This window comes from Brachypodium distachyon, chromosome 2 (assembly GCF_000005505.3).
Source record: "Brachypodium distachyon strain Bd21 chromosome 2, Brachypodium_distachyon_v3.0, whole genome shotgun sequence".
Taxonomy (NCBI): Eukaryota; Viridiplantae; Streptophyta; class Magnoliopsida; order Poales; family Poaceae; genus Brachypodium; species Brachypodium distachyon.
The window spans coordinates 23,055,920-23,125,491 of NC_016132.3; the positions used below are offsets into that span (position 1 = coordinate 23,055,920).

Sequence of the window (69,572 nt, forward strand, 5' to 3'; positions counted from 1 at the left end):
TGCCCCTGCTCTTTTTTTTGCATAGTCTTTTGCTCATTGCTGTGAGCCACGGCTGGAAAAGGTCAGAATCGATGGACATATGCCATGCATGGTTAAGAGTTTTGTCTGTGCTGAAGTGTATTGTGTGTGCCGGCCGGGTAAGAATGACTGGGCGAGATGCCTGTCAGTTTGTATATATCTGCTGCTATTTGATTGATGGAGAAGATAATCTATTGGAAAATAATGTAAAGACTAGTGATAGTATGGTTTGTTTGTATATAGGACACGGGCCATGCATCATACTCCGTATATACACTATGTTTGTTTGCTCTGGATGCCTGCCAGTTAGTATTTTGTTTGGTCTGGAAGTCTGGATGCTCTAGGTTTTGGTCTCGTTCTCTCTGCAGTCTACCTAGGGTCGCGTGTTTTTATGTTACGGCACTAGGTTGTACTGATGATGTGAGGTGCCTATATGGCACTAATGGCAGAGTCTGCTATACAGTAGTATACATTTAACTAGAAATGCCACAAAATCGGCTGGAGATCTATATAGCAACTGCATTTCTTTTTCCAACTTCCAGCTTGCTAGTTCGCCCGAGGTAATCGCATAATTAATACGGGAGAAGCCAAATTTGCCAACTGCAACCGAAATAAGCCGAGTGTGCAAAGAAAACGCATGGTTTGTCTGCGTGCTACACAGCTTCTTCAGGCAGGCTAGAAAAAAAATCATCTCTTAGTTGAAATAAGGCAAATTCTCTCTCGTCGACATCAGGTATTATCCTACATTGCTACATTGCTTTGTTAAGAAAAGACTGACATCAACCTATTATACGTCTCTTAAGCAATCAATGTTTAAGAATTATAGCGAAGAATATTAATCCCGAAGAAAAGAGCAGTGTGTACAAATATATATAGTTGGTAAGGTAGTTGGGCCTAACAGGTATGAATTCTGGTAGCCGGAAAAACAAAGGTTCTGAATTCTGGTTATAAATATAATCATCAATGGTTCAGTACACCTTCTACAGTATGCAAATGTGTATTCTGGAAAAAGAAAATGGAAAGGCGCATAAGCCAAGCTCTGAATACAAAATAATCTAGTATCATTCCCGATAGTTAGTACGTTGCCTGTGTTAGGCTCACTTGGCTGGTGGAGCTAGTGGATGTATAATTCAAACACTTGAGTTCAAGTCCTCACAGATGCAAAGTAAGCTTCCTATTTATACTGTGGGGCTCTCTTTTATGGTTTTCTTTTTAAAAAATGTAACATGTATTTGTGCAAATTGTTTGATTTAATTAATGATTTTACCCATGCTATTTGTGTTTAAGTAAGCACCCTGAAACACAATTGGGATATGAACGCTTGTATTATTAATTACACATTTACACCCCACTATCGAAGTCATTCAGTACGTATACTCCAGTATGGAAACACGATCGGCAGTTTATAGTACTCCGTAACTATAAATAACACAAAAAATCCATGTTACTGAAAACCATTACTGACTAGCAAGCACGAATTGTAATCCAAGACTAGTAGCTTGATCATAGTCCATCTGTGCTAAAACCAACAATTCAATTAATGCATCAATGTAAATCAATTTGGTAAACATATTCAGTATGAAAAAATCCACAAGAAAATGTCAATGAATGGGTGACATACTTGAAGGTGATAAAATGACAAAATTACTGCATGTGATACATTTAGAGGGACAGTAAAATTTATAGGCATACAATTCACTCCAAACTTTTTCTTAATCCGAAGGCATTGTATATCTATTTAAAGTTTAAGTCCAAAACATTTCACAAAAAACTCCATAAACTAAATACACATAGTTTTCTGAAAATTAATATTTTGTACTGTTGCACCTAATTGCTTGTTTTCTGAAAACATGTATAGATATGCTTCACCAGATAGATGCCAATCCATGCACTTGCTGGTGGTTTCGTATCTAGTTAAAAAAATGGCAATATAAATTTTATGTGTGCTGCTAACGCATGGTAGTACTACAAAATAATCCAATAAAATTTGACATCATTGATATTAGATGCATCTACCACACACGCCAGGAAATTTTCAAATCAAATTTCAGTTCACACATCGAAAAGTAGAGAGGATAAAGTCCTGAATGCCTAGCACCCACAATATAAACTGAGCTATAGCCAGTAGTAGTACTATTCACATCAGGAATAACTATCCTTTTGTTTCTTAACACGTATAGAATTAAGACTTCAAATTTTGTACTCCCCCCGATTCATAATAAGGTCTGATTTAGTACAAAATTACACTACTACAAAACACAACATAAATGACGGGTCATCAGTGACGGGCCTTTCCTGCCCGCCACTGATGAACCTCATCAGTAACGGGCATATCACGCCCGCCAATGATGACTCCTCATCAGTGGCGGGCGTACCACGCGTCACTAATGAACGCCACTAAGGGCAAATATGAAAAAATCACAAAAAGATACATCAGTGGAGGGCTTTACATCTTGGCCCGCCACAGATGCCCCCTGCCCCCTGGACACCTTTGAAGATTGAAAAAATCATAACTAATTCATAAAAAAATAAAAAGTGTGATTCTTTTTGCTAAAGTCTTATTTTTTCTTGCTTAACGTTGTGAAACAATAATATCATATGATAACCTTTGAAAAATGACCTATGTAGTACACTTTTGTTATTTCTCATAATTGAACTTTAGGTTTTTAAGCCAAATGACCGAAGTTTTGTCCATTTCCATGCCATAGTTGATGATAATGTATCCATTTTTTGCAAAAGTGTGCATCTTGTCACGACAAACTATATTGCCAAAGAGCTTTACAAAGTTTCGGTTATAGAATTGATTTTCCATTTTGTTATAACCAAACTTCACCCCATCTTCAAAAAAGTCAAAAAAAATGAAGCAAATGTAAAAAAAAAAACAATTCTTTGGCATGGAGTCCTCTTATGTGTACTAGTTGCCAGGAAAATTTATAAACTTGAATTTTGATCACTGTTCAAAAAAATCTTCACAAAATGGACTATCTGGTATGAATGTTTATGTGTTTAAAGCCAAATGACCAAGTCATGCCCATTTATATGTCATGGTTCAAGATAATGTATCCATTTCTTGCACATAGATGTATCTTGCGATGAAAAACAACATTGCCAAAGAGATTTACAAATGTTTTGTTATGTCAAATGATTTCTCATTATCCAAATGCAAAAAATGAGATATTTTGTGAAACAACTATTATTAATACGGACCAAAATGAAACCTATAATTTTTTCACAGAATGTAGACCCCATATTGACAATTTTATTGACCAATTTATTTATGGAAAATAGTTTGTATTATACGGAATATAAAAAATACAAAAAAATTCATGTCTGGTCTCATCAGTGACGGGTCTAACAGTTAAGCCCGCCAGTGATGCGGTTTCCAGGCCCGGCCAACCCGATTGAGACCCAACCCAATCTCTAGCCTATAAAAAGTCCCCTAACCCTAATCCCCCCCCCCACACACCTCCTCTCTCTCTACCCGGCCGCCACCTCATCTCTCTCCCGAACTCATTTCTCCCTCCCGAACACATCTCTCTGCCTCCCTCCCTCCTCCATCTCCCACGAGCTCGCCCCTCTCTCCATCCCGCCGGCGACGAGGACCGCGACGAGGAGCCAACCGCCGCCCCACCTCCGCCGCTGGATCCAGCCGCCACTGCTCCGGTTAGTTCTCTCTCCTCTCTCCTTCTCTCTAACTTTATCTTCCTCTCTAATCTTCTCTCCCTCTCAAGTGGTGGCGGTCTTGTCCAACCATAGTCGCTGCCGGCGGCGGCGGCGTGGAGTTCTCTCCCTCTTGGTGGTGGCGGTCTCCTACAAACCCGGTCCCTGCCGTCACCGGCCCCGTGGAGGCCGTGGAACCACGGATCCGGGCGGCAGTGCGGCTGGAACCACGATCCGGGCGGCAGTGCGCCGTGGAGGCCGTGGAACCGACAGGCGCCGACGAGTCTGGGTTTGGGCTGCAACGCGGGCCAGGTGGCCATTTTTATTTTTTTTTCACAAAAATACTATTAGTGTCGGTCGTTGTGTTATGCCCGCCGCTGATGTTGTAGACATTAGTAACGGGCAGGTTGCTCGCCAGTGATGATAGACACATCACCGGCAATGAGGTTGTGGCGGGTGGCTTGCCCGCCACTGATGTATTTTTTCGTCCGTTACTGATGTACGTTTTTGTAGTAGTGTTAGTACAAAGTTGTACTAAACCTGAGACACTTACTATGGATCGGAGGAGTACCATAGCCAGTTAGATGTATCTTTATCAATGTAAAAACAAATCATTTGTGGCTACTGTGGACGGGGGCAAGCACTGTAAAACAACAACGGACGCGAGAACCTCCACAATTTAATATGCACCTGTTTCTACGAGAAGCAAGTCTGGATGGGGCCGGGGAGATCCCTAGCTTGCATCAAGCGCGCCTTGGTTAAAGTTTAGAAAAGCTATACGTTTCAAAAATAGAAGTTTCAGAAAAGCATAGTGCTTCGATAAATCATGATGAGCTAGTAAGCACTGGTCCAGCTTCAATCCAAGTCTATGGCTTACATTTCGCCAGAATTTACGACGATGATGAGCACCTTACTTTAGGCCCACTGACCATTCATGTCAACGCTGACATGAAGAGGCAACGCGTAAGATCAGCAAATTAACTTGTGCTATATTCATTCCTAAATATTAAATGTTCTAGCTTTGTTTTGTTTTAAGTCAAAAAACTCTAAATTAATTTAATTAAGTTTATAGAAAAATCTACTAACAAAGCTAGAACATCATATTATATTTAGAACAGAGGGAGAAAATGATGAAGAGACCATGTAATGGAGTTTAAGGCATGCGTGTGCCGGAAACAGTTGAAGAGAAAAACAGGGAAGATTCATCGAAAAAAAAACAGGGAAGATTATACGGGAGGGAAATGGGGTGACTTAATTTAATTGCTTGTCAGACTAATGCATGCTACTACATACTTCGATGTTGTAACCACTTCATACCTTTTGCCCCGCTTGAAATGATTTCCCTGTGCCGTGTGTAGCTCATGATGGATGACGATCGACAGGGAAATACCACCGGCCGTGCCAGTCACGACTTGCGACCAGCCGCTATAGCTGCTTTGCTCTGAGAAGTACCTCACGTTTGTCAAGATTAATGGTGTTTTCATGCCATGGTTGATGGCTGTAAAGTGCAAGTGGAAAGTGCACCTTATTATGAAAGCAGACTAAGCGGATGACAACGTTTTTCTTTCCGCGTGTCTCTTCCTTGGTTAATTGTGCTAGGGATGTTTGCTTTTGGGAGAATAAGTGGGGATTGGTTCTGTCCCCTCTTAAACTTCACTCCCTGCGGGTAACGTTCAATCGTATGGCTTCGGTAGTGGAAGTTCTGAGGTCTGATCCTAAGAACATCTTCAATGAGAGTCCTGAATTTTGTCCGCAAACCACCATGAGGATACCAGGAGGAACTCGAACTCAGGCTCCTCCTCGCGGCATGCGGCTAGGGCGCGGGGAGGTGAAGGGAGACGATGGGGATTGCCTCTGTGCTCTGTCGCGCATGGGAAACAGAGGGAATCACCTCTGTGCTATGGGACCGGGCGGACCGAGACGGACAAACGAGGACATCCGGACATCCCAAACCTCGTTTAGTTTGGGGCAAGTTTGGTAGAGCAGGCGAATAAAGAAGACAAAATATCCGTTTAGGAAACGTGATTAGGAGCTGATTTTGAGGACTAAAATGTCCATATCTGAAAAAAACAAACATTTATGATAGCTTTGGAGGTGTGATCGGAGAAGCTACGCTCGACCTAATAATCTCGTGTAAAATGGTTACGTGTAATTTTGTCGTCAAGATCGCTCGGGCAGCTCGCTGTGGCGGGAGGCTGTTGTGTGCTCCAGCCAAAGACGTCCAGGCAGATGCCGTCGGCCGGCGAGCCAGACAAGCTCTCACACCGTGCTTCAAATTGTACTGCTCTTGTTTGTTTCGTTGTGGCTACCTGCAACAAGCAAATAATTCATCCAAGCAAGCTTACTTACCCGTATCATTAGAAAAATGCACATATCAATGCACCCCACTTTCTCGATTAACGGCATTCTCAGACGTAGTCATGATACGCGGATCCGACCTGTCGTAATTTGGGGAAAAAATTCTAGAGGGGGTAATTTGAGTCACAAGTTTACTTAAAGAGAGTACTTAAATGGGGTAAATTTGCAGAAATTTTATTAAATATGGTAGATTGTGTCACAAGAGTTGATGTAGAGGCTAAAAAATGATATTTACTCAAAAGAAATAAATTTGGATGCTTTTTCAAACGCATCATACAAACTCCTGTTTTCCATTCAGAAATAGGGAACTCGTTCTTCCTCATTACAGAACTCCCAAACGAGCATGGATCAGACCATTCCTCTGTTTTAGGTGTTGACTTGGGAAAATAACCACACTAGCCTGCAAAGGAAATCGAAGCAGCATCACCACAGAAGCAAGTTGATAATTAACCATCACAAAATTGAAATAAGACCACAATAAATCAGAAGAACAGAAATAGGAAACGGAGAAGCAATAATTAGTTGTGAATGTGACCCATCTGATCCAAGTTTGGTTCTTTTTCAGAAATGAACGGCCTCGCATGCTCAACTTCTCGAACAGAGCGTCTTTCAGAGATTGGTACAAGTACATGGAATTTATGTACAACTCATACATTGGTTTAAGCACAAATGAACCAATGTTGCTACTGATGTATAATCCAAGACTAAATCTCAGAAAACCACATGTTTTGGGAATAGGGTTCCACGAGACACAAGTTTTGGGTTTTGCAACATAAAACCACAGGTTTTGGGCCTAATCTTTTCAGAAAACCCAAAGGACCCGGATTAGGTACTTTAATAGCGAAACCGACGAGTAGGACCCACAGGTAAGTCGCCACGTCAGACGAACTCTTTTTTTCCCAGCCCCTCATCCAAGTCTATATTTGCACCCAACAACAAATAACATCTAAAAAACAGAAAATTAAAATTACCTGACTGCCTTCGTACCCGCGGCCCTGCCTCACCGCTGCTGCCGCTGAGCCCCGCACGCCACCGCTGCTGCGTGCCGCCGCCGCCGCCGCTGATGCACGCCGCCCGCTCCCTGCGGGCCACCGCCGCTGCCCCGTGCCGCCGCCGCTGAGCCCCGTGGGCCGCCGCCGCCGTTCTGCTGCGGGCTGGCGCACTGCTTCCCTCGCACCTCCGCGCTGCCACGTGTCTCCCCTCTGCTGCGAAATCGATCTGTCACAGGAGGCATCGATCGACGGCGAGGTCACAGCGGTCGTCGGAGCCCATCTCTGGCGGCTTGCTGCACGGCACAGCCGGCCAAAAGATGTGCTAATTTTCTGTTTTTCTTTTAGATTTGATTTGGAGTTGGGTGCAAACTTCAAATATAGACTAAGATGAGGGGCTGAGAAAAAAAGAGTTCGTCTGACGTGACGACTTACCTGTGGGCCCTACCTGTCGGTTTCGCTGTCAAAGTGCCTAATCCGGGTCACTTGGGTTTTCTGAAAAAATTAGGCCCAAAACCTGTTCAGTTCAATCTGGACCAAAAGCAAGACCGAGAAAGAATTAGACACATGATTATTGAACTCATTTGAAAATTTCCACGATGAGGATGGCAATAGTGTGGACTATGTGTAAATGCAAAAGGAAAGAAAGAAAGGAGCACTGCAATAAAATGGGAAATAAATAAAATACACCAACATATAACATGCACCTAATATACCTCTCAGATTTACACAAAATAGTTTTTTAATCAACACACTGAAAATCTATACCAAAGCAGTCGATACAAGTTAAAACAGGAAGCTCTCATTCAATTCTATAACACGAACTATAACAATTAAGTATCTAGAAAATGCACATATGCAAATGTCTGAAGTACTGTCTTGCAGGAATCATCATTTTACTTCGCAACGAGGGTTTTGATTGGGCAATGTTTAGTCTTAATGGATCACTTGAGCATCAACAAACTGAACCCACGTAATTTAAGGTGATGAAAGCAGAAGTTGACTTGAAGGGAATGATTTAGCCTCAGACATACGTTTGAATCTTAAATGAGCCCTTTAGTTACTTACTCCCTCCATTTAGGTTTATAAGGCTTCTCTTGAAATTTGTGCCACACTTTTGACCAACAATTATTCAAATTATATTTAATATATGTATATAGAAGTTATATCATTATAAAGAGTTTTGCAACACGAAGCCAACTATATATCTTTTGTGCCGCAATGATCTCATATTATCAACGAAATTTTTGATCAAAATTTCGCATAAAATTCCATGAGGCTCCTATAAACCCAAACGAAGGGAATAACATTTACTTGCGAACACGATGCCATCACAGCAGCCTCGTTTTTATTGATTAGTAAAACAAGACCAAAAGGCTGAGCACAAAAATATAGGATGTCCTTCCGTAAGGGCGCCTCGCTGACGACGTGACGATGGCTGGCACGCCAGCGAGGCCAAACAACCATGACTCCAGCATAAGCCATGAAAACAGCATCCTTGATGCCACAATAAGTTATAGGTAGAGGGGAGGTAGATTGCTATAGTAATTTATAGGTTGACGGGGTAGAGAGCATCGTTGATATTGTAGTTTTTTTGCACAAACATAATTGAAGGAGGCGAAACAGCTGAACTGTCGGGACTGCAGCAGGAGTCAGCCCGGAATACGAGAAGGAGGTAGGGAACTTCCACTAAAAAGGAGGCGGAGCAGCTAGAGGATTGAGTAGGAGGCAGCCTCGAATAGGAGGAGTATGCGATGTAAGCTGGAGGCGTGAGGCAGCCCGGAAAAGCAGGAGGCGCGGCACCTGGAGAGCAACGCGGAATAAGAGGAGGCGACAAGATTTCTCCGGTCATGTGTCCGTTTCTGATGCATTGAATTGTAGTTGCCCGCATGGATGAGAATGGGCCGGCCTAGCCGGACCGCACCGATCTGATGCCACCTCTAGTCTTGATCGGTAAGGCTGGAACGGCCGTTCATTTTATTTAACACGTACAGTGCTCTGGGCACTGCATGAAGTCCAGCGAGGATTAACACGGTAAAATAAATCTTGTAGTGATGACACGCGTGTAATTAACGTGTCGCGCTGCATGCATCGACACCTCTGGTATTTCCTTGACTATAAAAGGAGGACTAATGCCACCGTCCAAAGGTTCGAATTCATTAGAGTTTAACTCAGCATTCATCCAAGTAGCCAAGTCCTCAGAGGAACAAGTAGCGAAGCCCGAGAATCCCCCGGCAACCTGTACACACTCAAACTCGTGAATACAACACAAAGCAGGATGTAGTGTGTTACACCTCCGGGTGGGCTGAACCTGGGTAAACTCACGGGTCTACACTTCTTGTTGTGGTGGTTGTGGTTGTACTCCATCATAATACAAGACCATGAGATGTATGACAAGTGTCATCATGCTATACATCCTACTAAAAATATTTATTTCTCTAGAATATAAGTATCTTATTCTAGAGAATTATCATCCATAAGCCTTCTAGCTCCTCAAGTAATCTCTCAAGTTTCCTAGAATATTTCAATCCTCTTATGACAAACATTCACTGGAAGGCTTCTTGTAAATATCTTATCTATTTACCCAAAGTATTATAGAAACTTCTCAAGTATGCATTGCTAATTTTCAACACTCTCAATTATCCAAAGTATCCTATAATAATATCAAGTATGCATTGCTATTTCTCAACACCATTATGGTAAATTTTTAATCTTATGGTGACCTAATACATAGACACAAATATAATATGTCATTTAGGACACTTAAAAAAATTGTTTGCTTTCGAGTTACAACTATTGTGTAGTTTAGGTAGCGATTTTGTTAGCTATCTTATACTTCTCAATTAGAGAAAATTAGTGCATATTCATTTTTGAAAAAAAATTAACCTTTGGCTCAATGAGCCTAGTCCCACTGCTCCAATTTCTATCTGAGACCGGCCCAAGCAACCCAATGGTCTCGATTATCTGGGTCGGCGGTCCATTGTCATTCCTGCCCAACGATTGATTTCACTGTTTTATATTCCATTTTTTTCATGAATCTAAAACAAAAAAGATTTTTGAGTGTGGATTTTGTGCCCTCGGTGAGCTATACCACCCCTCTTGTCACCATGCGATCCATGTTGGAGATTAGAAAATTTATTCACCGGCGAGTAGTTAATTACATTGAGACTAATTAATGAATGCATGTTACTAAACAAAAAGTTGTACCATCGAATGTGTTGTCAGCTCATACTTATGTTAATGACATTTAGTGTAAGTAATCATAATAAATGTGTGAGACATTAGTTGAAGGCATCCACGATAAATTAATGTTAATCACATTCAATGCAATCACTAATCATGGATTTGTGAGATTCATTCATCACCAATATGCTTGCAGTATTGAGCGAGCAAAATGAAATATGGACGGTGCATTTATGTTCTGCTGCTACTTTTCACCAGTGTTGTGTGCTCCAACCCGCCTGATCCCGAGAATTCCGCATATAGAAGTACAACGAAACTATAGTCATTGACGAAAGGTGGATTTGGCTCTATGTAATAGATGGATCACGATAATGCGACATTATATTTTAGGGATGACAATCTATATCTATAAGGGTTCGCTAATAAGCATGGAATTGTATACCACATGAGGCATAGGACCGACTTATTTCCTACGGGCTAAGTGTCTTTAGATTTCATGGAGAACTATAAAGAGCTCACAAATATGGTTCAAGATAAAGATGATGGTAAAGAGAGAGATGGTAGTGCAAAAAAGATGGTGCTGAAGACGAATTCACAATAAACAAACACGAAAAGAAAATTGACAAATATGGAGAGAAAATTAAAGGCACTCAACTGAACAGGATTCTCGGAGCAGTCCCTTTTGGTCAGAAAGCATCTTAGATAACAACACACGCATTTGCGAACTACCGAAAAGGAGAATCATGAGATTTAGGGGTCAAGAAAGCCTACTAAGGTTTTGCGTCCCTTTCCCAAATCTTCATTTGCCTCTGAAGCAGGTCACACCAGTTCTAGTTAAATTGTTTAATTTCCGGTTACATTTGGTCATAAGATTGTGTACGTCGTGTAGTTACTTGTATGGAAGAATTTTACAACTTTTTTTTTAGAAAATGCAAAACTTGTGTCTCAATGCATTATGGAAGAGAAAGTTACGTAAAAGCCACAAAGAAGGGCTAACATCCACGGTTAAAACATGACGTAGTACGTAGCAACACCCACGGTCCCAGCCTAGACCCGAAGCCTAGCTTTCGACTTGACGGTTGAAAGCAAGCCTACCAAGTCCGGATGCACCTTGTCGAAGACGACTGCATGCTCAGATCTGGCCGCATGAAAAATTACCCAGCATGGCCTAGCCGCCATAAACAGAACTTTGTCTCTCTCGTCCACTCCGGCCTGCTGGCAACAATCAGACTAGTCCATGCCTCCTCTTGGCGCTCCAACGCCGGGAGGGGTTGGGGACCCTGGATCTGCGCAGGGTTTGGTTAACCGGCATCGGTACTATGGTGGCTATGATGGCATTGTGCATGTCAAGAATAAAGTTTTGCTGACTCCTCGCCCACCTCCTTGGCGGTGATATCGCCAGTGGTGTTGAGGAGGTCAGACAATTGGTTGGCCGTCACTCTTTTGGAGTGGTGGATCCAGGGTTGTCTTTTTGGTTTGCAGATAGTCTATGTGTTTCGGTTCATTGGTTTTTTCTCCTATCGATTGGCAAGTTTCGGTCAGGTCTCTTCAGATCCGTCTGAGCCAATCTTGGGTGGTCATCCAATCCTTTTCATTGTTTCTTCTCCAAGATGATGATATGTTTCTCACATCATTGTCGCTGATGTCTTCTGACTCTGACTGGCGACTTCCGGCTGTTACGTCAACAACATTTTCGTGGCTTCGACATGGGTCGAATGTCCAGAAGTAGCATCAAGTTTCGCCCATGACACGTCACCGGCGAGTGCATGAGGAAGATGGCATGGGTTAGAGGTCTAGAGGCAACATCTATTTTTTTTACTTCAAATTCTGCAAAAATGGGATGTTTGAAATAAAAAAATAAAAAATTTAAAACTTCAAACCAAAAGGTTAAAATTAATTGATAAAACAAAAAGTTAGAGAAATTAAAATTAAATGTAGGACAGATAAACAAAAATAATTGTCGGACAGCGCCTCCCAAATTCCCAATAAAGCAAGAAGTTTCTGAGAAACATAAAACTTGAGAAAAACAGTTGGTGCGCACAAGGGGCCGGGTGCGGCCCCTCGAGCAGCTCCAGTGGGACACCGGACAAATTATTTGGGCCGAGTGCCAGGCCCCTTTCTAGTCACCAAATCCCTCGAGCGGCTCAGTCCTACGCCAGACAAATCATTTGGGCCGCAACACTCGGAAATTGCCCCCAGCCCGCTGCGAACTCGGCGCTCGCAAAACCCCACTCGCGAAACACCATAGTGAACCCGCAAAGCTCCATCCTCCAAGAAACCCTAGCTGCCCGCCGCCTCCTACGCTCATGGCGTCGCCGGCGGCATTGGTGGCTCCGATGGAGGTGCGGTGCGCTGGGTGCGACGAGACGCTGGAGGTTGACCACGGGACGACGGACTTCGCCTGCCCCGGCTGCGCCACCGAGCAGCGCCTCCCGCCGGAGCTCATGCCGCGGCGCCCGCGGCGCGCGATTCCGATCACCCCGGCCGTCTCGGCGCACGATCGCATGCCGTGCGGCGGGTGCGGAACCATGCTGAGCGTGCCGCGGGGCCTCAAGAGCTTCGCCTGCCCGATCTGCGGTGCTGCCGGTACCCGCCCTCAGGCCAGCGCCCTTCCAGTGGCTCAGCTAGTCAGTATGGAGCCACAGGTTTGTTCTTGTGCTCTCTTATGTCTACCTGCTGCCTTAATACTTCCTTGGGAGCCATCATTTTGAAGCATTTTACTGGTCCTTGGTGATGTGAATCAACTATCATTTGATGGATGGAGTGTGCACTCATTTATTCCTGTATTTCTTGCAGTCTGTTGGAGTTAGACCTTCCTAAATGAAAAATATGTATGACAGCGAAATCATCGTTCTATCGAAATATACAAGACCAATTGCTATTCGATCGATTGGACTATAAAAGTTGAGCAAATGTTCTGAAAATAGGAACGTAAGTGGTGACTGGTGAGTGGACCAAATAGATGGCGAACTGGTGAATAGACTGACTGGACTGAAATAGTAAACCCACTAGCCCATCAGACCAGCACTTTGTCAGTTGGACCACCAGTTTTAAAGTAATACCATCGACTTTAATATACTTGTACAAACTTTATGGCCTGCACAATTAGATGTTTGCATGCAAAAGACAGTCAAAGCTCATAAGAACAATCATATTTACTCTGACGGTGACTGTGAGACTCAGGGGCATATTTTAAAAATAGATCAGTGATTGAGTCGGCTAGATCATTGTTTCACTGGTTTTACCGCCTGTTTTAAAGACAAGAATGTTATGATAATTCTCGTAATACCAAAGTTGTTAGACCGTTTATTCGGTTTATAAAAAATTGGACATAATACTAACCTGAACAGTAATATGCTTACACGCTACAAAGTACAAACTCTTGCCGGAGCTTCACATTGTCACAGATAGAATCACCATCGCCACCTAGAACAGGAGTGATGCATTTTCAATACAAGGTGTTTTTACATGGGTGCTGAAGAGAGAATGTAGTCACGACGTCAAGCACCTATAAGAGTCACTTCCAATGCCTGCACCTCCTTGTTGTTATAAGTGCTTAGATGTCTTTATCATCTTTTTTAGATATAATTATATGCCTAACCAAGCATTAATACTGCAAAAGTAGTAGCACTTCTGTTCAGTTTCTTTTTGAACCTCTCTAAGCACCTGAACTACGCGAGACCTTAGATAGAGCCCCTCTTTACTCTCCCCATCTTTTGTCATGGTGTGAGGCCTGTTAGACTGGTCAGCCCAAGGTGCCATGCTCTCTTTCATTTGAAACCAGAAACCTCCGGTTCTACTTTTATGAAACCATTCTGGTTAATCGCTTTTTAAGAAAACTATCTGGTTCTTCCGGTGTTTTCCAATCTGATTGCGTGGTCGACCCTTGGAATGAACCGAGCAGTCCAGGTATCCCATTCCAACCTTTTTGCAATTAAACCTCTGGTCCGGTTGGGTCCGGATTTTCAACTACAACTTGGAGTTTGGCCAGGTTTTCTAGCCCTTTAGAGGCAATTTGAGGTTGTTGTGCTGTGTTATGTTACTTCATGTAATCTAACTAGTTACATATTTCCTTATTTTAGGAGAAAACACAAAAGCTTTTCGTCTCGATGTATTGGATAGATAGTACAGAGTTAGTTATAGCCCAAGCAGGCCAAGGAAAAACAAAGCTTAAAAGCAAATGATACTTTAATGGTAATTCTTACATCCTGAAAATTGAAATAAAAAGTTTTTGGAGAAACATTGACAATTTTTTTTGGGTGAAACTACCTTAGCGAATGATCGAGAGCAGTTTCAAAGTACACTGGCACTTGAGAAAATAAATGAGTCGTGATATGGTGGTTTGAGTTCTAGTGATCCGCGAACTGTTCGAACCTGCAAAAGTTAGTACACTGATCCGGTTCCTTTCCGCCCTGAGACCGTCATTGATTTGATTATATCTTCACTACCTATATTTGATCTATTCACACATTACTGTGTTTTTCTCTTTGCTGGAATCAGGTGTTGAGAGATCCTGCAAGTCTAGCAACTCTTGCAGGACAGGTACATGTAGAAGTAGAAAGGTATAGGATGCCCACCCATTCAGAATCACAAGGATGGCATCCCAACCAGTCAGTCTATAAGGATGAGCCATTCAGGTTCAATTCTTCTAGAGCCGACAAGAAGATCCCTACTCACAGTGGGAACGTGAATGAAGTGGCTTACAGTCACTCGGACTCGGTCCATGTAGAAGACTCACATATTGATCCACTCCATGAGATTACTACAAGGCCTAGCAAGAACAAGTCTAGAATTCAATCTTTTTTCCTAAAACAAAACAGGATTCAGTCCAGCCATGCAGAGAAGGTACATCAGGGCTCTTCTAGTCAGGCCACCCCTGTTCTACAAACTCAGAGTGGATGTTCAGCCTATTCAGATCATACAAACCAGTCACAGGAACGATTTCCAAGTGATATCATTACAAGGCATGGCAAACAGAAAACTACGGTTGCCCCTAGAAATATTGGGAAGCAGCTGATAGAACATCTCGACCAAGCTACACATGAACAGAATGCACGGGGGACTTCCAGTGACGGGGCTCATGCAGATCAGGTACATGTCGAGCCTGACAGCAGCAGATGGAATGAGAAGAGGAAAAGGAGCAAACAAAGTTCTGGTGGTAATCGGAAGAGGGCCCATTTAATGAATTCTTCAAGCGAAGGGATCCACTTAAGGCGTAGTAGCCGTTTGGCGAAGATGCCAACAGCCCCAATAGACGCTCAGCCAACCCAGCCCTTGAATTCTCCTCCACATGAAAATCAATCTTATAATCAAGATATAACGGGAATAATTGCCAACATGACATCTAGTTCGACACCTCAGCAACAAGTGCCTCAAACTAGCTGTAATGAGTTGGATGGTGTTCATGCAAACACACAACCCTCATCTTCCAATCATGGTGCACTTCAACCTGAGTGTATTACTAACCGCTACAGTATGAGCTATGATTCATGGTGTGAACATGATATCCCCCGAGAAGGCTCTTGCAGTGCAGACGTGCTTTCAGTTCAATTGCAGACTTCAGAACGAGTTACAGATGGGCAACAGGCACACAGACTTTCCAGTAGAGAAAACAATTTAGAGCAGGTAGACATTGAACTTAATAGAAATAGTGTTGCCACACATGGCAGGCATCAAAGGAAAGGTTCAGTGAGCACTTCAAATGAAGCAGAACAAGATGGGATCCCATCTACTTCTGGGACCCGCCAGCACATGACCTTGGCAGCTTCCTGTCGTCGCCTTGCTGCCTCAATGCCAGCGGTGAACAGCAGTTCGGCACCAGGTGGCGCCTTGTCTTCTGAACTTGAAGGTGACAATCCCTCATTGCTGCCCTACGGAACATCACCTGTTGTCCCCTCCCAGGTACACATCTATGTGTTTCTTGGTTGATAAGAGGTCAAATATGTCCGCACTGCTTTTGTGGAATTTTTTTATCCATTTCAATTTTTTTCTATCAGTAACTGATTTGAGACTTGATATGGCTCAAACATCTGCATTAACTTCATCGTTTAGAACAATATCCTATATCTAAGAAAATTTGATGATGTTAATATGAAATTTCACGTGTTGGTCTTAATACTGTAGATGTGTATCTCAAGTGTGGTTTAGCTGTGTTCTGGGGATAATTTTGAATGCTTAAATATGCTTAACAGCTTGTTTCGATATACTATAATGCGACTCAGTCCCTTTGCATTGGAAGATATTGCTCAAATGCGGCTGTCCATCTGAAGGATTGTGTCGAATGAGGGTATATTCGTTCAAACAAGCCACACAATTGAACTGATAATCCCTTGAATTGTCCAGCTAATTCTTTGACGGGAGCAGTTCATTGCATCTGCAAGTTGAAATATTATTGTTGGAATTTTGACAAGTAAAAGAAAAGTCCATTTCCCATGCAAATGCACGATTTAAATGCTTATGATGATGTTATGCAGTTGAATGATGCATCACAACCTGATGTGCTGTCAGCGTCTGTTCATCCATCATCAAAGAAGCGCAAGGTGCGTGGTCAGTCATCAAAAAGGCGCAAGCAACATGGTCCTTCAGAACTTGTTGAACCATGTACACAATCTGACAGGTTAGTCCTAACATCTTTAATTAGTGTGCAGCAGGTATTTGTGATGTTTTGTATCTCCATCTTCAGGTACCTGATTTATATGAACCAATGCTTCATGATTAAAATTGTATTAGCTGCACAATTATTACAGCATTCAGTTTTCCTGTTGCCTGAGCAGCTTATTTGCTCAATACATTTCTGCAATTAGTATTCCCTCTTCTCACCAAGAAAGATTACCTTACGACAGCAAATATCAAAGTGTTTGTGTGTTGGGGGTCGGGGATTGGTAGATTCAATTGGGAAGTTAAACACTTAGAGAACGGTAAACTGTCGTCATTTGTGAACAATATTTTTTTGGTCAAGTATTGCAATATTGCAAGTATTTACTAATGGAAGTACTTTTGTTCATTTTGGTTGGGTGGTTCATCCATCCCATTCATAAATAGCATTGATTTTACCGTCCAATATTCAATAGTTTGCTATGGTGCTTTGGATTGTACGTAGTATTTGTATGCTGCTTATTTGGAATATGTACTCAATTTTTAAGATAGCGCTGGCTGATGTAGTATATTTACTCAGAGTTTCATAAAAGATGTTGCTTTACTGTTTCTTTGTCCGGCAGCCATTCCAAATCGCCTGATCCTACACAGGAGCTGGCTGGTCCTACTGAACTGAGACATGATGTACCAGATTGTGCAACTCCTAGGAATGAGCACCAGCACGATGATGCTGATTATGGAGGTGATGGGGGTATTGAGACAGTGACTATTGAAAAACGGTGGTGCCATTCTCTGCCAAATGTTCCATCAGACGAGGAGGAGAAGCCTATCCTCACTCCAGTCGGGGACACGTGAGTTCATCTAACTGACCTCCATCCTATTCCTATTTCTTTTTTACACCCTCATTGACCATGCAAGTTTGTATGCTATCATTTTGTTTGGTCCATATGTGCAGTATGTGGTTGGTGCATCCATTATACAAGAATGCCCGGCTACCAAATGGAGTCATTGGATGCATTGTACGAGAACGGTACCCAGGGATGGTCAAGTACAAGGGCAGCAATCAGCATGCTGAAAATTGGAGACACTATGCAGTTGCTCCTGACCCCCTAGGAGAGAAACAGAATCTGTTGGAACGGATCAGTGCAGACTTTTGGGCAAGCACTGACTTGATTTATATGTTCCACATCTATGTAATAGGTCATTAATATATTTGTACTTTGCAGGCACGGTATAGATGGAAGGATGGGTTTGAGGCGCATGCTCAACTTGTAGTAAACAATGTCATCAAGAAGGAGGTTCAGCAATTGATATACAGTGCTCGTATTCATGCTGTCTTAGACTATTTCAAGAAGTTTCGGGGCATCAAAATAGTGGCACAGGAGGCCCGAGCCAAGTATTTATCCCAGGAGGAGTACATGAAGGTATTTCTCTGTTGATGGCCAGAAAGAGCTTTGTGGTGAAATACAATTTTACTTCCTTCTGGTATTTGGCATCCGATGTAACTGTTTAACTGCAGGTCATGCCCTACTGGACGCAGGCTTGTCCTGCAGCGTGGGAGAGCCTTGCTCGGAAATGGTCATCTGAGATCTGGAAGGAGAAGTCGATGGAATCGAGGAAGAGAAGAAATATGAACAGGGAGCCAGGCCACAGGCAGGGAAGCAGTTCTCTGCTTCGTCTGTGCCAGAAGAAGGCAAAGTTTCCTACATTTGCTCTGACATATTTATCTATTAACTATAATATCCACAAATTAATTGCAAACGCAGGGTGAGAAAGAAGGCCGGGATGTGACACCTATTGAAGCATACTTGTATGGCCACAGGAATAAAGATTCAAGCAACCCTAGCAACAGCTGCGATGATCCTGCATTACAGAGACTAGTAAACATACCAGCTCTTCCTACGCAGCATTACTACATTCCTGCCCACCGTTTAGTCAACGTTCGGTTTGCTCTTTCTACAGGAGGCCTACAAGGAAGCTGTGCTGGAGATACACGGCCCTGACTACGACTGGATCAACAGTTCAATCGACAGCGAAGCAGTGTACAAGGTTTGCAGGGGGAAGCCACATGGCCGTTGGCTCATCTTCAATGGCCTAGTCAACTCCAAGGAAATTCTTGCCGACGCTAAATCACAAGGTCTGAAGACGCGGCCGACGCAAGCTAGGCAGCAAGGGGTGTCCGATGTGGAGGAAAGGTTCAGCCGTTTGCTGGAGGAGAAGCTGCAGCAGGTGGAGGAGAGCCGGCAAGCCCGTGATGAGGAGGTGAAGCAGCAGATGAAGCAGGAGCTGCAAGAGCATGTTGCGGCAGCTATACAATCGACTAACGAGTACTGGCTGACTTGTCTTCAGGTTACTTGCCCTCGGAAACAGTTCATATGTACTCCATTAGCCATTTCTGTGCTTGCCGCGCTTCTAAGTCTCATCCTTCCCCACTCGAAAAAAAAAGTCTCATCCTTCTGTTCGTGCAGAATTACACCCGACAGACCGGAGCCAACATTTCTCTTCCGCCGCCTTTTCCGATTCTTCGGCCCTCTTCTCAACCCGTATGAATCTCGCCCAGTTTTGTCTGATAAATTGTCCGGTTTTCAAAAGCATTTACAAGTGCTATTTATCTGATTTTTGCGTTTCTGTTCAAGGGTACATCAGCTTCATCATCATCCGCACAGGGGACTCCACAGGATGCGTCTGGTGTCAGTGGGAGCGGCAGCGAGCCTGGAGCCGGTGACATTTGACGACCTCTCAACGTTAATACCTGCAAATCGGTAGAGGGTTCTTTGTTGCACTAGTATTATGCTGCTACTGAATCAAACTTGATCTGACAGTATGGAGTGGATACATGCACTAAAGAATATTGTCGTAGCAATGGCATCTAGCGCTCTCCCTTTCCTGCAGTTGGTGAATTATGACAACAACTTTTATAAACATTTTTTGGAATTTGCTATTTAGCAATCTGTCATTTTTTTTCTTAATTAGGTTTTTGAGCATCAGCATCTGATTTTTGTTTGGTTTTCATCTTTCAAAAACTGTTCCTACTTATAAAAGTTTCATTTTTAAAATTATTGCTTGTTACCTAATTGTTCTGTGTTCACAAAAAATGTTCCTTCATAAAAAGATGTTTTGTCCTCAAAACAATGTTCAACCTTGTTCATAAAAATGTTCGTTGTTTTTCAGAAAATTGTTCCTTTACAGAAAAAAATGGTCCCACTACATAAAAAATGTTCCTTTTTCTATGTAAAAATGTTTACAAAATACGAGTATTGAATAGAGAAAAATAACCGGTTATGGAATACACTCCCATTTTTAAAAATCTGGTAAATGGTGTCACAAAAAAAATGAATGTAATTGGTGTAAAACATCTGCTCCCTCCGATCCATATAAGAGAGGGGGTACATTAAAGTACTAATTGAGCTTCCGTTAAGATGGTTAGAACCAGGAAGTTAGAACAATCAGTTTAGATGGGTCACATCAAAATACTGCCCATGTTCACACTTCTGTTGTAATCTGTACCTGCACTGGACAGTATACATCTGAACATTGTGTATGTGCATTGTGCAGTACAGAGTGTGTACATCTTTTTTTTTTTCGAAGAGGAAAAAACCCCGGCCTCTGCGAGTGTGTACATCTGTAGTTTCAAAAAAAAGAAAGAGTGTGTACATCTGATTCATCTGAAGCAAAAATAATTCATCTTTCCGAGCTAGTAGCTTGATAATTCCAAACATATGTGTGTAGTTGTGTACCCCTGCTACATTATTATTGCACAGGACATAAAACTGGCCATGCCGGTTCATCAGCTGGTAACTCCGGCGGCGTTCCGGGCATATATCGCCCTGGAGTACTCCACCACCTTGTCGACATCCTGCAGGACCGCCTTGGCGAGGTCGAGCTCGCCGAAGCGCTCCAACCACGCCGCCAGCAGCGGCGTCCTGCCGGCGTCGAAGAGCCTGTCACCAGAGAGCACCACGGCCGCGTGCACGTACGGCACCAGGCTGCCCAGCACGACGTCGACGTACCCGACGCCGCCGCCGCCGAAGAAGAAGAAGCCGCCCTTCCCCTTGGAGCACTCCCTGAGGCCCCCCTCCAGAGCGTCAACGGCTGCCACGATCTGCTTCATCCACTCGGCTCTCTCCTCCGCGGTCCTGGCCCTGTACGCCTTCTCCCACGGCGCGCCCATCTCGTTGTCGATGTAGGCGGCCCAGAACCGGGCTACGGCGCGCTCGTGGGGGTCGGCGGGGAGGAGGAGATTGCCGTCGAAGGTCTCGTCGATGTACTGCAGGATGACCTGCGACTCGCAGATGGGCCGGCCGTTGTGGATGAGCACCGGGACGGCCTTGTGCACGGGGTTGGACCGCAGGAGGAGCTCGCTCTTGTTGTGGAGATCCTCCTCCGCGTACTCGTAGCTCACGCCCTTGAGGTGGAACGCCAGCTTCACCCTGGTCACGAACGGGCTTCCCCAATGGCCCAGCAGCTTCACTTCGTCGGCGACTCCTCCGGCCATCTCCTACTCTGCTGTCTGCACTTCTGCAGGCTAGGTGCTCGTACCGTGTGGTGCGTTTGGGGCCTTGGGTTGGGGGTGGTGTTGTGATTCGAGACCATATATATATTTGGTTGTCATTCTTGATGCTTGTAACATATTGTTAGTTTGTTACTGCCGTACTTATTTGCTTAGCAGCGAAGCTTCTTCCCCCGTTTTTTTCATCAGAAGAGAGAAAACAATGTGATTTCCACGCCATTTGATACGCATCGAGCCAGCTGTCTACGGAACACTAGCGCACACAATATTCTCATGCCATATAGCAAGTCAACGTTTGACTAGATTGATTGTTTCATTTTTTTTATTATCCTGGTGGTGACGGTACTATCTATACCAATATATTAAATTGAAGTTGGTGGTAATGGTACGGGCGTCGAGTTACGTCACTTCATCAAAATTACGAATCTGCCACCGATGTCTCAGTGCGTCTTTTAATCCCAGCTCCCGCGGTCCTCATGCGCAGAAAAAATACGTACCACCCAAAAAAGAAAGAAACAACAACAGAGCCCTCCTCGCCCCTCCTCTCCTACGAATCTCACCCCCACTCGATCCAGATCTCGCCAGCGCCCGCCGCCGCTCTTGGTCGCCTCCACCAGCTCGTGCGCGTCGGCGGCGTCCGTGTGCAGAAGGCCGCTGCGGACCCGCGGCTCCGTCGTGCGCCTCGACCGCCGCCTCCACTGGCTCGTGTGCGCCAGTGGCTCCCCGCGGGACATGGACGGCGATGGGATGAGCCTGAGGCCGGGATGGTAGTGGCCTCGCGCAAGGCAGCAGGGACCGTGTCGGTGCGAGCCATCGGTGGCCCTCCCGACGGGCGGTGGCACGTGGCGACTAGTGGCCAGACGCGATGTGTGCACGGCACGCGGGTGCGGCGAACCGACGGACAAGGCTGTGAGAGGGCGCACAGAGCACGCAAGTGGGAGCAGGCGACGCGCGGGAGCGAATGGGCAGCGGAATCTATGGGCGGAGGCGGTGCGCACAAGCCAGCGGCCGCGCAATGTTCGGTGGCGGGGGATGAATCGGGACTGGGAGAGGAGGAGTTTGCAATCAGGATGGATGGAGAGGATAGTCAGAGGGAGAGCGAGAGAAATTGGGAGAAGTGATTTAAGAAATAAAGTAGGGAGTAGCCGAGTAGGAGTAATAGAGAGCAGGAAGACTGTTTTATACTGCTGCTTGCTGTCTTGATCGATTTGCCGATGCTTGATGTTTAAATCATCACCACACAGAAGGTCGAGTGGCTTGGATGGATGGAAGTGATAAACGTCATCATTGCTACATGTTCTTCATTATTCATGATTACTAGATGATGACCCGCGCGTTGCCGTGGAACCGTGTGTTAATACAAATGCATAAATATATGTTTAAAATTAACTAAACCTAATGAAAAAAATATAAAGTGTTCTTGTTTTACATTTAAAACAATTAAATGTAAGAAGTACTTCCTCCGATCCTAAATTGTTGTCGAAATATTACATGTATCTAAACGCTTTTTAAGAATAGATACATCCATATTTGGGCAAATTTGAGTCAAGAATTTAGGATCAGAGGGAGTACGTGACAAAATGATGTATATAAAGGGAACAATTTTTAAAAAAGGAAGACATGATTAAATTGATGTCACTGTTGGAATTGATAGATTAATGAAAAAAATATAAATGAATACATGCATGGCTTGAAAAAATGTCATGCATGTTTGATGAGGTGGCATGGTTTCCGTGACAAAATTATGTATAAAGAGAGGTAAATTTTTTTCAAAAAATTAATACTCCCTTCGTCCTGAAATAGAGGCTTATTTCAGGACGGAGCAATGAGGTGGCATATGTTTGAATTGATAACTAAATGCATAAATTGTAAATGAATACATGCATAGCTTGCGTCAATTATTTCAGCATGAAGTGAGTACATGAATTAATTGACGAGGTGACATCTTTGAATTGATAATTAAATGCAAAAATTGTAAATGAATACATGCATGGCTTGAAAAAAGAAAGTCATGCATGACTTGATAAGGTGGCATGGTTTGCATGGCAAAGTGGTGGGCCTGATGATGTGGCATGCTTGCATGTTGAGAGAAATAGGCAGTGAGGGTCTCCTGCTTAGATATAGAAGATATTGAGAATCACTTCATGAATTCAGCAAAAAAGTTAAAAGAAAAACGCTCACACATGATTTTTCAAGTGTGGTGTATGCGAGAACAGTGATAAGCTGGAAGTAGAGAGCAAAAAAGTTGAACATGTGTCACTTTCTCTTTACGCAAGATATAGAAATAAGACATGTGTAAAATAGAAAGAGACCAGAGTATAGCCTAGAAAATAAACATATGATAATCGTTATATACATATGTGCCCATGAAACACATCAGCATTTGATTTGACGTTTTGATACAATTTTCCGTTGTTCCGTAGCAACGCACGGGTCTTTTGCTAGTATATAATAATTTGTGTGTTTGCTAATTGTCTCGGTTAACAATCCAAGAAGTCCATCTGCCTCATCTCATCTCATCTTAAATGAAACAGAAAAAGGAGGCCACATGGGACTTGGGGGCCTGATTAAAAAAAATTGAAAAATGAAGTGTATTCTTGCCATTGTAAAAAAATCTTTAGGGTCTTTTATGTGGCATTAGTCAAAGGTGCTAAGAAAACTTTGAGTTGAATCTAACCATTGAAGTACCTATTCGCCCGCGCAAAAAAAACCATTTAAGTACCTAGCTCGATCCGGAGTTGCAGGGCATAGCTCCTGATGGTTTTGGCGTGTGCCATTGGGAACAAACAAAATCGAGGCCGTCCATCTAGCACGGACGGCTCCAATAGAGACGAGACGTATAGCTGGCCAGACTGAGTTTTTTTTTCCGAAAAAGCCCACAAGCACGGCAGCCTAGCCCGGCACGACAAACTAAAAGGGTCGTGCCAGCCCATGACCCGCCTTTTGGGATGTGTCTTGGGCTCGGCCTCCGACCTGAGGGCTAGTATGACCCGTCCAATTAGCTGATGACCCGCGCACGCGAGGCCACGAGTTTGAAATATTGCCCAAGTAGCAGGGGAGCTTGAAAGGTTTTTAGGGAGGCAGCTGCTAATAAAACTCAGCATTTACCTTTTTTTTTAGAAAAAATCAGCATTTACCTCATACAATGACACTTTGTCTCATTTTTTTTTCTAAATTTTTGGAGGTATTATACAACGATTGGCGTTTTGGGCCCTGGTGGGCCGGCCATACGGCCCTGTTATATTTGGGCCCTGGTGGGCCGGCCAGGCTAATCCCGTTTAGCCCCGGGCCTTGCCGTGGTGGCTAGTGATAACTGAGAAGCGTGTGACGCCGTTTAAGCGGAACGGGACAGGGGAGAGCAAGGACACCACCGGCTTCGCAAAGCTGGAAGTCTCCTATGCATGCTCTCTCCCGCCGCCGCCGCCGCAGCGGCCGTCCGCGCCGCGGCGGGATCGCCGCGGTCCTTACGGCGCGCCCACGCGCGCCTCATCAAGGAAGGCCTTGCTCAGCACCCTCCCGCGCCGGCCCTCCTCGTCTCCGCCTACGCCAAGTCCCGTCTCCTCCCCGACACCCGCCTCCTGTTCGACGAAACCCCGCGCCGGGACCTCCACCTCTACTCCTCGCTCCTTGCGGCCGTCTCCCACTCCGAGTCCCCTGAACTCGTGCTCCCTCTACTCCGCCGCATGCTCTCTGCTGACGCTCTTCGTCCTGACCACTTCGTGCTCGCCTCCATCGCCAGCGCCACGGCCAGGCTGCGCAGCCTCTGTCTTGGTAAGCAGCTCCACGGCCACTTCGTTGCTTCCCCGTATAGCAGCGACGATGTCGTTAAGTCGTCGCTGATCGATATGTACTGCAAATGCGGCGTCCCGGATGATGCCAGGAAGGTGTTTGATAGTATCGTCGCCAAGAACAGTGTCATGTGGACTGCCCTGATTTCTGGGTACGTGCTGAACGGCCGCAGTGATGAGGCACTAGAGCTCTTCCGGAGCATGCCTGGACGCACCCTCTTTGCATGGACTGCACTCATCTCAGGATTTGTGAGATCCGGCGAGAGTGTTAGTGCAGTGAAGCTGTTTGTTGATATGAGGCGGGATGGGGTTAGTATTGATGATGCTTTCGTGTTGTCATCTGCCATTGGTGGGGCTGCAGACCTGGCTGCGCATGTCCTGGGCAGGCAGTTGCACAGTCTAACCATGAGGCTTGGTTTCTCGTCCAGCATGATTGTTGGGAATGCAGTGGTTGACATGTACTCCAAATGCAGTGACATACACTCCGCTAGAGAAGTATTTGAAGAGATTACTGGGCGTGACATCATCTCGTGGACCACAATGCTTGTTGGAGAGGCACAGCATGGGCGAGCTGAGGAGGCTTTTTCTCTGTATGACCGGATGGTTCTTGCAGGAGTGAAGCCCAACGAGGTGACCTTTGTCGGGTTGATCTACGCATGTAGCCATGCTGGTCTTGTTCAGAAAGGGCGACAACTGTTTGACTCAATGAAGGGGGAGTATGGCATCAATCCTAGATTGCAACACTACACTTGCTACCTAGATCTTCTTAGTCGCTCGGGCCATTTAGCAGAAGCTGAAGAACTCATTACTACAATGCCATATGTGCCAGATGAAGCTACTTGGGCGTCCTTATTGAGTGCATGCAAGAAATACAACAATGCTGAAATGTCCATCAGGGTTGCTGATAATTTATTAGAGCTGAGACCAAAATATCCTTCAACATATGTCTTATTATCTAATGTCTATGCAGTGAATGGAAAGTGGGATTCTGTGGACACGGTTAGAAAACTCATGGCTGATATGGAGATACGAAAAGAGCCTGGGTATAGCTGGATTGAAGTTGGAAGAGAATTCCGTCTGTTTCATGCTGGGGAAGTTCCCATTGACCTGAGAGAAGAAATTCTAGGCTTTCTTGAGGAATTGGTCTCAGAAATGCGCCAGAGGGGGTATGTCCCTGATACCAGTTCTGTGATGCATGATTTAGAGGAGCACGAAAAGGAGCACCATCTGTGCTTGCACAGTGAGAGGCTGGCTGTTGCTTTTGGAATCCTCAGGTCTCCTCTGGGGTCGGTGATCAGGGTGGTGAAGAACCTCCGGGTTTGTAATGACTGCCATACAGTAATGAAGTTCATTAGTGAAATTTTCCAGAGAAAGATCATTGTGAGAGATGCTAGTCGCTTTCACCATTTCGAAGGTGGTAAATGCTCTTGTAGTGAATTCTGGTAGCTGATGATCTACTGATGTTCAGTTGTTCCTCTAGTCCTCTAGGTATGGTATATGCTCTTAGCCACCTTGCTTTTTGGGGTTTACTTCTTTGTTGTGTTTTTTTTTGTTTCTTCCGCCACAAGTTGGTTATACCAAATGGATGACCATGTTTTCTGCATGATTTTTTTTAGAAAGTTTTCTGCATGATTTAACTGATGGTTCAGTCCCAGAAAAAACTCAACCATAGTATTCCGTCTTTTGTTTGCATAAAGGAGCCACCCATGTAGAAACATTGAGGAAGGGATATTTGAGAATGCCCTGCCCTTGTGACACCCCTGCAAACTACAGCAATCATAATACTTTGATTTCTGAAAGATAGTCTCGAAGAGCATGTACTCCACTTATTGTAAGTTTTGTCATTTTCATTCTGCTGCACACTTGACTTAATAATATAAGACAGGAACTATTCTTCATTTATACTTCTAAGTTTGATGTGCCTGTCTTGCAAGTCAAACCACTGGTTCAAATATCGATCTTAAACATAGCAGAAACCGGACAAGATTAGTCAGACCACATCGTAGCTTGACCTTGTTAACATTTTCCTTGGTTGAACAAAACTCCTTCCTATATCTGAGTAATTCCTGCATTATATCTTCTCCCTATCTATAATTTAAGAGGCGTTGAATTTTTCTTGCCCAGTAAGGTTTAGTGATTTAACAGTTTACTGTGATACAGATGTTATACACAGATATGATTCAAGCAGGGAACAGTTCCAGATCCATCCCCTGAATATGTTTTAGATATCATATGTGTCTTTCTTTCCTCTGTATGATTCTTAACTTCATGTGTGGTTGATTGTTATACCATTTGATTACTCAGAGGAAACACTGAGGATCAGATTCAGGAAGACATGGCAATGTTTGCAGTCTGATAGCCCGGTATGATCTCATGGAATTGCCAAGCGAGATACTTAACAGTGTTGCCAAATTGATTTTTTTGCACTTTGCCAAATTGAAATGCATTTGCAGTATTTGTTTATTCTGGGTAATTAGCTTTCTTTTCAACAGATCTATGGATCAGCTGCGCGTCTTGTTTTTTTTCATCACTGTAATAGCACCATGCCATTTAGCAGCACGCTCCTTTTCATTAGGAAACATATGCCATTTGCATTGTAATACTAGTCTTGTAGACGTTCTTCCAAATAGCTTCAGAATCCAATTCTCAAAGATGCTTCGTATGAGCTCTAGGGGATGACTGTAAGACAGTGATCACAATTGCATAAGGTAATCCAAAAATAGCATGGCCCGTGTAGATTGTCCAGCCAGACTTGTATAATGAAATGATATTTTTTATGTACTAATATTTATATTTTTGTTTTTCTAATAGTTATGTTTTGTATGCAATTTGGTTGTATCTTGTTTGTATGCAGTTTAGACTTTTTTACTTATTTGTTTTGAAATATTTGATTTGTTTTTACCTAACCTAAGTATATAGGTTTTTACTCGTTTTTGGTGATATAGATCTTCCGAATGATTAGATTTTTTAAAATTGATAACACATTATATTGTAGATTAGGTAGCTATTTCATCTTTTGGTAAGATATATGCGTGTTATTTGCACTGTCTGCAATACGAAAGCATTGAGCTTGTACATTTAACATATGTGTTTTTGTTGCATTTAAATTTGGTGTGGCCACCTTTTTATTTTTATTAAATTTAAGAATTTTTTTAGGCATCGATTACAATGTATAGATTTTTAAATCCTTAAATATTTTTTTGGTATGGATCATGCTATAAGCATTCCTTTTGTTGAAGCCCAATTTGTATCTATTAAGCTCATCGTCCGTTGGCCCGTAGAATTTTCTGACTTTTTTATGGTTGAAGTTCCACACAAAATCTACGTTATTCTTGTTTTTGGTGTGGCTGCTGCGACCGGCAGCGAGAGTTGATCGACTTCAGGCTGCCGGATGAGGTCATGGTTGTGAATATATTTGACTGAGCTTATGATAGATCGGATTTTGATTGGCGTTTTTCGTGTGAGGGTGCAGCCTTCGGCCAAAGGCTATTGGTGTGGGCATGGATTTGGTGACGGTGCATTTGCAGATGCAAGGAAGCCGACGATGCTTGCTAGCCATGTCTTTTCGTCCGAGACACCTAGCATATATATTTTCTTGTAAGCCACGATGTTTTCTTTTAGCCACGATGTTTCCTTTTCCATTTATTTTTTAATTCAATCTCATTTCACTGGTTGATTTACAATTTTCTCTACCTCTTCTCATCAATGTCAAGTCATTTACTGAACACCTCATATGAGCTATGGATATGGCATGGAAGGACGTCACTGGCAACCGGAACCGGAGTATTTGTTTTCGCCTACCTTTTTTGCTCGAGTTGTGGTCTCAAACATCTTATAGTTTGCATCATTTGACACTTTTCAAAAAAATTATTAGTATTTGATTTATGTAATTGATATCTTAATTGATTCATAGATTTAAATGTGTTAATTATGCATATGAAGGTTTGTTTACTTCAACTATTCTTGGTCCCATAGATACAGCCCAGAGGTCGCATTTCTTTTGCGAGAAGGCCAAGGCCATATATTAAATCAAGCAACCCTTACAGAACCATCTTTAAAGTAAAAGAAAATTACACGCAAGTTCTTGTAGGTAAACGTCGTTGTCTTTCTCTTGCACTTGCCGGTGGCGCGCCGTGAGCGAAGCTCAATACTGCCTCTGGACCTCTGAACCATGTCGGGGCCAGGAAAACGTTGTTGATCTAGCATCCGATAAGTCGCCGGTCGGAGCCAAAAAATGCCGGTGACAGTCATCTGAGAAACAAACCACTGTCCCGGAGAAAAGACGACGAAGAACGTTGGATGACCATCCCAGATCCGGCCAAACAGATCTGAGAAGACCTAGCCACACTAACTCCATGACGAGGTAAAAATTGACCGAGCCTCGCCGATCGTAAAAGGAACTAATAAACCGAGACATGCAGACTACCTACAAAACACAAACACAAATCTAGATCCACCACTTCAGAAGAGCAGCAACCAACCACCCCATACTCCTCAATGACACAGGTGAGATCGCCGTTCACGAGGTGCATGAGGAGTTGGAAAAATCTTATTCTTGACCTGCGCAGTGCCACCATCACCACCATAGCGCCGCTGCCGATTGACCAAACCCCAACCTTTGAATATGGACTGTAGCACCAAGCGTAGAGGAGAGACAGAGACTTTCTTGCCGATTGGCCGTAGGGCTGGCCGGCCGGGAGACAAGATGAGATATGGAGGGTTGGCACTGGGTCTTTTTTTTTCCTTTCTGTAGCAAAACTATTCCACCATATCGAGAGGCCGTGTATTGCCATCCGATATGATGGTATGCTCGACTACGACCTGATACGTGGCCTAAAGGACTAGCGTCTTGAAGCCGTAGTCAAACCCCTAAATCGATTTGAAGAACTTGACACCAGATCTCGTCAATGCACAATCATGGCAAGAAACCCTAACATCACCACCCTAAGGGGGCAAAAGGAATCTACGTTGATGCTCCATGGATTAACTCTTGGGGAATCGGGGTACAGAAGACCATCTCGACGATGAAACACCATCATCCGCCAAGTGCTACCCAGTACCCACATGAAAACCACACCATCTTTCACATGTCTTCGGACAGTACGAAGCACCACCAGAATGAGGCTAAGATGGTACAAAGCATTGCCATCGTCTCGCCAACGCTGATCTTTGACGAATCTCTCTCCTCTTCCCTTTTCCAAATCAATAATTATTCAACAAATAAGAGTAAACTAATTAGCTTTGTGTCGCTGACAAAATAAACGAAATACACTACTCCCTCTTTTCAAATATACAAGGCCATCACAGAACTTTGTGATAATTAATTAAACAAATAATATTTAATACGGATATAAAAACATATCAGACGATATCCTTTTGAATCAATGATATTACTTCTCATATCAATAACAATTAAATAAATATTATTTGCTCCCTCAACAAAACAATTATTTGCGAGCCAAGGGTCCCACATTCACTGGTCCCTACATTTCACATGGCCGGCCAGCCGGTCCCCCGGGCGTGTCACCTACGGCATGTCCCCACCTAGTATTGTCCAGGGGGGCCCATACCCCAGCCTCTGCCATTCTCGCTGGTCTGCGTCGTCACGTGACCGCAGCCCACTCCGTCCGTTTCCCGTTCTCCTGCTACTACTAGTGCTGGAGGCGCTCTCGCTGTCAGTCACGCGGCGTAGACAGAGACAGAGAGAGTAGACTGACCGAGTCCCTCCACTCCATCGAGTCTACATATGTTGCTTTCGCAGATCACCGGCCAGCGTCGGCACGGCCAGCCCAGCCACGCGCGCAGCGACGGCTGCTGGTCGCTGTCTCGCACGAACGGGGCCCCGAAGCCGCACGCGCACGGGTATACTACTCATCAAGTACCTGGGCCCAATTACCCAAACGTGTCCATGGGTCTTAAGGCTTAAGCAACATCCATTCCCAATCTGGCCAGCTGATTGTTGCCAACCTTTTATTACCGCGTTGAGCGAATTTGGAAAGTAATAAATTCAAGATTTTCAAGGCCAGCGGAGCTTGATCGTGCATGTGAACCGAAACCGAAGCCAAACTATACGACGGCGACGCGCCAATTAAACGCGGCCGCTTCCGCTCCCTATCGGAGCAGAGCCCAAGCATTTAACTGTAGCGGTGCGCGGTGGAGAACTACGCGACGCGGCGCCCTCAGACATTCTTCTCCCCCACAACACAACGCGCATTTGTCCAACGGAGCTCTTTGTCTAACGTCTCTCGTGTCTCTCTCGTCGCTTCTTCGCCCGGCCAGAGGTTTCTCCTTCGCTGGAAGGAAAAATTTAAGGTTCTTGAGGGGAGGCGAGATATGGCGAAGGCGGAGGGGGAGGCGGCGGCGCTGGAGTTCACGCCGACGTGGATCGTGGCGGCGATCTGCTCGCTCATCGTGCTCATCTCCCTCGTCGCCGAGCGGCTCATCCACTACCTTGGCAAGGTATTGTTACTCAATTTCGAACGCCCCGTGCGCGTGCTTGATTTAAGCTACAGCCGTTTGCCGTTTCACTTATCTCTGGCTGATCTTTTTGCTGCCATTCCGTGGATTTCCATCCCCGGTCCCCATCCTGGTGGTATCCGTGCCCATTGGATTGACTTTGCTGGTTTTGGGGTGCAGACGTTCAAGAAGAAGAACCAGAAGCCGCTCTACGAGGCCATCCTCAAGGTCAAAGAAGGTACGAGTAATTACTAAATTCCTCCCGAAATAGTTTCAGCTTCCGCTTCATCTTTCGCCCTGCTTCATGGTTCGATAGCCAATAACTGGAGGATTTCTGTCATTTTCACGGAATCGTGGTTGTGCAAAAAGCGCATCTTTATTGCCCCACCTGTCCTGCTCCAGGGGTTATTGGGTGGGTGCGGCCCCTGCTGAGAGGAGTCTTTCGTCCAACCGCTCTCCTGCAAAAGGGGGTCAAAAAAGCTAGGATTTCCGTCTTCACTTTTTTTGACCCTGTGTAGCTCGAGATTGGGGACTGTTCATCTTCCATGGTGTATCTACTAATATATCATCAACTGTTCTTTGGTGTACTGCAGAGCTGATGCTTCTTGGGTTCATCTCCCTGCTGCTGACGGTGTTCCAGGGGATGATCCAGGACACCTGCATTCGTCCTAGCTGGACAGTCCACATGCTGCCATGCCAAAGGGAGGAGGAGGTGGAGTCCACCAAGGAGCATTCTGTTACGGCCCACATCATTGGCAGAATCGGGAGGCGTCTGCTCAGTGATGGAGCCGCGGGAGCCGAGCATTGCCGTAAGAAGGTGATTGGACCGTGCTATTGTTCATACTATTCCAGATTGGTTTGATTTCTGTTGCGAGCTGTGGTTATCTGTTTTCTAGGTGAAAGCTAGTGTAACAAAAGTTAGTTGGACTTGTGAACATGTCCGGATAGAGACCATTGTGGTTTTTGAGCATGCAAGCACTTAGTACTCCGGGGACTTGCATTAGCTAGCGTGCCACAAGTTGGTTTGGATCGACCAAACAGACAGCGCCACTGGGACACCCTTTTGTTATTGCTGTGGTATTTTCCAATCTGAGGATTTGGTGAAGCGACGCTGTTCTCTCTTGCTTTGTACATTTTCTCACTGACTATTAAATGCAACACTAGACACTTTGGACAATACCATGTCGAAGTAGTGAGCATGACAACCGGGTAGTGCAAAGCACCCATTGGCAGACAAGGATAGTCGGTCAGTTTAATGACGTTTTTTAAGATTGGGTAGGTCGGCTGACCCTGTTAGATAGTCTAATTCATAGTGCTGTTTAACTTACAAAGAGAAATGAATGTGTTGTTAAATTGATTGCCACGTTCGAATGCCTCTGCTCCAAGTGTTTTCACAGCCTGTTGATTCTTAGCATGTTCCTAGGCTAAAAGAATGAACGTTATAATATCTGAATTATTTCTATCTTACATATACCTCTCCCACCTCTTCAGTATTAAATAATGTTCAGTGGTCATCATGCAAATTCAGTAATCTTCAGATCTTCTGATCTAATTCTGTATATGAACTCCCATATTATTTTAACAGGGAAAAGTTCCATTGATGTCCCTTGAAGCTATACATCAGTTGCATATTTTCATATTTGTGTTGGCTATTACGCATGTTGTCTTCAGTGTTACGACAATGCTCTTAGGAGGTGCAAAGGTAAGCCACTTGTGAGTTCTGTGTGCATTAGCCATAGAATTCTGCATGCTCTGATAAGCCGATTTTACTGTGTTTCTTACTCAGATACATCAATGGAAACAGTGGGAGGATACAATTCAGAAAGATACTGCAGGAAACGGTACTAGAGCCTTGCTTGTAGTTCATCATTAGTACAATGTCACTCATCATTTGCTCGTTGATAGCCATTTTTTGCTCCCATAAATTTAAATTGATTATATTGTGTGGAGATAAAGAAGCCTTTTTTTAGAACTACCATATTTATGACAGGATGATAATTTTGTATTAAACTGCAGGGCCTAAGAAGGTGACCCGTGTACATCAATTTGAATTTATCAAAGAACATTTCAAGGGCATTGGCAAAGATTCCAGAATATTGAGTTGGATAGTAAGCAACCATGAGCTCTGCTATCAGATATCTTAGTTTTGGTGTGCAATTGCATGTATTATATTAGTAAAGTTTCCTATGCTATATGAAACTATTGTGTGCACTTATGTCTTTATTTTTATCATCTTGGGTTAATACTGAAAGTATTTACTAAGTATTGCTGAACTAATTAACCTTTTCCGTTTCCCATTCAGCATTGATTTTTTAAGCAGTTCTATGGATCAGTAGGTAAATCTGACTATGAAACCTTTTCCTTTTCCCATTCAGCATTGTTTTTTTAAGCAGTTCTATGGATCAGTAGGTAAATCTGACTATGAAACCATGCGTCGGGGTTTTATCATGGTAAGCATCAGCTCGTAATAAGCTAACCTAGTGTTCTTTCCTTGTCTGAGAATATGGTCATTTTGGACTGCAGACTCACTGCCGTGGAAACCTCAAATTTGATTTCCATAAATACATGCTGAGGGTTTTAGAGGCTGATTTTAAGAAAGTAGTTGGCATAAGGTAATAAGGGCACACATGTTTGTATTTATCTATATATTTATATAATTCCAAGCTAGTGCCCTATGCAAGTTAACTTAACCATGCAGTGTTTATTTTTCTCTAGCTGGTACTTGTGGGTCTTCGTGGTGATCTTTCTGTTGCTGAACGTTAATGGTAAGTCTCAGTACGATCAGTCTGAAAAGCACTTCTATATCTGGAAATGCAATTTGGCTGCCAGGAGCACATGCTCCCAGGTGAAGAAAATAATATTTTTACCGCTAATTTTTTACAAACAGTCACACATGTCAATGTTCAAGTCTTCCATATGCGTGCAATTTTTTATGTGCAAGAGTTTGAGAACTGTGCAAAAAAGACAAATTTGGTACTAACAAGTTTGCCATTCACTTTTCAGAGCACTGAAATTTGTTATTTTTGTTTAGGACAAAGAATTTTTCATTTTTTCATGAAATTTTACTGGCATATGAAAGATTCAAATATATATTTTTTGGATTTTACTGTTCATCTTGGGTGCATGTGAACCCGGGAGCCAAAACGCCCTCTCAGTAATATCTCTATTTTCCTGTACAACCCCTTTGCCGAAGCTGTTTCTGTTCCTTTGAACAGGCAGCTAGGTACAGCAGTAATCTGTGTTTGAAAACAACGGTTTCAGAATTTAAGAAGTCTGGTTCCAAACACTTGTTGGAAGAAACGAACATCAAATGTAAAGTATGACCTGTTTTCAAATTAAAAACATTGGATCAGATTTTCTTTTAACAGTTATGCTGATAACAGGTAAAAAAAAAATCTGAACCTGCCATGTCAAGGTTTTGTTCTGTAAAAGGTTTAGGCTGAACCTGTCATGTTACATTTTTGTTCTGTAAAATGGTTTCCTAAACCTTGCCAGTAATATTTCAGGATTTAAGATTCTCTTATCTTACAGCACATTTTACTAATATGCAGGATGGCACACATACTTTTGGATTGCATTCATCCCTCTCCTTGTAAGTGCATACATATACCAATACAGTTTTCTCTTTAAAGATCGGTTAGAAGGATAGTTGGTGGTGTGGCATCATATCATGACATAAAGTTCATCACGAACCCCTTAAACTTTGATTACACTACAAGCTAAAACCCAGGAACCTTGAAATGCTAGTTTTCTCCAAGACATTATGAAGCATCCTGCAGAAATATCAACCATCCATCGAACATCGTGTGACGAGTATGGACTATGTGCTTACTGGACACTTCTCAATTCTCCTGGCAGCTTCTGTTAGCTGTTGGCACCAAGCTGGAGCATGTCATAGCTCAGTTAGCCCATGATGTAGCTGAGAAGCACTCGGCAATCGAGGGTGATTTGATTGTAAAACCATCAGATGACCATTTCTGGTTTGGGAGGCCAAGGATTATCCTCTTCCTAATCCACTTCATTCTCTTCCAGAACTCATTTGAGATTGCATTCTTCTTCTGGATACTGGTAAGCACCGTGTGGCGGGTACCACTTGTTGATTGCATTCAGTTATGATTCAATGACTGATCACAGCATTGTTTTACCCTACCTCATTTATAGACTACTTATGGATTCAACTCCTGCATCATGGGGCAAGTTGGTTTCATTGTGCCAAGGCTTGTCATTGGGTATGTCACACGCATTTCCAGTTTCATCTCCATTTAGAAAAGCTGGATATGAATTTGTCGGTCCATTGACTCCCCAATCCAAATACCCTTTTACTTGCAGGCTCATTATTCAACTTCTCTGCAGCTACAGCACCCTACCTCTATATGCAATTGTAACACAGGTGTGTCAATATCTCAATATTGTAAAATTTGCGGTGCAGCTACAGCACCCTGCCTCTATATGCAATCAACACTGACTATTAATGCATACTTTCCTCTCTTTTTGCACAAAGATGGGGAGCTTCTACAAGAAGGAGATCTTCAACGATCATGTGCAGCAGGGTGTCCTGGGTTGGGCTCAGAAGGTTAAGATGAGAAAGGGGTTGAAGGAGGGCAATGCCACAGCCGGACTGACGAACACCGTTGATTCAGCAGGGCCTTCTGTAAAGATCGAAATGATGAAACGAGCAGGGCGGGAAGGCAATGATGCCGGTGAAATCATAGAGTGATGCGGTGACTAGATAGATTTTACATTTATTCCTTGAATGCTGTGTCTTTTGGTGCTGCAGTGATGCCGCTTATTCATGTGCTATCATTTCGTAGATAGATTTACATTTACTCCTTGTGGCCGTACAAAAGTGTATACAGAAGGAATGAAAGATTAGCAGTAACAAACCATATCGGTCTCGACCGGTAAAAAAAGTCGGTCCAAAAGTTAGTTTAATCTTAAAAGGTTGCAAGAAAAGATGGAACGCTCTCACAATGCTTGATTGTCTGCAGGATCTTTAAGAATGTTGCCAAGAACCGACCGATCTTGCTCCGTTGCATTCTAGACAATGTCGCTACTTGTGAACAAACAAGCCACCCTGAAAAGATTCAGAAAACCATTTTCATGGCCTACTTCAGTATGATCTATCTTTATGATCCGTTGGCTTGCACAAAAGCAAATGATCAAATTTCCCCAACTTTTCTCTGCCCTGCTCATCCGCTAGCTGCTTTCTCTAGTTACTGACTAGCACATAACGTGCTCTACGGATTAAAAACATATTTAAAGAGAATGCTATATTATTATTTAATTATTATCATCAATCACATAATTCATATTTGTTGTATTCATCTTAATAATTTATGCCAACTCAAAAAGTGATGTAAAAAAACAAGTGACGTAGTCCGGAAGTCGCCACTAATTAAGTTTTTACAAGAGTATAAAGATAGCGAGCTCAAAAGAGTACTCCGCTGAAATGGAAAAAGGTCTTTGTGCAATCATCTTGATATGTGGGCAATTCTGCAGAAAGAACGTGGGCATAAAAGACTAGAGGAGAGAGTGCGGATGCTTAAGCAGGTGATTGCTGAAGCTTTAGATGGGCACCTGCCATCAAGAGGATTGCGGCGATCGAGCTGAAGATGTTTCTGTTTCTTTTGCTTCAGCAGTTGGAATTTTAAGCTGTTTTGTGGCGGAAGCTTGTCTGTTTTTACCTGGACCTGTATGATCTGTACGCTTGGTTTTTCGTTTCAACTTTTGCTGTAGAACTGTTGGCGATTTCTTAAATGAAAATCGGTTTGGAGGCCCCGCTGTTTCAAAAAAAAAAAGAAGGAAAAAAAAGTGCCCTGCTCGCTTCGTTACTTTTTTTACGAGCCCAAGCTGCCCAGGAGTGGGCCCGAACCCTCAAGCTGTTTTAACAGACCTTGCCCGCCAGCCTGGGATTATGCAAACAGTTCTTCGCTGTGGTATCAGGAATATAGACTTGCAGATCCAAACTGATACCACCTCCATCCGGAAATAAGTGACTTGGATTTGTATAAAAATTGAAATCACTTGTTTCCGGACGGAGGGAGTATTATTCCAAGAAGAAACCAGGTCGGCAAAATTATAAATAAATAGAATCAGGAAGTTCATGGCGACCCTGCCCACTCTTGCATCTTTTGGCTGATTACAGGAACTGGTGTAAAAGTAAAGTTGTGATATGCACATACATAGAACCATGAAGTTCATGGCGACCATGCCCACTTTTTGCACCATTCGTCTGATTACTGAACTAGTAAATCACAATAGTCCAATCATCTTGAATCAGACATTTTTTTTCATACTGCTGCACCAAATATAGACCATTTTTTATGGTTTGTCCTGCGGTGTGCCCCAAGGAAGAGTGTTTCTCGACAAGTGAAGTGACCTGATATATACAATCTAGTATTCTTCAGCAGCACTAGCAGCACTCAAGTCGACGCTAAGATCAACAGTCTGAAATGAGAAATTGGGTAGAGTTAAAATGAGTAGAGGTTAATCATTAGTCAGCACCATGTGTCCCTAGATATGCCACCGTGTGCTTTCTATCTTTCATGCACCACAAGTACACCGACTTGCAAGGTGGCTGCTCAATTAGATTTTAAAACATGGCAGCCATGTTTTAAGCAAATGCCATGTTTTATAATCTAATTGAGCAGCAACCTTACAAGTCTGTACTTGTGGTGCAACTTACTTTTTGTGAAAAAAAAGTGGTGCAACTTACTCCCTACTATTCTCTCCAATCCACAATAAGTGTCGCTGATTTAGAACAACTTTGTATTAAATCAGCGACACTTATTATGGATCGGAGGGAGTATTTAGCAAACCAAACAGCAGAACGCCCGAACTGGAGAGTGCGAGCAAGGTATTTACTCAATAATGAAGTGCACTCGTAGTTAGCTACAACTAACATAAAGAAGCATTGCAGATTTCAGAAGGAAATTTAGATGAATCATATGTTACCTTTCCGGTGATCATCGTGTACATGTTAAGAACGTCTGTCACAGTTGTCTCAAAATGTGTGGTAGCATCGTAGCTCTGCATTGGGGAAAAACACTGTTGTAAACATCTGACGGTCTAAAATAGCGAAAATTAATGTACTCCCTCCGACCGGTATTACTTGTCTCAAATTTGCCCAAATACGGATGTATCTACGTGTAAAAAGCGTCTAGATACATGTAATATTTCGACAAGTAATTCCGCCCGGAGGGAGTATCATTTTCTTATTATATACTGCAGAAGTTACCGTAGAGATGAAGCAATTATCAAGAGATGGTTCGTTCACTGGTTCATATCTGTCATACATATCAAAAAATAGCTCGTCTATTGGACCAAGTAGATCAACTCCAGGCATCAACTCGGACCGTATATCATCACTCTCTGCTTCTGTAGAAACAAATGCAATGAACTTCCCTTTTGGTGCGACGTTGTGAGTGTATGAGCAACAGAAGATGTACCTAACAAGAAAACGCCAATAGGAATAACATGAGATGAGGCTTGTGTAACCATTCAATCAAGCGCTGAGCGAAAAATCTAATCATTCATAAATAAAAAACTGTTTGGGGTTGAAACAAAAAGGCCTCACATATCTGACTTGCGTCCAAGTTGTTTCTGTGGCAAAATAATCTGGACTGAGTGGGCATCTGTATTTGGGATTGGATGGCTCATAATAGCAATTGCGCGTGCAACTTTGCCGATCTTCCTGACCTGTTAATTAACGGACAAAGGTAAAACAACAGCATCTGGAAGCAACGTCTAACAAATGCACAAGATGAGGTTGTAGGCGATATGAACTTCTCAAGAAGATAAAAAGGCAAAATTAAACTAAATGTGCTTCTGTTATATTAAATATTCACCTTGTTGGTCAAGTATGAAGGATCACAGACAACTTTTTTGCATTTTGCAGTTTCACCTTCTGATGTAACACCACACACTTTTCCTTCCATATCGAACTCAACCTACATGAATCGGGTGGCACAGGTGAAAAAGAGCGATCTGTTTGTATCCAGATTATGCGAGTTACTAATAGGCAGGTGATAAAGAATACCTTGCACTCAGGCTTATTTAACATGTAAGTACCACCATAAACAGCACTTAGACGTGCAAAAGCCTGAGGGATAAGAAAAACATTGTAATATATGAGCATCTTAATAACATGGTATGGGCAGCATGACAAGTAAAGGAATAGGAGACTGGAAATTGACTGACCTGTGGCAGCTCACCCAGCCCATATAGTGGATAAATGTATGGCGATAACCCTTGAAAACGGGCAAGAGACTCAGAATATAACTAAAAGCAGATGAAGGTAAAATTTAATTGAACTCCATGAAACAGGCATAAAAAAAACAGTGACATGACTAAAAGGAAAAGCAATGGAAGGGACTGGATTATGAATAATTGACAATTACATTTACATTAACAAACCTGCACCATATACCAGAGCTTTTATTAAGACTTACTTTCATCCTTTTCACAGTATCAAGTGCTGGTTCATTGAGGTGACGATCGTCCCTATGTAGAGCAAGCGCATGGCCGATGAAATCCACTGTATCATCACTTAAACCATGTTTTCTGAGGAAAAAAAAACACGGAAAAAGATTGTTATTTTTGTGCAGAAAGGGATAAGAGCAACCACAGAAAAAGCGCTTTCATAATATTTGGAACGTTGAAGGCCAATCATGATGTATTCTGCAAGGCAACAATTTCCTTCAATATTTTTTCACAAAATGAAATGGATTGCTGTTAGAAGACAGCAACAATATTGATCAGGAGAACTACTGCTGCAAGCTATGAGAGAAGCAAAAAGGTATATTGAAGTACGTGAACGTCTATAATAGGGAAGATGCAGGGTATGTTTGGATGGTGACCAAACTCTACCCTACCAAAATTTTGGTCATTGACCAAGATTTGGTCCTTCTTTGGATGAAAAGCGAACTTTATGGCAAGCCAATGCCCCACTACCAACTCTAGTTCATTTTTCTTGCCAAAATTGGCCAACTCATGGGCTACCAAAACCATCAGCAATATTTGTTAAACAATTTTCTACGAGGAAACTGAAAAGCTGCAATAGAACGATATTGATACATGCAGCTCACACCAATTTGTATGCTTCCGTACTTGCTTTGCTTGAAATGGTTATCGTTCATATGCATGGGTGCCAAGCATTGTTAGCTACCTCGAGAAAACTATAAATCGGTCTAATCCGACCTCTCAGACAACACTGGGATTAACCAGCCCAAACTGGTCGGAGACTTTGAGCATTGAATTGTTTATTAGTGACATTACTGATGAAGCAATGGATACAATGCAGCAAGCATTGATGCACTCACGTTATCAATTCTTTAGTTGTCAGCACCGTAAGGTCCAATCCCTTATGTGTTTTTGGATCAGCTTCATTGTAATCTTGGACATAAATGAAGAAATTCCTTGCTCTGCGTTTCTCCAAAAGGCCCATCAAAGGAGACTTCAGAGCCTCCATGTCAGTCGCAGGAACCTTGTAAATCTGATTGAACATGATAACAGAAACAAGATGAGTTGTACATCTAGTATAGGATCAGACTACAATAGATCTAACAACATATGGAAGATACGGGATATGACTTGTCGATGAAAAAACAACAAAAGGGATTACACAAACTGGGATGCGTTTACCTTCCCTTTGCTGAAGACGAAGCTCCCATCAACAGCTTTGAATGATAAATACTTGGTTACATCAGTGTGAATGAGGGTTCGAACCAGTGTCCCATTTGCCATCATAAACTGACAAAAGAAACATTTTCAGATAATCAACAAACAAACATAAATCTGGACAGCCACTTTATAGGGTTGTTTTCCCTTGATAATTTCACGAGATTTTCATATTTTGTTGAATCAGCGAATCACTACATTAATAACATAAATAAGCTCCACATACTTCTCATCAAGATAAAACAATGCACAATCATTAGGCTTTGTTTGGGTCAACGTCACAAACATTGGTGGCGAAGATGTGCTATAAAAATAGATTTGTGCGAGAAGAGGCTGTTGCACCTTTGGAACCATGTCTACATTGTAATCTCTGCTTGCGCCTAGATGTGCCGGGGGCTTATCTTCCCCTCTAAACCTCTTCCAGAGCTGTTCCAAAAAGAGAATCCAAAATCATGGTTAATATAAACTACAGAAGTGCTGCCAACATAAACTAAAGGAAATGGGTACTAATGTGTACTAGGCTACTAGCATTAAATTCCTTGACAAGTGGGCCAACAGATCTAGAACCTCCAGCATTTAAATAAATTCATTGGAATTGCTAACCTGGTTAAGGTTGAGCGAAGTGGAATCACCGCCGTAGTAGTCATTTCTATCCATATGTAACACCTGCAACATGAGTACATGACACATGAAACCCAGGATATCTCCCCTTTCCACTATTAACATAATGGAAATACAAAAGCGTTTCGCAGTCGCACAGCAGATTAAGAGTGAGGGAACGAGGGAGGAGAAAGACCAGAAACTACGCGGGCAGGAAACCTACTGACCAGGCCCTGCAATCAGGACCGGACTATAGAACGAAAACCTGCCCCTATCCTACAGCCCTAACACAGGAGTTACAATGAGTACATGACACATACATGAGTAGTCTTTTTTATCCATATCCAACACCTCCGGCTCCAACATTACTAGATTTGTGCCTCCGAATGCAAGTACTTTTAAAGAGGTGCATACCAAGGCACAAGAGCTATTCAAGATCCTTTTTTTTCTCGAACACGCCTCGCGGCGTGTCATTTTCATTAAGAAGGAAGCGCAAGAAGCGCGAGTACAAACAAAGGCAACAAAAGGCGAGACCCAACGGGCTCAAAACAAAAAGAGAGAGAACGGAAAAAAAGGCCAAAGCCACTATACAGGGAGAGAGGAAAGTCCTAAGTCCGGAGGACCGCATGGACAAATCTCACGAGATTTTCATATTTTGTTGAATTAGTGGGTAACTGCGTAGCGTGCCATATGTGTGGGTAAAAAAAAGGCCAAAGCGACTATTCAAGATCCTGGCTCAGAACAAATCAAGTCATATGTGTGGGTAACTGCATAGCGTGCCATTAGCACTGGAGTAGTGGGTGATTAATAAAGCTCTTAAGGTGCCTCAAAATCCATGCTTTGCACCCTTTTTTTTGAGAAAACGCAAAGCTTGCATCTCGATGCATTGATAGAAAGAATGTAGTTGGAAGCCCAATAACAGGCCGAGACAACTGAACACTCAAGACAAGACGACGACCAACGGTCGCTAGACAGACATCACAACCAAACAACCTCAGGCCTAGATGCCGACCACACAAACGTACAGGATGCTTTGCACCTTTTCGGATAGCATAAGAGCATTAATATTTTCTCCATTTGCCTCCTGACAGCTATGGCTCCAACTAGCAGGATGCCCCTCTATTGCCGCGTTCTCCGGAGACATCACACATGCCCCCTGAGCCCACACAGAAGTTAATCTTCATGCACCTTGGGTTTGCCAGGCCTGGTAAAAAGAAGTTTTTGCTGCTTCATGTCTGATTTTCTTGATGACCTATACTTACAGGATAGATGATGGAAGTCAGGGAGCTGCAGCGGCGCATCATCATTATTTCTCAATCCCTCAAGATCAGTGATTCTCAACTAGTAAGCGATTATTAAGCCATTTGCTTAATTCTCATAAAAATTGTTTAGCCTATTTCTTTGGGGTTTCGTTAATTTGTTGCTTGTGATCAAAACTGAGACGTATATTGATTACACATAATATACCATCTGGGTATAGCACATATGTGTTCCCAGTACCTCAGGACTCGCGTTACTCACTAAAATAAACATCTATATACTCAAAAGACAATAATATTCTACTCCAGAACTCATATTAATCTATTCCATAAGACTACATCCTACCCCAAAAAAGCTGCATAAGGTTACCTTTTCAAATTTATGTTGCATATCTTTACCTTTCAAATTCCACTACACATATCTTTTTCAGATAAATAACATAATTAATTAATAAGTATGATTATTAAATTGCCACAGTTAAGGGAGAGAACAGTCAATGATGCTCGGACAAAAATTATCAGAGATTCATATTATCAGTTTTTTATATGTTGCTATAGTATCATAATTTGAACCATACATGCTACTTTTTGCCCAACAAATAATTTTATTGCAAAACACCTTAAACTTATCTCCATAAATATTATAGTACACCAAATACCAAAATATTGGCATGCCACACTTCAAAAAGAATTTATGCATGCAACATATCTATAGCATTATCTAAACATTCTCCGATGCAACGCGTGGGAGAGACCTATTTCCTTTTCATCTTATTATCTTGTCCGATAAAATCCTCCTAACAAACTCACATCCATGTTTATTCTAATCCTCACCAGGAGAATACTTATAAGTACTAATAACTTTCTTCAAACTCAAGGAGTTATATATAAACATTTTTTATAATTTTTTTGTGTTGAGCCAAATGGTTGGAACATGTCTGCACAGAGCGACCAAAAGAAGCACTCCATTGGACAGTGGCCTAGACATGCCTCACTTTCCGTTTTCTCCTGTCCAGTGACTTTCTTCCATCTCCCTTTCCCGCCTTTTGCTACGACCATGGGCGCTGCTGCTCTTCTCTTGTCGTCATAAGAATGATTGGCCTTCTATCCTTGCCTTATCTGTTGCTGTTGCTCAACTTTCGCGTTGACTAAATCAAGCTTGAACCGGAGCAAGGGCATTTGCAAGAGGCGTGCAGCTCCACCGCAAGCACCAGAGAGGTGACGACAGCAAGCCTCCGCTTTGCAGTCGATGCCCACAGTGATTCTAATTCAGGAAAGTCCATGTGGCTTGTGGGCATTGGAGATTGTGGTGGCTCCAAAGTTTTACGAGCTTCTGGAGGTCTGTGCCAAGAATTCTCAAAGATCTTGCATCCCTCCATTTCATTTGCCGTGCGAACTTTTCTGGTTTATTGCTAATCTTCTTTGCTTACAACATGCCTTTTTCACTTGTGCAACAGTGAGCATCACGGTTATTACAAACAATGAGCATCACAATTTTGAATCAAATTTCACTTGATGCAATGACATGTTCTTTATTGCGCCTTGTATTTTGTTTGTTGCAAATTTTCAGCAAAATGTTACGTGTGTGTCTTTATTTGTTGCAGTGGTGGGCATGTTTTTCCTTTCACAAGGAGTGTCATGGATTAAGGATCAAAGAGCCCATCTCATATCGAGCACCCAACCCCTAGTAGCCGTGAAAGATTCGATCATGTTCCATGGAGAACCAGGCATGCTGCTAGTATTAATTACTGGCAACAAGATAGCATCCAACCCAACAATGCATGGGACCCAGCTTGGGTGAAGTTACTTCATGTAACTTCACTGAATCCTTCCCCCAATGCATGACTAACAGTGTCTACTTCGAGTGTATAGTCCAAGCAAGCTTTCATGATCATGCTCAAGCTCAGAATTTAATACCAACAAGACACAAGCTCAGCTCCAACTCAAGCAAGGCTAGTGGGCAGGTTCAAGGTCGACTTGCTTGACAACTTACTTCCACGGTTGAAAAACTCAATATGCTGTTCGTCTTCCCAGTATAATTTATAGCAGCAGACTAACTAGTATTTACAATCAACATGAAGAACCAGGCCAGTAAAATCTTAAGCTTGGACAAAGCAACACTCGCTGTCTCGCTGGCGTCACTGGGCAGGTACACAAATTTCTCCTTTCCTCCCAGGTATTGAATAGAAAATCAAGCGAACAGGCCACATCTGCAAATCCAGATAGGGCACCGCGGCTACGACCTCTAGATAATTAGACCTCACGCAGCTCAGAAACCCACAAAATCGGCGAATCAATTACTGGCCCGTTTGATCGAATAAGGTAAGATCAGTACAGTACTGGTACAAACTAAGGGTTTATCTATCACGCGCAGCACTGCGGGATGTACAAGGTGACGCGCTCCAGTGACCTAATCCAGCCTGGGCAAGCGAAGCAAGATACAGTAGGAAACAGCGGCTGGAATTGGGGGACGCGAAATCCAAGCATGGAAGAGACGAATCGTAGGCGTAATAGGCGAGACAGGGGTGGAGAGCGATCGATCGGTGACTCACCTTGAGGCCGTCGACGGAGAGGAGGCCGCTGAGGATGCACTCCTTCAGCCCTGTGCCCAGCACGATCACATCGTACTCCTCATCCATGGCGGCAGCCTCTGGACGGCAGAGCTAAGGACGGCAGCACGGAGGAGGTGATGCGGCGGCGGTGGAGAGAAGTGGAGTTGACAAAAGCAGCGTTTGGGGATCCGGAAGAAGTTGGATGCGCTGGCAGAGAACACGGACCGTCGCTTTCGCGTGCACGTCCTCGGACAGGGGATTATTTGCCGAGCGATTTTTCGCTTTGGATGCTTCCTTTCTTTTTTAGAACATCGCCCATAGCTTATTATTCCATCGACGATAATATATCCGATTGAACACGCTCAATCAGAAAATTTCAGTAAAGAGAGCAAGAGACTTATCTAAAAAGAGAGCCGCACGAGCATACGAATGTGCAGCCTTATTGCAAGTTCTCCTAGCAAAACACAAACTAAAACCCTGAAAAACGGAGACTCAAGAGTTCATCTCTCTAACAATGTGGCCACACAAGGACCTATCTGTACCAACTCGATCACAAGCATTCACAATCACCTGGCAATCAGTTTCTATCACAATGCGCTGCCATCCTTCCACCTTGGCCAGACTCATAGCATCGCGGCAAGCAAGTGGTTCAGCCACAGCCGGATCAATTATAAAATCATACCTCTGGCATTCAGCGTACAGGAATTTTTCATTAGCGTCACGTGCAACCACGCCTGTATCTACGACCCTCCGTTGTACACCCATCGCTCCATCAGTGTTCAACTTGATCCATCCGGCCGACGGTCTGGACCACTTCGGCACATCCCGCACCACTGGCAGGGTATCTTCAAGGGGAATCTGAAGCGAGTTAATGAGCTCCGCCACCAATTTCATTGATCGCATCGGTTGATACTTCACTTCACCATGAGAGTAGGCATTCCAGCTATTCCAAATCGCCCACATGACTAAGACTGAGATCGCCGCATCCCGTCTTGGCAAAATTGCACTATCAAGGATATCCTTCGACCACGTCGTCGGGTGCAGCCGTGGTAAGCGAAACTCAAAGGTCTCATCCGCCGCCCGCCAGAATTGTTTGGCATGTTCACAGATAGTCAAAGCATGAAGCAGCTACTCACCGCTCATCCCACATAACGGGCAGCTACTCAAAACCGCAATATGGCGACGAGGCAGCTCCCCACCAGCAGGGAGCAAGTTCTTCACCACCCTCCACCAGAAAACACGAATCTTTGGCATAACTTTCAGTTTCCAGAGAGCTTTCCAGGTACTTTCATCGTCAGACGAAGACCCTGACTCAAACATCGAGTTTCCTTGCAGGTTCACAAGTTCCTTGTAGGCCGACCTAACCGAGAAAATCCCAGTCTTATCTCACGCCCAAGCCCAGAAATCAGGCTGCAATGATCGAGGCCTTGGCATGCTCATAATAGTGATGGCATCCAGCAGGAAAAACACCCGATTAATCTTCTCAGCATCCCATTGCGTGTAATTCTCCACCAACAAATCAGAAACAAATTGAACTGGCTCATCTGACATCCGCCCAAGCGGCTTCATGGTAGCAACACCATCAATCCATCTGTCATGCCAAATCTCTGAAGTCCGACCATCACCGATACGTCGGATCAGTCCTCGTTTCAGAACATCACGGCCTTTCATTATAGCTTTCCAAGTAGTCGATGCGCCCTGAGGACACGACGCTGTCAAAACATCTTTATATCTACCCAGTCCTGGCCCGATGACGAGATTGAGGTATTTAAGATTTCTGTCTAGGACAAGGAAAATCAAGTTTTCGCCGGTAGAGATATTAATACGTTCCCCATATTGAAAGCTAAAATGGGTTGCACCTGTTCAAATACTTAGAGAAATTTCCCATTAGCAAAGTCAGAAAATACTATGCAGTACCACAAGTTTGGTACGACAAATTATATGAAAAAAAATTCTCAATGTATTTGTTTATAGAAAGCCTAGTCCGAGTCACGTTGGGACATTGGGCGACAAAATGTTATCATCCTAAAAAGTCATATCCGAAAGTTTGTTTATACGTACCGAAGCGATTTTACAAAAAGCAACGAGTTATCTACTTAGTGTTCCAAGTCAACTTTTTCGCTAAGATGCAAATAAGAATTGATCTAGTAGACAACATGTTGTGGAGGCAACGATATCATTGTTGGTAACAAAAGAAGAAGTTATAGAAATAGAGTGAGGCAAGTAGGACCAAAAGCAAAAAGATGCAAATTAGGAATATAAATGTGATAGTAAAATAAATTGGGGAGCAAACCATAGAAGAAAAGGCCCCCGCGTCGCTCCGTCTGGGGCAACACGGGCGGTGACCACACCAGCCGCCGGCAGCAACCTCTCCCTGTCCTCTCCTCCTCGCCGCCGCGGGGCAAAGACCGCACGGGAGGGCAGCGGCGGGGCAGGTTTTCTTCGCGGGGGCGTCCAGGAGCTCTTGGTGGCGGCGCTTGAGGTGTTGCCTCGTCGTGGTCGCGGCGTCCCTGGCCAGATCCGGCGGGCTATGCCTCGTCTCCGGCCAGATCCGACCGGCTTCCTCGAGGATCTGGTGTTTACCCTCGTCCTCCGTCGCCCTGGTGCTCGGTCTGCTCGTGGCTGCGAGGCGGCGCTCTTTGGCCGGATCCGGCGGCTCGCCTGCCTGATCCGTCGTCTTCTCCGGCTGATCCGGCGTGCCCCAGGTCTCTTTCTTCGTTTCCCTCGGTTTTCCTCTCGGTTTGGTCAGGCGGCATATTGAACTTCAACGGCGGCGGGCAGGCTGCTGCTGCGGCCGTACATGGTCCAAGTCGGTCCATTTCGACGCCATGGTGGCGTGGTTTTTCGTCTTCAGTCGTGGCTTCGGCTGCCGCCCGTGTGCGAGGTATGGACGTCGGCTACGGTGTTTGGAGTGTTGCTGTGGGTTAAAACTTGCATAGATATTGGTCTTTGCCGATGACAACGACGCACGTAGCGCCGTTTTCCTTCATGGAGGTGTCGTCGAAGAGCTTCTACATTCTCTCACTTTGATGTTTGGTGTTTTCGGGTTAAAACCTAAGATTTGGCTATGGACGGATCGGGAGACGACAGCGTTTTTACGTCTCTTCCCTCCTTGGGGGCGTCGTCATGGAGACCATGGCTCTTGGCGGCACAGGGTGGTGTGGTCCGTCTATGGTGGAGCTTGTTGTCTCGGGTTGTTGAAAGTTTGGTGGTGTACATCTCTTCTTGTGTCTTGTTTAGCCTAGGCTGTCTGTTTGTGTCCGGTGAGATCGTGCGTTTCTTATCCTTTGGTGCGGTCTCGGCATGTGATGTCTTTCGTCTTCAGTGTCGGCACACAGGTGTCATGTTGTATTCTCGGTGGTGTGTGGTCTTTCGGCTTCGCCGATGGCAAGTGGAGGTATGATCTCAGTTGTGTGTTGCCCTTTGACTTCATCCGCGGCACATCGGCGTCGCGGCGGGTCTCGGCGGTGCATGGCCCTTCGACTCTGCCGGCTACGTAGGTGTCTTGGTGCGGCCTCGACCGTGTGCTTTCCTTTGGTCCATCTCGGTTGTGTGTTGCCCTTCGACCGCATCAATGGTGCTCTTCATTGTGCATTTTTTTCGCCGTTGGCATGTTTCGAGAGTTTAGGTTTTTCTTTGTGTTTCTTTTGACAAATGCTGCCGTTGTACTTGTTTTATACCGATTCTTTTATTTAATTGAAATGTTGTGCAGGCTGGCTTTTGCCCGCCATAGTCCCGATAAAAAAATAGTAAAATAAATTATTTATAAGAGTTGTTCCACAAATCTTACGTGGCAGCAAAACCATGTCCGGATAATTTCGTCCTGTTCTAGCATCGTCTCACTGGCCTCTTCACTCACAAACTCGCCCAAACTAGAACAAACAGATGTCCCTCAATGTTCTTACGAATCAAGCTTTTAGATCTAAGCGTGCAAAATTTGCCTGCCACACATGTTGGCTTCGAGAGACCCCATTAGCTAAAAGACCTCTGGCCGTTGGAACACGAACTTCTTAACGAACACCGGCTGCTATCGACTTCAGCGATGGCAAGAATGGTGGAGTTTATGGATTCACTTTTCTGCAGACTGTGTGTTCAATGGATGAAGGGACAACGGCGGTTCTAACTCCACGAAAGAAACATGATACCCCTGGTGTTATTACGATAGGCCGCACTTAGACGGCTCATCGTGGACCATTTCGAATTAGTTTGATGGGCAGAAAGTCCTCTCCCTTTTGTCCAGGCCCCCGCGTCGCTCCCTCTCGGGCGGCTCAGGCGGCAGAAACCCTAGCGCCGCCACCGAGAGCCCCTTCCTCTCCTCCCCTCACTGCCGCCGGAGGATGCTGGCGGGCTAAGCCCCCATGGGCGGATGGCGGCGGCGGGGCGTTCTCGTTTCCTGGCGGCTCAGGGGTCGTGGGTGCGTGCGCGGGTTTGGCTCTCCTCGGCGACTTCAACGCAGGGCAGCAGCTCTCTGCGGGCTGCCGTCCATGGCGGGGAGAGTCGCGGGGACCCGATTCGGCGAATCCATGGAGAGGCAATGGCCTGCTGGTTGCATCCAGTGCGGATCTGGGGTCTCCCACGCCCAGATCCGTTGGGGGCGGCCGGCAGGGCCCTGCGGGTGGGCTAGAGGGCTGGTGCCGGGGTGGCCGGCGTTGGCTGGAGGGATGGATGAAGCGGCGCAGCTGGCCGTCGCACGAATTTGTGGCTCGTGGTGGATGGAGTGGCGTACCGACCGGTGGATATCGGGCTTCGTGTCGTGCAACGGCCAGCGGGTTCCATCGGCACCATGGAGCGGTGATGGAGGGGCCCTCCGGCTCAAGTTCTTCAACTTATTGGCTCACTGGTTGCTCCCGTGTCCGCGGTGGGCTGTTGGTGGCTGCAGGTGAAAGCCTTGCACGTCGATGCCGGCGACGACGGCGTTCTCGAACGTCGTTTCCCTTCTTAAAGGCGTCGTCATGCAACCCAATTGCATCCCACCCATGGCAACCGAGGTGTCCGAGTGAAAACTCAGATCCGGTTTTTCTGGACCGGGCAATGTCGGCGTTTTCGGACGTCGTTCACTCCTTGGAGGCATTGTCTTTGGAGCTCTCGTTTGGTGGTGGTGGATGTGCAGCAGTAGCATGGCTGGGGCTTGGTCAGGGATGGCGGTTTCGAGTAGCACGGCCTCGTCGATGCTCAAGATGTACCTGTCGGGGTGACCTCGTCTTTGCTTCGGTCGCCGAAGAAGTCCAGCTCTGCCTACCTTCTTCTGGCGTTTGGAGCTGCTCCCTGTTCGGCGTCGTTGGAGCGGGCGGTGGCTTGCTTTTGCGATTGCGACTTGTTTTGTCGGTTCGGCTTGATGCCTAACTTTGTTAGGTTGCTTGCTCGGTGTCAGGGTTTTCACGCGGTTTTTCTTAAATAAGCCGTTCATTGTATGGTTTTCGGCTCAGTTTTCCTCATAAACGGACCTATTATATTCTTCTTATTGAAATGCAGAAGCACCCTGCCCTCTTCACGACTGCCCTCTCGACGAGGTTCCGTAAAAAAAAAAAAATTAGTTAGCACTGATTCACCAACATCTTGCTCCGGTATGCCGAGGTACTCGCGTCCTTACTGGACAGATAAGCTAAAGAATCACTCTTACTATCGACAAATGCTGATTCTTGAAAAATGGGAAATTGTTGATCAAAGGCACAGTAATAGGAAAGAAAATATGCTTCATATTTTGTAACAGAGAGAGAATTAGAGAATATTCGGCGTCTTATCATCTCGTACTGGAGTATAATGTTTCAGCTATGGTAAAAGCTGATGATAGTTCACCATCCCTTGTACCAAGGTTCCAGATAATTTTATCATCCCTTGAAGCTCAGCACGTATCATTTTCATTTTCAAATTAATTTTGGTGATTTTTTAACTCATCTGTACCCGAATGGCCCAAATGGCAAGCAGTGGAGCAAATTGCTACCTCCATCAATTTTACCAAGTTTCCAGTACCAGTCAAATTTCAACTAGCGTCATCTACGGCCACGTTTCATGGTAGTATCGGCCTAGAAAGGAAAAAAAATCAAGCATATAGTAAAATAAAACCACGTTGGCCTCGGTGAGACCAATAATACGTCTAAAATACATCACCAAGAGGAAGTAAAATGTTACACAGTTTGCTGTTTACACCAGTCGATCCACATGGAAGTAACTAAGGAAACCACCACTATTCCACAAACAGATTTTGCACAGTACTCCTAGCAGGCATGGAGATGAACCCATATGCACTGTGCAGCTGAACCTGAGATTATACGCACTGGGAGTCTGGTGTTCCTCCAGAAAGTATGGTGTCTTGAAGAAATGCTGGGTTTGATGTGATCTAGTATTCTTCAGCAGCGCTAGCAGCGCTGAGATCAACGCTGAGATCAACAGTCTACAAGGAGAGCAGAGAGTTATCACAAAATAATGTTTCAAGCACAAAATGCAAAATTTCGCAGCACCAAATCGCCAATATCCAAGAGATATATAGTACTCCCTCCGTCCCATATTACGTGACTCAAATTTGTCTAAATATGGACGTATCTATATACTAAAATACGTGTAGATACATGTAATATTTCAGCACTTAATATGGGACGGAGTGTAGAAAAACAAAAGAACAGCTACTGAATAAACAAATAGACAGCAAGATTTGGGAATACTACTGAATAAAACTAGTATTGAACTGTGCAACCGTTCAATACAAGGAGCGAAGCTCAAGTTTACCTTTCCAGTAATCATTGTGTACATATTAAGAACATCTGTCACAGTTGTCTCAAAGTGAGTAGTAGCATCATAACTCTGCAAACGGAGAAAAAAAAGTGTCATAAAACAATAGACTCAAAAACTTTATTCTCATATGCCACAAAACTTACCGCTGAGACAAAGCAATTATCAAGAGATGGTTCGTTGACTGGTTCATATCTGTCATACATATCAAAAAACAGTTCATCTACTGAACCAAGTAGATCAATTCCAGGCTTTAGTTCAGATTGTGGATTATCAGTCTCTGCTTCAGCAGACACAAACGCAATGAACTTCCCTTTTGGCGCGACGTTATGAGTGTACGAGCAACAGAAGACGTACCTAAGCACATACACCAGCATACATGTTACAAGTGAAGTAATGGAAACTGAGCTTAGACATTCATCCAAGGAGAAAATTATTTGAGAAATGAGGTAGAAAGAAAATCCCCACATGTCTGATCTGCGGCCAAGTTGCTTTTGCGGTAAAATAATCTGAACCGAGTGGGATTCATTCGCATTTGGAATTGGGTGGCTCATAATGGCAATTGCACGTGCAACTTTTCCAATCTTCCTAACCTGTTAAAAAGCATACGGTGAACCTTAAACCTGGGAGAGCGCTATGTGCCCTAGACACAGTTAGCTGATAATGAGAATCAGAACAGGACAATCTAGGAATGTTCCAGTAAGGTTGGATGGAACAAAAGAATTTCAGCGAATCTGGACAAAAATGGAAGTATATTAACTTCAAACAAGAACAGTGATACCTACCTTGTTAGGCAAGTAAGAAGGATCACACACAACCTTCTTGCATTTAGCAGTTTCACCTTCTGATGTAACACCACACACTTTCCCTTCCATATCAAATTCAACCTACAGAAGAGCGTATTTGGTGATTTTGTTTTTTTGCCCATACAAATGGCAGGAACGGTTAGCAGCAAGGGATAAAACCTACCTTGCACTCTGGCTTATTTAACATGTAAGTGCCACCATAAACAGCACTTAGACGTGCGAAAGCCTGAATCAGAAGAAAATAATACTTTTAACATATAAGAATCTTAAAGGCATCAGCATGTATTATAAAACGTATCAGCTCAAGGAATCCACAAAATGACTGACCTGTGGCAGCTCACCCAATCCATATAATGGGTAAATATAAGGTGAGCCTCCTTGGAATCTTGCAAGCGACTCAGCATAGAGCTAAAAAGAACCAGTGAAGTTGGATTATGCTCCATTTATCAGTACGGTTCAAACAATAGAAATATCACAAAAGAACAAATATACTACAGGAGCAGATGATAGAAATTATAATGACGCTAGAGCATACTTTCATTCTTTTTACAGTATCAATCGCTGGCTCATTTAGGTAGCGATCATCCCTGTGAAGAGCAAGTGCATGACCAATGAAATCTACAGTATCATCACTCAATCCATGTTTCCTGGAAATCAAATAAGACATACACAAAATAAGATTACACACGATCCAGGAGATAGAAGGGAAGGATATCTTTCACAACATGCAGAAGGCATATAAGTACGTGATACTCAGATATGCCACAACTCTAGCGATTTTCTCAGAAGCAGGCACTAAGCTAATCCCTACTTCTGAAAGAAAAAAGAAAAGAACGAAAGAGAAAGAAAAGAACAAAGGTAATTCTGAAGATGCATGTACCATAGTTACCAGATTCGCGATTTGCGATCCAAATTCGCGTTTCGGGATTCGCTACCATGTATGAATCGGGTTCGTTAAGGGGTATACATCTCCGATTCCTGAATCGGAGATCGGGATCGCGAACCAGATATTTCTGATTCGGAATAACTGATACAAGGTATGGGTAAAATAAACTACAAGATCCCAGATCAATAGAAGTGAAAAATTAAATATAAAAATATGTGTTAGCTGGCTCAGGCTCAGCCCAAACGGGCCCCAGACACCAGCTTGCTCCCCTCTGCCCTAAGCCGCTGCCGCTGTCTCCTTCCTTACTTTAGCATCTGAAAGAATCAATTTCCGCCCCAACTGTCTCTCTATCTCTCTCACTGCAATCCCCGCCTGCTATTTTCCCTGGAAGATGGAGGGGAGGATCCGTTGGCCATGAAGCGTGCAGGAGGACCGACCACCAGCAGTGTGTAGGAGGATTGACGACGAAGGGCGACCCGCCATGCTTTTGCCATCGTCAGTTCGTCTTCATCATTTCTTTCTCGTGGATGGTCATAGCTAGCACCAGGGAAGAGCGACCTGCTATTGGGTTCACCTGAGATCGCGAATCGGGCCTCGAACCGTGACCAAATCCAAGCGATTTCGAACCCCGATCTAGATCGATCAAGATTCAGTTTTGAAGCTCATTTCAGCGAAGCTGGTAAATATGACATGTGCACTTAGAAAAACTATATAAACTATTGTTTCCTAATATGGACATAAAATTAGCTCTTGACTCTCGTACATTTCAGCCACTGAACAGAATAAGCACATCTTTTCTCTATAGCTTGTCACCGAGAAAAGTATACAGCATTGGTGCCATAGAAGAGATACTCACGCGATCAATTCTTTAGTTGTCATTCTTGTAAGGTCACATCCTTGATGTGTTTTTGGGTCAGCGTCATTGTAATCTTGGACATAAATAAAAAAGTTCCTTGCTCTGCGCTTCTCAAATAAGCCCATCAAAGGAGATCTTAGAGCCTCCATGTCAGTTGCAGGAACCTTGTGAATCTGACGCAAATGCAACACAGTAACAAAAAGTAGGTGACCAGCTAAATAATAGTGTTAAAAGATAAGAGATCAAAGAACGTCTTATGAAGGGATGAGGATAAGATAAGGCAATACCTTCCCTTTGCTGAAGACGTAGCTTCCATCAACAGCTTTGAATGACAAATACTTCGTCACGTCAGTGTGAATGAGAGTACGAACCAAAGTTCCATTCGCCATCATAAACTGTTATGAAAAGAAAGAAAGATCAAGTATCTACCATCTCAATATATTACTGGTAGCATGTAGGCCCTGTAACATTTCATAACCTAAACCAAACTTTTGCTTCGAGTTAATAACACTGATGCAAGTAACAAGAAACAGTATGTGGAGTTCGGACCAGAGTTCCAACACAGGGTGAGAACTGGGCGGCTACTGGTCAAAAGACAAAACTGGCATAGTATTTGAAGCTACGTTGGCTAATATAGATACTGCTCTTCCTTATTGCTAAATATGAATATTTTTGCAAGGAAAAACGCAATACAATTATGGTATACTCAGCAAATATTTGCTGCAGCACAAAGATTGATTTAATCAACAGGGGCAGACCAAACCTTTGGAACCATGTCTACATTGTAGTCTCTGCTCGCACCTAGATGTGCCGGCGGTTTTTCTTCCCCCCTAAACTTCTTCCAGAGCTGCCCACACACACAAACAGGAAATTAAAGAGATATAATGAAAAATATATAATGTGAGACTTAACCATATTAACTACCAAAACAAACTGAATGACCAGCATCGAGACAAGGAATATTTCAACACAGTATGCATAGATACATTTATAACCTCATCGTAGTTGTGGTTTCAATCATTATAGACATATAATTGCTTGCCTGGTTCAGGTTGAGGGAGGTGGAATCTCCTCCGTAGTAGTCATTTCTATCCATGTGCAAAACCTGTAAAAACATCACAGGGGGCTCCTTGAGAACACATTTAGCAAAATTACCATTTTCTGCATCCCTCCAAACTTCATACAAGTATGGAATGTCGCCATGTTTGGATCTGCACTATCTCACCCACTTAATACACCGTAAAAGATCACGCTTCTAAAAATGGTAAACATGGGCACCACAACTCGAACCAAACCCTTCCTTTGTCCTAGTTGCTTACAAACATGAGCGCTTCTCTACTAGCATGAACTGAAACAGGAAGACCGCAGCTGGGATCACCGACACTTCAATTTACCTTCTGATCCAGCCATGCCCCTGCGTCGCTAGTCCCTACATCTACATCACTACTACAGGTTGCCTCCCCCAAGTTCAACGATCAACGACCGCCTAAGCTTCGCAATAGTTCCCCTGACCAACAGAGCGCCACGCCGCGACAGTTCAAACAATAGCCAATCTACTGGAATCAGTTCCAGATCAAGCAGCATGCCAGTACCGGTCGCCCGATCTACTCCTATGAAGCAGCAGATACCACCCTAGGCGCACGCCGAGCGCGTAGGCTCCGCCAGGACGCAGAACCCCAGCACGGGAGCAACCGCCATGCGGCTAGCTAGCAAGTAGCAAGGGGGGAAAACAGATCGATCGGGAGAGGGGAAAGCAGCGGCTTTACCTTGAGGCCATCGACGGAGAGGAGGCCGCTGAGGATGCACTCCTTGAGCCCCGTGCCCAGCACGATCACGTCGTACTCCTCATCCATGGCGGATTTTGGCTGGCCGCCGCGGCGATCGCACGCTAGCAGAGCAGCAGATGCGGAGAGAGAAGGGGGAGGCGGACGAGAAGTGGAGTTGAGTTTGACGCAAGCAACGGGGGGGCAGGCGTTAAAAGAGCGGTGGGATTTGGGAATCTGGAAGGGGGATGGAGGCGTGGAGCGGTGGGATGCTCTTGCGAGGCACTTTTACGTGCAGGTCCTCAGATCTTTTTTTTCTGTTGAGGTTTTTCTGTTTTTTTCGACTTGGACACGACGGTCGGCGTGGGTGGGTTCGGCGTGCGAGAGCACGTGCTGGCGTGTGTGCCGAAGAGGCGCAGGGACCAGGTCCAAGAGCACGCGAAGGAGGCAATGCTGCTGCATATTGGGCCGGACTGTGTTGTTTTGTTGAATGCTTTTAGTTCTGGGCTAAACATCAAGTAAACTGGTAACTTTATTAGCTGGGTCGACTGTGGGTCGACTGACTCTTTGCATGCTTGCTTGCTGGATCAAAAACGGAGACACGCGAAGACGATCTAGTATTTGGAGGCAGCGAGAATCACAGACCAATTTCTGGTACTTATATTTTTAGGGTTTGTGTGTTTATGGCAGAGGCAACTTGAAGAAAATGATGTTGTCTAGAAGAATTGTCCGGGCTCGGTCCTCGTCATGTTGTATATGTGTTACGATCTACTCTAAGGAATCAGTTGTTCTCGTGGCTCATCTTTTAGAGTCTTTTATTTTCTATTTTTTGTCTACTCATCGACGGAGCAGCGTCGCTTTTCATACATCTTGTCTTGCAAAAGATATGCCCACGGTCATAATCCGTTCAACGATCTTAGTTTATTACTATTTGAAGTGGATGGCTCATGCGATTTCTCAAAACCTGTGACGTTAATCCATCTTCTGCAAAAATGGTGTCCTACATTTTCGTCGCCGAATACATGAAGGAACGTCAAAATACGAAGATGGTCCTAGATGTGTTGATTTCGAAGGAACATGATGGAATTTTAATTTTATCGAGGATCTTCGGTGTTTATGTTAGTTTCAATTGTATCGATCTATTAATGGGACATCTGCGGGCACTATTATCTTCTTGGGGTGTTGTTTGAGACTCAAAGTGGTTCTCTCCCCCTTCCCTTGCCTAGGGCAGCTAGGGCAAAAGTGGAGATATGAATTACCAGCTCCACCAAATCCATGGCGCTAAAGTTGTGATGAATACACCTTATTTGAAATTTGCTGATGCGAAGAAAAGAGAAATTAGCCAAGAGTCAGCTTACAAATCATTTAGAGTTAGTTTAAAATAAAACTAACTATATCTGTTAATTTGTATCGACTGGTGAGTGGAGAGTCAAAAGTGGCCCTACTATTGTAGATATGCGGACAGCATATGCATATTTGTGTATGAGCCAATGTCAATGGTATAACGTGATCGGTTATAGATATTTTTCATGCGTAGCAAAAACACGCATTGTTGGCATGCATGGCCACCTCAGCTACATCTCTTCGATTCGCCATCAAAACTGCTAGGAAGGATCATATGCCCTGTTGTTGTTCCCGACAACAATTGGAGTAAGGAGTGCCAAAGCTCGATGGCACAAGTGCGTAAAAGTAGGGCGTGTACGCCGGCCTTATAGCGAAGGTCGCCGTACACTTGGATAAATTGACACGTTGATATTTTTTTGGATAGGTTCGGTCGACCCTGCGGATATGACCTAGTCCTATGTTACGAGAGGGTTCGAGGAAATCGTTAGCCAAAGTGTTTCGGGTCGATCGAGGCTCCCCGAATCACTTAGCGAGAGGTCAAAAGGGGCCGCCCCGTACTTGGGCCGAACAAGGCTCCCCGAATCACTTAGCGAGAGGTCGAAAGAGGCCGCCCCGTACTTGGGCCGAATGAGGCTTCCCAAGTAGCGAGGTCGAGATCCCCTTAGGATTCTAACCCGATTCCCTCTCCTTCGGGCTCGGGCCGAACGAGGCTTCCCGAGATCCCGAAACTAGACCTCCTCTCAAAGAGGCTCTCTAGCCCTCTCCTCTTTGATTTTATTCAAGTTGAGAGTGAATGGTACATGCCCTCATGGGGGGTATTTATATCCTAGGGGTCCATGACAAAAGAACATGGCTACTCTTGAGGGAGAGAGAAAAGTGGGGGCATAATGGTAAAAGTAGCTTCTTGGTCCATAACTTTTGTGTGCACCAAGTGGAAAAAGTAGGGATTGGTCCATGGTCCACCATGGACTAAGAGTCCCCTCCTCACACCTTTCTTGCCACCTACTCAAGCTCAATTCTCCCTTTGACCATGGCATTAGAGGCTTGACTTGTTGATTTGCTTTCCCTTACCATGTAGGATTGACCACGCCACGTTGGCGCCTTGACTCGTGCTAAGAAAAGTTGACTTAGTCGTCGCCACGCAGGATTTACGGCCCGGCCCATATAAGGGCTTTATTTTACTACAACAGTAGCCCCCTTGAGCGGGAGGCATTGTGAATGCCTTCAGGTCAACCATCGTGAGAGACTCCTGAATTCTTCCTTTGTGAGAGGCTGAGGTACTTTGGTGGCTTTCCTTCAAAAAAGGAGCCTTGGAGGTGTTCCGGGGAAATTCCATGCCTTCGGCGATCTTCTTTGCGAGAAATCGGATTTCGAGGGGTATTTTAGCAAAAACTGGGACCCTAGGGGCCTCTCTGCGAGAAAACCGGTGTCCCGAAGGACTATTTTGCCAAAATCAGGGACCCCGAGGGTCTCCCCGAAATTTCTGATGACTTGACTACAATTTCCCTGAGTTTCTGGGCTTCTTTGAAATTTTCCCAAACCCAGCCGGTCGTGTGGGCCGGCTGGGCCGGCCGCGCACGCGCGGGGGCGAGCTGGGCCAGCGCTTGGGCCGGCGCCTTTGGGTGAGCAGGCTTCCTCTTCACCTTTTTTTTAACCTGGGCTGATTTTGGGCCTTTTTTGGGCCGTGGCCCAGCCGGGCCTGGTACCGGTTCGCCCTGTGTTATGAAGACCCGACAACCGAGAGGGCTCCTCAGCCCTAGATCGGACAGCTTGGAGGTCGTCTTCCTCCTTGGTACGGGAGGGAGGGACCGTTGCCTCCCTTTCACCTTTAGCAGGCGTCCGGTCATCACTGGAGGTGACGCCGGCGAGGCCGGGACGTCGGGCCCGCGGGGGAGGCGCCCTCCTTTGGCTAGGCCAGCCCCCTTTTGGGGAAAGGGGATGCTCCCCTTGCCCATTCTTCCCCCTCCCTTGTCTTGTTGCACTGTGACCAAGGACGGCGAGGTGTCGAGCTTGGGTTGGCCGGCGCGGACGCCAAGGACGCCCTTGAGGCCTATAAAATGGAACCATGGGTTCATGGGGGAGCTCCACGCTGGTCTTGTTTGATCTTTCCGGCGCCGAAGCTTCGTTCGGCGGCGCCCGAAATTTCTTCGGGACTTGGTGTTCTAGGGTGCCTTGCCGGGGCATTAGCCATCTCTTGAACGCGACAGAGGTGGTTTTGGCAGCTAAGGAGCCACCGCGGAAGCTCGTTGTCGTCGAAGCTTCGTGGGGACGAGGCGCGCGTGCGAGGCTGCTTGGAGCGAGGTGTAGGCGTTGCCTTCAAGTCTTCCCGGGAGACCCTCGTCGTCGGCCGAGCCATACCTGCTCGTGTGAAGGTGAGAGGGGCAACACCATGTCGGTTACAGTGAGTTTGAGCTTTGTAGGTCCTTCGGGTATTCCGTCGAACACCTCCGGGGTGTACTGGCGGCATGGCGGTGAGGACTTGAGCGCGGCACGAGTGCGCGTAGTGGGACTTCACGGTGTACACGCGGCAATGCGGCTTGGCACGCACGGCGGGGGGGGGGGGGGGGGGGGCGTGCGGTGCGGGCGCGCGTGGCTCAGCGACACGGCGGCATGGCGCGTGCGGCATGGCGCCGGACGCAGCACTGCGGCATTGCGTCGAGCACCCTGTGAGCGTGGGCCGCAGCTTGCTCGGTCCTTCTTTTTTTTACAGCAAGCGCGAGCGGGCCGGGAAGCGAGCGGGACGGAGGCTCGTGGAGCTGGGGCTCCCCCTCCTCTTTCTTGCGCGTGCGGGCAGGCCGAGGGCATTGGCCCGTCAGGCTTGGCCTCTTTTCTCTTTTTTTATGTGGGCTGGCCGAAGGCTGGGAGGCTTGGCCTCTTTCCTGCACCCGCGCGAGTTGAGCGGCCCAAGGAGCTTGGCTCCCCCTCTTTTTTTCTGTTTTGCTTGCTAGTCACTTTGAGATTTTCCCGTATTCCTTCCAACCATTGTCGAATATTTGTTCGTGTAGGTGAGATGGCGGGACCCGATGCCGAGCTCACGACCGAGAGGGGGCCTTCCAAGGGGTCCGCGGCGGAGCGAGCGGCGAACCGACTGTCGAGGAAGAGGAAGGTCGCCTTCCGCCCGCGTGGTGATCCTTCGGTCGTCCCGATGGCTTCGATGGAGGGCGGTTGGGCTCACGACTATCTTCTCCCGTCTTCGACGAGTCTCGAGGACCTTGTTCAGCTGGAGGAGGCGAGATACTTCCCCAAGGGGGACGGTATCTTGCCCGATGGTGAGGGCTTCAGGCTCGACCACAAGCGGCGCCCAGGGTGCATTGTGGTGTTTTCGGCTTGGTTCCACGCCGGTCTGTGTGTGCCCGTCCACCCCTTCCTGCTGGAGTTCCTGGAGACGTACTGCATTGAGTTGGCTCAGCTTCACCCTTCGGCGATCGTGAGGTTGAACGTGTTTCACGGGCTGTGCGAGACGGCGCTTCACGAGGAGCCTTCGATGAGGTTGCTGCTGTTCTACTTCACCGTGGAGGTGAGAGAGTCGCTCACTCCTGACGGCTTTACCCTGAGCGCCTTTTGTTCGGTGAACCTGAGGCTTCGTTCCGGCTTTGGAGACGACTTTCTGCTCATGCCGGGGAGGAGCACGGTGAAGTTGTTTGACAAGTGGGAGTCCCAGTGGTTTTTCCTTCGGGCTTTGAGGACAAGTCTTCGACACTCGGGGGTTGGAGGCTCAAGGAGGCGCCTCACCCTGGCGAGCCTCGGTCGACTGACCTTTGGAAGGTGACCAAGATCAAGGAGGTGTCCGCCGAGAGGAGCTTTCGCGACCTTATGAAGGAGATGGTGATGGCAGGGCGCTTCATGATGAGGAGCCGTCCGAGGTCCGAGTCTGGGATTCCTCGGACTTTCCGTCCTCCGCAGTCCGTCATCGCGCGTGAGTAACGCTCCCTTTTTCCCTTCGGGCTTTGATTGTTTTTCCCTTGCGATGGTACTTAACAAATTTGGCTTGTCTCTTTCCAGCGACGTTTTTCGAGGAGAGGGCGACACTGTGGGCCTTGCAGCGGATAGGTCCATACGGCGGGCCGGAGCACCGTGGCCACGAGACCAAGATCAGCGGTGGGGGATGTCACAACATCATCGTGAAGTGCTTCGGGAAGATGGTGCCAATGCGACAGGTCCGAAGTTTGGGCGCCTCCTTCGAGTGGGCGATCGCTACTCACGCTTGGCGACACCGTCGATATTGGCGGTAGGGTCCAAGTTGCGGGACACTTGTGGGAAGGTGAAGATGGGAACGACGGTGTTGGGCATGGCGGTGCATGTTGTGCCGGTCCCCAAGATACCTCGTCCGTCGAGTGGATGCAAGAGGAAGGCTCCCCCGACTCCTTCTCATTCTTACGACTACGCCCCGGCTGATTCGGCGGATCCCGTCGTCGGTGAGTCGAGGTCCCCTCTGAGAGTGACCTTGGACTCGCGAGACAGGGCTTCGGCTACGGAGCGACTCGGTGGTGGAGTTGTCGACCGGAGCCAGCGGTGCAGGCGTCCCGGTGTTCTCCATCGGTCGCGAGCGTCCCGAGGAGGATGCTCCTACCTCAGGTAAGTGCCTTTCTCTTTGGTTGTGTCGCTCTCCTTTGAAGATTCTGACATGATTTCCTTGGTTTGCTTTCAGGTGTGAGGGTCACGGTTCCCGAGGTTCCCGAGGGCGAGCCCCCGACTCAAGCGAGGGACGGAGAGCTTCCGACGACCGAGGATGGGGTGACAGACCCTCTCGTGACACTGGAGCTGGTGAGCGTCCGTGACATGTTTCCCTCGGTCCTTCGGTTTTGCTTTTGGGCTAACTCCGTCTTCTTTGTAGGTGAGGGGTTTGGTCGAGGCCCTGGTCGAGGGCACTCCTCAAGACTCAGGTGGGGGTGCTTTCCGCCGCATTGGACGTGCAGATTTCCAAGTCTACCCTTGCCTTGAGCGAGTTGGCTTCGGAGAGGGTGCGGCGTGCGAGGCCGTGGAGGCTGAGCTTTCCCGTGTTTCGGCGGAGCTCGCGGCCATGGAGACCAGGGCTCGGCTCACTGAGGAGCGTCAGGCGGACGAGATTGGGAAGACTCATCGAGTTGAGGAGGACTTGGTGGTGGCCAACCTTGATAGTGCGCACACTCAAGCGGAGGCTGCTTCCCTCAAGGTGGAGTTGGCTGCAGCGAGTGACGGCCCGATGCTCGCTCCTCGTGCTCGCCTCCTCCGGATTGTCGTCTCGAGGTGGTTTCGCTTTTACTTGCTCAGGCTACCGAGATTCGGGAGACGATGATTTGCTTGAGGAGCGTTTCCCAGCCGGACCTTCCTCCGTGTCGCACTATGGATGAGGCAAGCAGGGTGCTTACTTCCCAGGTGGAGCTCATCGAGCCTACCGTGAAGAAGTGCCTCCTAAGTACGGGTGCTCGACTTGTTTCGTCGGTGGGTGCGGCCGTCCTGGACGGCGGTGCCGGGATGAGCGGGCTTGAGGGTGAGATGTCTCATGGGGCGAAGAAGTTTCTGGCTGACCAGGTGCTCCTCTTCGTGCTCGGGCTCGACGCTTCGTGCGTTGCCTCGAGCCCGTTCTTCAGGAGGGTGACGGTGAGGCGTGAGCCTCGTCGCCCTCGGAGGTGGTGATGTACCTCAGCTGCTTACTTATGCGATGTTGCATATCTCCACTTGACTTAGCCTCATGGCTAGCATGTTTAGGCTTTTGGTCGTAGAGGTTGTAAGGCAGCTTTTTTGTTGGGTTTCATGCTTTACTTTGTAGTCAACATTATCGGAAATGTTAATTTAGCTCAGCATGTATTTCTCATGTTTCACCATGTAGTGGACATTATCGGAAATGCTAACTTGGCTCAACATGTGTTTTTCGGAGTACTATATTTCCTTCTTGTGAAGTACTATATTTCCTCAGTTTATATAGCTCGCAATCGTTTGCTATGATTACACTTTTGTGTCATCAATTGCTGTCTCCGTTGGGATACGACTTGGCTTCGGTGCCTTAGGCCATGGTTATGAGCCATGGATCCTAGCACCCTTGTGAGGGTCGCTATCGATATGGTGGTAGTGATCCGAACATTTCGACTTGCTGTTCGGGAAATTTCATGCGGAATTTTCCCTCTTCGGACTTCAGGAAGCTATGCTTTCCCACGATTATTATGGAGCCTTAACCCAGTTACTATCATGCAGGCCCGTGCGCGACGTCTCGCATACGGGTAGCATGGTTCTCCGAGGTAAGTAAGCTCATGCATAACTCGCTTATTTGCGGTTCCCCTTAAATGCGTTTTAAGAAACTTCCGACCCTCGAGGGACTTATCTCTACTTGGTGGATGGCCTCGAGGCACGCTAGGATCCACCAAGGAACGAGTCGCTTAGTGGCGACCTATGTCTATGGACATTTTTATAGGATGCTCGGGCCAACAGAGTCCTTTTCGCGTTCCTCGGTGAGCGGCACGGGGGCAGCGGCTCTCTTACGACAATGAGTCGTGTGAGTGTCTTGTGTCACTCTTAATTTTTCCTAAGGACTTGCTTTTATTGATCCTTGCTTTCTTTTCTTAAGGTACGGCCCGATGGGCACTTACAAGCCTTATGTAGACGTGGCCTCGTTGGCGCTTACGATCCCTCAAAGTTTCATAGGGAAAAGGCTGGTTGGGCGCTGATAGTCTCCTTTTTGGGAGCGGCAAGGATCGCCTTTGAAGTTCCTCCTTAGGCGTGGAAGCGCCGGAGTTTGTCACCGTTCCAGGCATGAACAAGGTTTTGCCCCTTCATATTCTCGAAGTGGTATGCACCATTTCCCAATACTGCGGCGATGCGGTATGGTCCTTCCATTTAGGGTCGAGTTTGCGCTGGAGTTTTGGGTCGATGTTTAATTTCAGCACGAGATCTCCTTGGGAGAAGGCTCGTTCCCGCACCCTTGTGTTGTAGAAGCGTGCGGCACTTTGCTCGTAAACGGCGTGCCTCATGAGGGATTTGTCACGAGCTTCTTCCACAAGATCGATGGCCGTCTTGTGATGCTCTTCATTTTTGATGAAGGCAAGTGGAGTGGCTTCCTGGAGCCTTTCGACCCGAGGTGAGCGGAACTCGACCTCGGCGGGAAGAACTGCTTCGGTGCCATACACCAAAGAGTATGGTGTTCGGCCCGTGGAATGGCTTACGGAGGTGCGTATGCCCCCAAACCACGCTAGCGAGTTCATCTCCCCATGCTGTCGTGGTGGTGTCACGGCAGATGCCATAGGATGGCTTAACTTGGGGCCGATGGACGAAGGAGGAACCGGAGGAGGGAGGACGTGAAGAAGAACATGCACGATTCACACAAGAACACACAGATTTACCTAGGTTCGGAGCCCTCCTGTCGAGGTAAGACTCCTACTCCTGCTTTGCTGTATTAGCCGAGATAGGCAACCTCTACAATGGCGCTTCTTGAGCTGTATTCTTGAGGAGGAAGAAGAAGAAGGGAAAATCCTAAAATGTCTAAGTGCTCGATGTCCTCTCCAGGGAGGTGTAGTGCTCTATTTATGGGCCAGGCATGTCACATTGACATGCGGGCCGAGTCTAACGTCACCTTCCTTGGGCCCCGCCGAGCACGCGGCTCGGTTCCCTCCAGGCAGTACCGCAGGGGACAAAACAACTTTACTTTTCCCTGCTAGCCTGCAACGGGTACAGCTATCCTCTGCCGGCTTCCGTCATAGATTCCCTTTCCGTGCTTCTCTAGCATGGTCACCCGACACCGGTACGCAGGCGCTGACTGCTTTTCTGAGATGTTGATGGCGCTGCTTTACTTTGCACCGCGTGGTGAGGATAAGACCGTTGAAGGATCTCGGCACCGCCGAGGTCAAGGGGCTCGTCCTTATCCTGCAAACTTACAAGATAAGAAAACTGTGCCAGCATACGCCCGGGATGCCGGCTTATCGTTAGTTTAACTTTATGATGCCGACATACGTTGCTATGCCGGCTTTGCCTCCGTTATCTCGGCTAGAGTTGTGTCGCCATGACCCTACCCGGGGTCATCCCCCCGACACTAGTCCCCGAAGCTGTTGTGGTCCGGCATAGAAGGATGTCGGGCTGCTACAGTTTCCCATAGACAGACCACTGACACCTACTTGGGTCTAGCCGAGAGGGATGCCGAGACAACCCCAAGTTCTCCTAGCCGAGATCAATTCATTCCGGGACTCCGGGTTGGCATGCTTATCCAGCCCTTAATCGAGATTCTTTCTTCTCCATGATCAACAATTAAAAACTTACTTCCGCCGACATAACCGCCACCAACGGGAGGATAAGGCTTGAGTTACTGCCACCGCGCTTTTTGAGGCGAGTGTGCTGTCACGTTGGACAGTAAGGCCGACAGAGCCTTTAAGGATAGAACTTCGGTTCTCACGCGAACACTTATCCTCTGGATCTCGCGGGATTCTCGGCGGGATGCCGCGCAGTAACCGAGCGTGCGCCTTGATAAGCATAACTGCCCAAATCGTGCGCAATCTTCCTGTTAGCCACTAAGGTGGTGGCAGAAAACCCTTCGCACTCCTTGCTCTCTTCGCCCCTTCGTTCTCCTCTGCTCCTCGCGCACTTCGCTGCCGTCTGCTAACTCCGAGCATCCCCGCCACCGCGGTTTCTCGCCTCCGAGCTCACAGCCGCCACTTCGCTCGCAACCACCTAGGCCTCCGCCGCACTAGCTTGCTAGCTCAGGCCTCGCGCAGGCACTTCCCCACCGAAGCTCCAAACCCTAGATCTGTTTCACTTCAATGGCGTCTTCTTCTCGCAACCCAGCCGTCGACCCTGTTGCTCGGGCGGAGGAGAGGACCAGCTCCGAGCGCACAGCCTGGGAGGGCTCCGACGTAACCCCGGCGGATATCGAGTGGCTCCGCCGCTCCCGGCGAGTCCCGGAGGAGGTCAAGTACCGGGTTCCCGGTGGAGAAATCGTGCCTACCCCCAAAGCCGGTGAGTGCATCGTCTTCCTCTCGCACTTCGAGCGCGGTTTTGCTCTCCCCGCTAGCGATTTCTTTAGAACTTTTCTAGATTTTTTGGCCTCCAGCCGCACCATCTTCCGGTGAATGCCATTCTCACCCTCTCGGCATTCATCACCTGCTGTGAGGGATATCTCGGCCTCTGGCCATCCATCGACCTGTGGTTCCGGTACTTCATGTTCCGGCCACAGGTTCTCCCAGACAAAGATAATCCCGGTGCCGCAAAGCCGATGACCCAATGCGGCGCCGCCACCATCGTCCCTCACTGTAACTCGGCTTTCCCAAGGATCCAGGGTCTTGAGTCATGTAAAAAATGGCTCAAGACCTTTTTCTATGTCAAAAACTCCTCTTCGGCCGACAAGATCAACCTGCCGGGGTTCGAAGTCGCCCCCCCGGAAGAGAAGAGGAACTGGTCCTTCGACCCTAAGGAGACCAATCCGGAGGTCAACGAGATCCATACCGCCATCCTCGAGCTCAAGGAGGAGGGGATGACGGCCGACGATTTCCTGGCGGCGTTTGTGTACCGGCAGCTGTGCCCGCTCCAGTGTCGGTTACACAAAATGTGCTTCTACAGCGGTCAGCTCGACCCGGACCGAGTGTCTACAGTCTGGCTTGACCAGGCTGAAGTCCGGCGCCAGGTCAAAGCGATTGCAAAGACCAGCCTGCCGGAGCAGTGGAGCTGGGGTATGCCGGCGTACAGCCGGAAGCACCGAGCGCCCCCGGTAAGTTTTTCATTTATATGTAACTTCTGCTCTCGTCCGATATAACATTATATTGGCCTTGCTTTGAATTAACTCGGCGGCACCTGATTTTTCTCTGCAGAGGTTCGCCCGTCAAGAGAATGAAGACGGGAGATCCCCGGAAAAACGCTTCGCGGCCCCGCGGCTAACCATCGACCATGAAGATCCGGATTCAGAGGACTTCGTGCTGATCGCTCATGCCGCCCCCGCCGTACGGAACGTAAGAATCTCTACCATCTTCTTGTAATCCTTTCGATGTCTGTTAGCAATGTACTTATACTTGCACCATCCTGGACGCAGCCGCCTCGGGCGAGCATGCTCCGGAGGCGCCAACTCGGGAGAAACGCGCTGTCTCAAAGAAGCACGCCGCCGAGAAGGACCTTTCGCAGAATATGAAGCGGAAGAAGGCTGCGGCTCATGGCCCCAAGCCCAAACCCTTGGTCGTCGGGTAAGGCCAATCTCTCCTCGACTGCTTATGTTGGTCTTCTTCTTTTGTTGTCAAGCAAATAGCTAAGTTTTACTCCTACAGGGAGGCTTTGGCGGCCACACAATCTCGGACGTGTATCGCGTCTGAGATTCCGGTGGCTTGTTCTTCCCGCGCCAAGGCCTCAAACCTGACCGTGGGCGGGACTGAGACCACCGTGGATTCGACATCCCCCGCTCGGGAAGTCAGTCCAAGCGCCGATGCCACGGTCGTCGGTCAGTCCGAGACTCTTGCGGCCGGGGACTCGGCAACCGAGGCTGCAGCCGAGGCAGCCCCTTCCTTGGCCGCAGTCGAAACAACGATGGAGCCGCCGGCCTCCGAGACACCGCAAGAGCCGACAACGGGTCCTCAGGAACCCCAAGAGCCGCAGCCAACTCCGATGCCATCTCCATCGCGATCGCGACCGAAAGAGGATGCCCAAGCTGCTGCTACTCGGGCCGCGAAGGCTAAAGGCCCTGCTGCCGCGGCAGGGTCGACGGCTCTGGGATCCGCTGGCCCGCATCATTCCGGCCGGCCGCAGGAGGTTCCGCATCGGACAACCAGTGGGCACAGCTGGGGGTCATTGGGCCACTCCGTCATGGACTCGAACAATGCTGATCACTATGAAGTGACCTCCAGCAGCGTGCAATCGGCGCGGCAGAGCCCCTTGGTGGGGCCACCGCCGGCAGCGACTCCGAAGTCGATCTCGACCCGGATGTACCAAGCCAGGGTGGCTTTGTTCGAGGCCGGCCGAGCCACCGAGGTATGAACAATCCTTCAGAAAACTTTAACTTCTAAATTTAGCATCGTATCCGTATTCCTAGTCCCCGAGGTTTAGGGCGAGTAGAAAATAGTCGGCCTGAAGCTTAGAATACTTAAAACACTTATTCCCCGAGATTCAGATCGGGTTTAGAATAGTCGGCCTGAAGGTTAGAATGCTTCAAACACTTATTCTCCGAAATTCAGGTCGGGTTTAGAATAGGCGGCCTGAAGCTTAGAATACTTCAAACACTTATTCCCCGAGATTCAGGTATTAACTTCCTGCTGCAGTAATCTTAGCTGTGAATCACTGTTTTGCAGCTTTGCATGAATAAGCGCACCGTCATCTTCAAGACTTTGCCAGCGAAGTACAAGAAGTTGGAGGCGGAGCACAAGGCTATGAAGGCTGAGCGCGAGAGCCGGAGTAAGTACATCCTACCGAGAAAAGATCTCTGTCTGAGTATCAGTATTCTGCACATACTAACACTTGTTCGTGTTCACAGCCGGGGACAACGCTCAAGTAGCGGAGCTGCTAAAGCGTGTCGCCGAGGTTCAAGGTAACATTTCATCCCCAGTCCGGGTTCCATTCATATTAAATGTCAGCCTCTGTAATCTACATCCATTTAATTCGACGAGAAGACT

The 69,572-nt window shown here is 46.0% G+C and overlaps 6 protein-coding genes across 8 annotated transcripts; 3 read left to right on the plus strand and 3 right to left on the minus strand.

The window, feature by feature from the left end:
- The first annotated feature begins 12,401 nt into the window (after positions 1-12,401).
- Positions 12,402-19,771, plus strand: LOC112270886. Of its 2 annotated transcripts, none has more exons than XM_024459433.1 (11): positions 12,402-12,853; positions 14,709-16,109; positions 16,682-16,824; positions 17,426-17,653; positions 17,758-17,959; positions 18,029-18,226; positions 18,322-18,495; positions 18,569-18,682; positions 18,765-19,151; positions 19,271-19,345; positions 19,449-19,771. In XM_024459433.1, the coding sequence occupies exons 1-11, from the start codon at positions 12,515-12,517 to the stop codon at positions 19,566-19,568; spliced, it is 3,381 nt and encodes a 1,126-aa protein (XP_024315201.1). In that variant the 5' UTR covers positions 12,402-12,514; the 3' UTR covers positions 19,569-19,771. The 2 variants fall into 2 exon arrangements, with proteins under 2 accessions (XP_024315201.1, XP_024315202.1); XM_024459434.1 differs by having other exon boundaries at positions 12,405-12,853; positions 19,439-19,771.
- A 496-nt stretch (positions 19,772-20,267) lies between these two features.
- Positions 20,268-21,406, minus strand: LOC100836544 (probable glutathione S-transferase GSTU6). Its single transcript, XM_003566188.4, has one exon. The coding sequence runs from the start codon at positions 21,295-21,297 to the stop codon at positions 20,590-20,592; it is 708 nt and encodes a 235-aa protein (XP_003566236.1). The 5' UTR covers positions 21,298-21,406; the 3' UTR covers positions 20,268-20,589.
- A 3,258-nt stretch (positions 21,407-24,664) lies between these two features.
- LOC100830012 (pentatricopeptide repeat-containing protein At4g14050, mitochondrial) lies at positions 24,665-26,998 on the plus strand. Its single transcript, XM_003568388.4, has 2 exons — positions 24,665-26,588; positions 26,798-26,998. The coding sequence occupies exon 1, from the start codon at positions 24,714-24,716 to the stop codon at positions 26,544-26,546; it is 1,833 nt and encodes a 610-aa protein (XP_003568436.1). The 5' UTR covers positions 24,665-24,713; the 3' UTR covers positions 26,547-26,588; positions 26,798-26,998.
- A 4,221-nt stretch (positions 26,999-31,219) lies between these two features.
- On the plus strand, positions 31,220-36,509 carry LOC100830319 (MLO-like protein 1). 2 transcript variants are annotated; one of them, XM_024459113.1, is made up of 14 exons: positions 31,220-31,559; positions 31,737-31,794; positions 32,150-32,373; positions 33,142-33,258; positions 33,343-33,397; positions 33,573-33,583; positions 33,932-34,006; positions 34,080-34,168; positions 34,272-34,321; positions 35,108-35,148; positions 35,415-35,624; positions 35,718-35,785; positions 35,886-35,946; positions 36,058-36,509. In XM_024459113.1, exons 1-14 carry the CDS (start codon positions 31,434-31,436, stop codon positions 36,271-36,273), a joined length of 1,401 nt encoding a protein of 466 aa, XP_024314881.1. In that variant the 5' UTR covers positions 31,220-31,433; the 3' UTR covers positions 36,274-36,509. The 2 variants fall into 2 exon arrangements, with proteins under 2 accessions (XP_024314881.1, XP_003568437.1); XM_003568389.4 differs by having other exon boundaries at positions 31,226-31,559; positions 33,573-33,664.
- Positions 36,510-37,623: 1,114 nt separating this feature from the next.
- LOC100830624 (guanosine nucleotide diphosphate dissociation inhibitor 1) lies at positions 37,624-45,910 on the minus strand. The gene is made up of 13 exons (XM_003568390.4): positions 45,646-45,910; positions 41,838-41,900; positions 41,577-41,660; positions 41,199-41,306; positions 40,877-41,049; positions 40,007-40,118; positions 39,756-39,836; positions 39,595-39,657; positions 39,404-39,505; positions 39,133-39,254; positions 38,794-39,004; positions 38,511-38,585; positions 37,624-38,003 (listed from the first exon to the last, which is right to left on the minus strand). The coding sequence occupies exons 1-13, from the start codon at positions 45,730-45,732 to the stop codon at positions 37,950-37,952; spliced, it is 1,335 nt and encodes a 444-aa protein (XP_003568438.1). The 5' UTR covers positions 45,733-45,910; the 3' UTR covers positions 37,624-37,949.
- A 5,766-nt stretch (positions 45,911-51,676) lies between these two features.
- Positions 51,677-56,887, minus strand: LOC100830933 (guanosine nucleotide diphosphate dissociation inhibitor 2). The gene is made up of 13 exons (XM_003568391.4): positions 56,686-56,887; positions 55,962-56,024; positions 55,683-55,766; positions 55,207-55,314; positions 54,920-55,092; positions 53,713-53,824; positions 53,505-53,585; positions 53,341-53,403; positions 53,157-53,258; positions 52,840-52,964; positions 52,518-52,728; positions 52,369-52,443; positions 51,677-52,036 (listed from the first exon to the last, which is right to left on the minus strand). The coding sequence occupies exons 1-13, from the start codon at positions 56,770-56,772 to the stop codon at positions 51,983-51,985; spliced, it is 1,338 nt and encodes a 445-aa protein (XP_003568439.1). The 5' UTR covers positions 56,773-56,887; the 3' UTR covers positions 51,677-51,982.
- Positions 56,888-69,572: the final 12,685 nt, after the last annotated feature.

Excerpts from the sequence above, each read along its gene's own strand:
- LOC112270886 (XM_024459433.1), top strand. The coding sequence starts at position 12,515 with ATGGCGTCGCCGGCGGCATTGGTGGCTCCGATGGAGGTGCGGTGCGCT. Across the intron at positions 18,496-18,568 it reads TTCGTCTGTGCCAGAAGAAG|GGTGAGAAAGAAGGCCGGGA; the intron begins GCAAAGTTTCCT and ends TTGCAAACGCAG. Across the intron at positions 19,152-19,270 it reads ACTGGCTGACTTGTCTTCAG|AATTACACCCGACAGACCGG; the intron begins GTTACTTGCCCT and ends CTGTTCGTGCAG.
- LOC100836544 (XM_003566188.4), bottom strand. The coding sequence starts at position 21,297 with ATGGCCGGAGGAGTCGCCGACGAAGTGAAGCTGCTGGGCCATTGGGGA.
- LOC100830012 (XM_003568388.4), top strand. The coding sequence starts at position 24,714 with ATGCTCTCTCCCGCCGCCGCCGCCGCAGCGGCCGTCCGCGCCGCGGCG.
- LOC100830319 (XM_003568389.4), top strand. The coding sequence starts at position 31,434 with ATGGCGAAGGCGGAGGGGGAGGCGGCGGCGCTGGAGTTCACGCCGACG. Across the intron at positions 33,259-33,342 it reads TGCTCTTAGGAGGTGCAAAG|ATACATCAATGGAAACAGTG; the intron begins GTAAGCCACTTG and ends TTTCTTACTCAG. Across the intron at positions 33,665-33,931 it reads CCAGAATATTGAGTTGGATA|CATTGTTTTTTTAAGCAGTT; the intron begins GTAAGCAACCAT and ends TTTCCCATTCAG.
- LOC100830624 (XM_003568390.4), bottom strand. The coding sequence starts at position 45,732 with ATGGATGAGGAGTACGATGTGATCGTGCTGGGCACAGGGCTGAAGGAG. Across the intron at positions 41,307-41,576 it reads ATGTAGACATGGTTCCAAAG|TTTATGATGGCAAATGGGAC; the intron begins GTGCAACAGCCT and ends TTCTTTTGTCAG. Across the intron at positions 38,586-38,793 it reads ATAATTGCTTCATCTCTACG|AGCTACGATGCTACCACACA; the intron begins GTAACTTCTGCA and ends TCCCCAATGCAG.
- LOC100830933 (XM_003568391.4), bottom strand. The coding sequence starts at position 56,772 with ATGGATGAGGAGTACGACGTGATCGTGCTGGGCACGGGGCTCAAGGAG. Across the intron at positions 55,315-55,682 it reads ATGTAGACATGGTTCCAAAG|TTTATGATGGCGAATGGAAC; the intron begins GTTTGGTCTGCC and ends TTTTCATAACAG. Across the intron at positions 53,259-53,340 it reads TAAATAAGCCAGAGTGCAAG|GTTGAATTTGATATGGAAGG; the intron begins GTAGGTTTTATC and ends GCTCTTCTGTAG.